This window comes from Pezoporus wallicus, unplaced genomic scaffold, assembly GCF_028554395.1.
Source record: "Pezoporus wallicus isolate ANWC-B61680 ecotype Strahan unplaced genomic scaffold, APGP_CSIRO_Pwel_v1 contig_3876, whole genome shotgun sequence".
Classification (NCBI taxonomy): Eukaryota; Metazoa; Chordata; class Aves; order Psittaciformes; family Psittacidae; genus Pezoporus; species Pezoporus wallicus.
Genome location: NW_026636085.1, coordinates 1,301,778 through 1,373,866, shown reverse-complemented (window position 1 = coordinate 1,373,866; position 72,089 = coordinate 1,301,778). Strand labels below are relative to the sequence as shown.

Sequence of the window (72,089 nt, the reverse complement as noted above, 5' to 3'; positions counted from 1 at the left end):
ACCTTTATAGAATCATAGAATCATAGAATCAATTAGGTTGGAAAAGACTTTTAAGATCATTAAGCCCAAAGAGACCAGCAGAAGAATCTCTTCATTCGTAGGCAGCAGTACCAGTCTGCTGTAAGATGCCAGCAAAGCCAGGCATGGACTTGACTGACTCTTCAGTTACAAGTGTCAGGATGGAAAGCACACACTTCAGTTGCAAGTAAAACTGAATTGAATTGGCTTCCTGTAGAAAATACAGAGGGTGACACCCTGCCTCCTTTCTTTGTTTGAAAATCACTTTGTCTGACTGCAGATCTGGGGCTGCTAAATCAAAAAGTCATAGAATCAGATAGATTGGAAAAGACCTTTAAGATGGTCACGTCCAGTCTTTGCCCCAAGACTGCCAAGACCACCACTAAATCAAGTCACTGAGGGCCTCATCTACGCGCCTTATGAACACTTCCAGGGATGGTGACTCCATTACGGCCCTGGGCAGCCTGTTCCAATGCCTGAGCACTCTTTCTATGAAGAAATTATTCCTAATCTCCAGTCTAAACCTCCTCTGGTGCAGCTTGAGGCCATTTCCTCTTGTCCTATGGCTTTTTGTTTTGGAGAAGAGACTGACCCCACCTCACTCCATCCTCCTGCCAGGCAGTTGTAGAGAGCAATAAGGTCCTCCCTGAGCCTTCTCTTCTCCAGACTAAACCCCCAGGTCCCTCAGCAGTTCCTCGTCACTCTTGTGCTACAGGCCCTGCGTCAGCTCCATCGCCCTTCTCTAGACCCGCTCCAGCACCTCAATGTCTCTCTTGTAGTGAGGGCCCCAGAACCAAACACAGGATTTGAAGTGCAGCCTCACCAGTTCCCAGTGCAGGGAAAGGTCAGTGCCCTGGCCCTGCTGCCACACTATTGCTGACACATGCAAGGATGATGTTGGCCTTCTTGGCTGGCTGGGCACATTGCAGGCTCATGTTCAACCACTCTTTCCCAAGCCTGTAGTGTTGCATAGGGTTGTTGTGACCCAAATGTAGGACCTGGCTCTGAGCCTTGTTGAACCTTTATGTACAGAAAGCAGCAGGTGAACTATCAATACCTTTAGATGAAAAAGAATTGTTACAAATTCATCTTGAACTGCTGATGTTGTCCAGAGTTGTTTTCACATGTAGTAGACTTGGATTCCTTAGTCAGTACAAGATGTCTGTTCACAAGGCTTGTGTCTCCTTCCACCTTTCTTGATAGAGCACATGCAAATAGATTAAATGGTCTGAAGATTGTACTTGCAGTGGACTGAAGAAGCAAAGAAACACCTGAGCTTTTTAGAGACTGACTGATGGTTGAACATCCTGAAAGTTTCTTAGCAAATCTCAGCTTTTCCTTTCCCATATTTTTTAAACTGGAAAGACTACTCCTTTATTCTTTAGAGAGAAAAATTTGATTGTGTCAAAACCTAATGTTGTTATTCCTTTCTGCTTTAGACCTTTGTTTGAGGCAAAACTGCCTTCAGACTGATCAAAACCTGGTCTCTGAACTTGATTAGAAGTTCTGTCTGAGGAAAGGTTGTGTAATACAGACACAGCTTGATGAAAAACTTTTTTATTGTTCAGAAAGCTATATATGAAACAATAATACACTCAATTTTGCTGAAAGAGTGGATATTTCAAGTCTTTCCCCCACTACATATAACAAACTAATTCTTTGTGGCTCACTACAGACACTGGCTAGTTTATGGTGCTTTGGTGGAGTTGAGCAAATCATTCTTTCTTGTACCAAAATCTGCTATCTAAACCAGAGACTTAAAGAAGAATGTTACATATATGCTGGTAAATCACTCATCTTCCTTTCAAGAACAGTGTATCCTGCCCCCCCCCCCCCCCCCCAAAATATCCGTGAACGTTTCCAGATCCCTAACAAAGTTCCCTAAAAAAAACTTATCCAAGGCTTTCCATTCACTCTGAAGAATGCACATCAATTTACACTTCACCTTCATTTTAGCTTTTTAGTGTTCTTTTCTTCTATATTTCAGTAACACATGGACTGCTGCAGAGTACAGAGGAAGCTGCTGTGAATTGCTTCTCATATTCTAAATGAGGGAATCCCATTAATATTTTGGTACTAGTGTTTTTTTCAAATGCTGGCTTTAATGATGCCTAGTAAATTCCAGTTCTTGCATATTACAGTCTCTAAGGTGACGTGCAATATGTCAAAAATATTTCTGCCAGATTTTACAGGTCCTAAAATATACAAGATTCATAATTATGGATAGGCTGGATGTCCTAGTAATTCTAAATGAAGGAAGAATAGTGAATGCAAGTTTTCTCTCAGGTTCCACACATGCGTTTGCAGCTTCACGGTTGCATTTTATCTACCATTTGCTAATGACCAGTTAGTGCTTGTCATGTTGATTAAGGAACCTAAAAAAGTGTAAGAACCCAATGAAGGTTATTTGGAAAAATATAGACAAGGGAGCCAAAAAAGAGATTAAAGAAAAGTTGGTGCATCTGAATGTTTCAGTCTCATAAAGTTTATCACATCTCTTACAAATGCTGCTGTGTTAGTATCCTGAGACCACTGTACTGTAACACTTCCCTTACTAAGATGTCTAGGAGCTATATAATTTTAATGTAGTGAGGAACTTTTACGTTCATATGAAGAAGGTTTGTCATCCCATTGTAACTCTTTTGAATCTAGTGGAAAGTAATTAAACTAGGCAGGGAGCTGAGAAAATCTGAAGTTTCCTACCGTTGCTGTATCCTGTGCTTCCTAGCAGTTTTCTTACTCAAATAAAAGTTTTCCTTAAAAGTATGCAAAAATCTCTTCTGTTGATGATACCATTAACCTGAAAGAGATCGTTCCACTGATCCCCTCCTTTTCTGAAGCCCTCTATTAGCCTTGGGATTATGCACACAGGTTTAAATTTCAGCAAAATAATAGCTGCAGGAAACTGCATTCAGTTGTGGGGGAAAAAAAATAAATTGCAAGAAATCAACAAAAGGCCAAATCAAATATGTAAAAGTCAGCAGTAGGATGATGAAAGAAAAACAACGTAATGCTTCTTTTAACAGAATGTATCTCTTTTCTCTGTGTGCTGCCTGAGGAAAGAAGTAGAAATGGGGTGATTGTCACCCCTTCATTAAACCTACCTATTCAGACAGCATATACTATGTTCAGGCCAGTGTGCTAATGCTTCTGAGATGCAAGCGTAACTCTTTAACTCTCTATATAATTATTCCGTACTGCCTTAAAAACACCTGCAAAAGTACCTGAAACATTATTTTGTGGTTTTGCTCAGTCTTTAGATAGAAAATTTCAGTTTATAACTTAAATCCCCTTCCATCCAGGAAATTACTTTCAAAAATCTAATCAAATCATCTTATTAAGGAGCAGTAATAGAATAAATTATAGTTTAGAAGATGGAGTAGAAAAACTTCTCTTGCTGTATTTTTGACTGATCTTGGCTTGTATTTGAAATTCAGCAGTGGTTTTGGTAGAAAAAAACTGTAGAACTTGTCAAACGTATTTGGCAAATATTTGAAGTATGGGTTTACAGCTTATCACTTAGATATCACAGCGAAGGAATACAAACTACAATTACTAGAACACACCTTTTTTTTCACAAGTTTTGTGTGCGGCACTCAATGTAGGTAAAAGTCTTGTTTGAAGTTTTACACTTATAATTCTTCTAAATTCTTACAAAAAACAAAACCGGGTGTAATCAATACTGGTTTGATGTTAACATCTTGGTAATAGTAGTAATTAAACATTGTGGTAGTAGTATAAATAACTGACTTTTCAGGTCTAGTGGAAGGATCTTAAGGTCCTTTTCAACCCAAACTGTTCTAAGATTCTATGACTCTTCGACTTTTCACTCCATGGTGAACAGTTGTTCTCCTGAAATAGCTCATAGAAGTTTTCAGGAATGTATCTTTGAAAAACAAACTTTTGATATGCAAAGTGGGAAATAAATAAAAATTCCCCAAAAAAACTCTAAACCAGTATCCTCATCGTGTCATACCCAGTGAAAATTATGTAAATATGAGCAAGGACATTGTCATCTTTTGTTGTACATCCTTGTTGCGGCTCTGATGTGGGTTCATGTAAGCTCTTTCATCTGTTTCTCTTACTGGATCTTTTACCTGATTCAGCGACCCATTTTGTATTATTATGATTTTCTTGGTTGTTTTATGTGAAGACCTATTTGATTTAAAAGTTGAATGAGCCCTATATTTTTATGTGCTGCATGTATACAGCAGGCATACATGATCAGAGACTCACAGAATCTGTATTATGCAGGTTAGTTTGCAACTGATGACCACTGCAGTGTTTATTTTAATGTGACAATTCTGATTTTAGCTTTGTTCCTTTAATCAAGGAAGCAGTCTTCTGATCTGCTTCTAGAGCTGGTTAATAGAAGAAAAAATATTTTAAACATTTGAAAGAAACATTTTTCATAGGAAAAGTCAATGTCATGAAACCAGAAAATATCTGGTAAGAATGATGTCTTTTATAGTGGAAATTTGTTAATAATTAATATTTTATTTTCTTTTTAATATTTAAACCGTTTTACAAATATTTATTATTAGCATGTACAATATACAACAAACTTAAGTAAAATTTTAATAAAATAACTTATACTAAAATGCAGTAGAAATTATATACTTTTCCTTATTCAAAACCCACATTGTGATAGCCTCACATTCTTTGGGGCTGTGAATAAAATCTCTGGGCAATTTCCTTCCCATAAAGGGAATCCTTAAAGGTTTTCACTTGTAGGAATTTTAGTTAAAATTTCAACATTTCCTTCTGGAACAGACGCAGTGATGCTGAATTAGCTTAGTTATGCTTTTTCCTCAGTTTATTACAGCTTCAGCAGTGAGCTGAAGCAGAGGCTAATTTTCACTTGTAACTGAAGCTGGAGGCGCTTGGTAGAACCTCATGGGATATTGCTCTTGGTTACAGTATGATTTGGGAATGTCAGGATTGCTGGCTCTGGAAAGCAAGGATCTACAAACCAGCAAAAGCTGTGCCTAATGAGGTCTTGTTCACATGAGAGTGGCTCTGGGCACAACTCGCTGCATTTTGGGGTTGTTTCTGCTGTTGCTTTGGTGGTGAAGCACAACACACATTCAGACTTCCCTTGACTGTTCAAAACCATTTAGCACTTTCTACAATAACAAGGTTTAAGGAGCTAGACAATTGGAATATGCATGTTGTGGGTAAAGAAATTTGTTTATTTGATTTTGTTTCTGGAAAAACACAGATAATTTCTGTCTACAAGATGGACCTGGATTTAACCCAGATGTGAAAACTTCTTAGTTTTCAAACTTCATTTGAAAACTTCTTAGTATTGCTTTTTAACAGGCTCCTATACCTATTTTCATTACCTGTTGCTTAATTCCCTTCTTGTTTCTGTTAATTGAAGCTGCTCCCAACTGGAATATAAATGTATTTATTGTGCAAATCCTGCTAACTGCAAACGGCAACAAAAAAACCTCTCAAAGCAGGGGCAAGAAAACTGAGCTTTCTTTGGTTTTCCATTTTCACTGAAAAGGATTAATAATGTAAAACAACAATTCTACGATATGTTTCTGTTCTGACAGTACACATTAGTTTGAATGGATACTATGAAAAGTTGTTAAACAGAGAAAAACTGTTGTGCGTGAGGTTCTAATTGTTATGCATTAAGTAAAAACAACAAATGTAATGACAGATCCTTTAGAAATGTATTGACTACCATCTTTGTTCCTACAGGTAAATTGAACCCACAACCCACAGGGTTAGAACATGCATTTACAGAGTCAATGCTTTTAATGAATAAAAGCTCACAGTTTTGGGGGTTTTAAATTTTTTTCTTTGTGTTAAAAAATATAACTTTATATAACACAGAATTTTCTACTTTGCCTCAAAAAGAAATCAAAAATTTTTTTTAATATTTAAATATTTTTGAAAGTATATTTTATAAACAAAATAGGCAGCTTCTGTCATAGACAGAGGAAGACTTGGCCTTGCCAAGTTCCTTTCTAGACCGCTGTATTTATAAAGGGATCAGCAATCTGATTGAGGGGGTTTTATATTACCTAGAGAATAAAGAAGGAAATAGTTCTTAATGTCTTACTTTCCATTGTTCAGAATATTATACAACATAGGATGTTTTAGAATGACATGAAAGATCCTGTCTCTGCAGTCAAAGCAGTGTGCATTGAACACTGCACCTTGGAAACCTGCTTGGTTGGAGCTTAAATAATCTGTTCCTCTACAGGATGATGACTTACATTTTCTTTATTGATTTATTTCTGCATATTTCTGTTTAAAAGGCTGCTTAAAGGGAACTTATGTCAAAACTGCATGTAAGTCATAGATCATGGATCATAGAATAGTTAGGGTTGAAAAGGACCTGAAGATCATCTAGTTCCAACCCCCCTGCCATCATCTTCCCCTAAGAGTTGTGCTGGAGAAATTTTGTGCACTACATTGAAAATATCAGGTGATATATCAGTAAAAGTGTATGTGTGCTTTTGGCATCTTTCAGAACAGCTGTGAAAATTCTTATTGCTCTTTGTACTTCTTATGCTCTTAAGAAAGATGATCATGCTTTTTAGATCAGAGCTTTAAAAAGGTTATTAAAATCTCAGCAGATACCTGATCCCTCATGAGATATATAGCAAGACATTTCCATTTCTTCAGCTGTTTCAACATATGGACGAAGTCTTGGGTGTCATGGTTTAGTGGGAGGTGTCCCTGCCCATGGCAGGGGGTTGGAACTAGATGATTTTAAGGTCCTTTCCAACCCTAACTATTCTATGATTCTATATGCAGATCAGATTTTTTGATAATAACATTATGTCTTTGTAATATATACATTTTCTCTCAAAAGGTTTAGAAATATTTTTGTTCTTGATCTCCTATACAATATTCAAATTCATGTCATCACGTCATCATTGCAAGCTTTGAATTCATGTCAACTGTCTTTTGAATAGTGATTATCGGGATTTGAGGTTGTATCTTTCATACATTCACCAAGCACTTGCTCTTTCTTCTTATAGCCAGATTCATCACAAACCCTTTCCTGATGTTTATCTTTCTTAATACATGTTCTGCTTTTGCCAGTGAAGTGCAATTCTCTGAAGAAAAGTGTTTTTTAATCAGGAGGGAGAAAATGTTGCACATGGTTTTATAGTAAAAGAGCTAGAGAGTGATCAGCACTGCTCCAGAACTTTATGCTTATGTTATAAAGTTAAATGACTTACGTGCAGGTTAGTGCTTTTCTTTTATGTTTTCAATATGTTCAGAACAATCTTCCCCTTCACTTGTATCTTGGGAAGTCCAACCAAGTTGTCTCTTTCATTTGTTTCTGCTGCAAAATGCCGTAAAAACACTTCCACCTTCAGCCTGTGCTGTGTCTGTTGTTCTGGAACAGGTGGAGCTGTTTGCTCTTGGATGTGTTACAAGACATTATCTTGATTTCTTCTTGATAGATAGATGCCCATTTCTCATAGTCTTCTTAATTCCCCAAGGGAAATCTTCAAACTGTGGAAAAATCTAAACATATGCACTGTCTGGTTGGTTTTGTCAGGTCAGTTCCTAGCCATTATCAAGCAAAGAATGTCTCAAGTCTGATTTTGCTTTGCTGATCTGCCATGCACTCAGCATTGGCCACAGCCCTGCATATGCTTGGGATTTTCATAAATCCGTGCTTTGGGCAGAGGGAGTGGGAAGAATTGTTTTGGACATCCTGCAGAATTACTGCATTACCATGCCCATGACTTCCCCTCTCTTTTTAACTCAAGGGAATAAGGATTTATGGCCGTCCATCCTGTTGCTTCAGGCATGGACCTTCCTTTTTGTTCTTTGTTGGCTTCTGTGGCTTATGAAATAAAGAGGTAGCTCTCCTTGATTTTTTAATTATTTGGCTAATTGAGAGTTTATAACGTCCTTCTAAAATGTCTGTCACTGCAATAGATTGAAGACAGCCTGTCACTAGCTCAGTAAGAGGTATCAGTCATTTCTCAAAGTCCTTTTTTTTGTACAGTGTGATTATATTATGCACATTTTTCTTGGCATAGACAATAACTGCAGATAAGAAGCAGGCGTCAAAATCAAGATCTGTTTATTGGAAAATAGAAATACAGACAAACATATTTTCTACTCTCAGCTGATAAGTCAGTTCTGTAGCTTCATAATTTAGCTGAATATCCTGCTATCCTTATGAGTGCACTTTTATGGGGAAAAAAAAACAAACAACAAAATCAAAACAAAAAAAATACCCCCATACTTTCATCACTTTTCCTAGTTTGGTTTGACTTGTTTCATAGAAAGCTGTTACATAGCTTGTGAGAAGTAGGACAGAATATTTTTGTCTGCATATTCTTTTTCTACATGGTTCTTAAAGTTGCTGGAATATGTTCAATCACTGGAATAACTGTGTCCATTTGTCATCTCTGTTGATTGCTCTGTCATTAAATCAAATCTAGTTTATTCTTATGAGGTAATAAATATTCCATCTATCACACTTTCTTGCATGCCACTTTTCAAGGTTTAAATGGTTTCTAATGTTTCATGAGCTTTTTGACTTGTCTTGCTAACATTTGAGCTTTTGCTGTGTTGTAAAATGGATTTCAGTGTATAGGACAGTCAAACATATTTTAGAATAATTACGATGTTATTAGCGCAAACTCAACATGCATTGGAATTAAATTCTCAAAGACATAAGTCTTTAAGAAAGCAAAAAATAGCTTTCTTGTACATATTATACAGGTATCAAACATTATTATTAATTTTTAAAAGTTGAGTCCAAATGATTTGAAGATTGAAGAAAAGCTCATCAAGACTCCTGTTTCCTATTATGTACTTGTAGTGAACCAACCACACCACTCAGATGTATTTGTTGTTTGACTGGGGTTCTTTTTGCCTTTATTTCCTCATATTCTGTTAAGTGTAGCTGTTGTATCTGTCAGAGGCTTTAGAGACTGCAGAAACTTAGATATAACTGTTTCAGGCAAACTTTCATCATTTACACATTTTGCTCTCTGGAAAATACTTGTGCCTGTGTTTTAACTCTTTTCCGACAGCTTGCTTCATTGGCAAAAAGGGGGCCTATAGGGATGCTGGGGAGGGACTCTTCATTAGGGACTGTAGTGATAGGACAAGGGGTAACGGGTTCAAACTTAAACAGGGGAAGTTTAGATTGGATATAAGAAGGAAATTCTTTCCTGTTAGGGTGGTGAGGCACTGGAATTGGTTGCCCAGGGAGGTTGTGAATGCTCCATCCCTGGCAGTGTTAAAGACCAGGTTGGACGAGGCCTCTACCACCAAGAGAACACGATGGCTAGCTCAGAGGGTGGGTTCAGCTCTTTGTATGTTCTAAAAAATACCTTCCAAGTGAGAAATCTCACCTACATGTCCTCACAATTCATTCCTTTCTTTTGCCAATAACCTGTATGCTCCAGATCTTTTCCACAACATTCAAAACAAACTTTCCAGAGAGGAGCATCAGAATTCCCTTCTGAAGCAGTCTAGGGAGACTTTTAACATAAATTAGTTATGCAATCAATGATTTCTTGCCACATACAGCATAGCTGCAGTTCAAAGGCAAATGTTAGAGGGGAATACCTGTTTTGACTTTCTGGGAAGTAGAAGTGCATTCAAAAGCATCAGCATATCTGTCAAAGCTTCTAGGCTACTCTGATAGAGATCTTTACACCCAAGCAATAAAACTGAATGCCTTGACATGCTGCTGCGTGTTCCTTTCCAATTCTGCTCATATCACTGTTTTCCATCTGCCAGAACATGTGTTGCTGACATCTTTTCTTCTTATTGCTAAATTCTTTCCTTTTTCCACAATAAGAGGAGCATACACCCTATATATACGTCTTTACTAATCAAAGCCTTCCTTCAGTTTTGAAAGGTAGCAGTATTAGGGCTGACAGGTAATGTTCCAGAGTTCTTGTCTGCTTAAGCTGCTCTTTGTTGAAGGTCTGTATTTCTTCCAGTGGAACACCAAATCGTCTGCTGATTCTTTCCTTTGTTAGTAGCCTTTTTTGAAAAGCTTGGATAACCACAGTCTGATACCTTCAGTCTGAGTAGTTCATTTGGACTTGTAACGTGCCACAGATTTGACATAAATTTGTACTGCTCCTGTCAAAATTCTGTTTTCTTTAAATGGAGCATTATGTAAATCTTCCCTGACACATAAAATAGAATTGAAGAAAAAAACAATGGTGTTCATTAACTCTTCTTCCAATGATTATCGCTGTGTGAATTCAACACAGACTGTGAGACATGCCCAGTCTTTTCAGAGATTTTTTATTTCTAGCACTGCATATCAAGATACAGAAATCCTTCACTGTGGTTTGTGCTTCTTGTAACGTTTTACGGCTAGTCAGACTTGTCCCCCCAAATATAAACTGAATAACTGCTTTGTGTCAAGCATTTTCTGTACTTCACTTGGACCTCCATCACCATCACTGTCACAGCTGACTGTGAAGTCCTCTTTGCCTTCTTGCTTTGTCTCCCCTAAAGCTATTTCAGTAGTTTGTTTTAATGTTATTATTGGTCCCAACGCAGATGGGACCTTTCCATCTCCAGGATAGACCAGTTGCTAACTTTACTGCAAATAAACTGTAATTATTCTTCCAGTAGTGGAATTTACTTGTTTCCCCCAATGCTCATCATGCCAAAGTCAAGACTAGAGTCTCAGTAGAGTTCACTAAGAGCTTACATCACAAAAGTACCATCATTTCCACACCTAGAATACTGTGTTCCGCACCTCAACTCCTGTGCTCACTTCTGGGCTCCTCACTACTGTAGAGACACCTAGGGGCTGGAGCAGGTCTAGAGAATGGCAATGGAGCTAGTGAAGGGTCTGGAGCACAAGTGTGATGAAGAATTGCTTAAGGACCTGAGGAGGGTTAGTCTGGAGAAGGCTCAAGGGGACCTTATCATTCCCTACAGCTACCTGAAAGGAGGATGTAGTGAGGTGGGGTCTGTCTCCTCTCCCAAGGAACAAGCAATAGGACAAGAAGAAATGGCCTCAAGCTGCACCAGGGGAGGTTTAGATTGGAGATTAGGAACAATTTCTTCACAGAGGGGGTGCTCAGGCATTGGAAGAGGCTGCCCAGAGCAGTGGTGGAGTCACCGTCTCTAGAAGTGTTCACAAACCATGTAGACACCCTCAGTGACACGGTCTAGTGGCAGACTTGGCAGTGCTGAGGTAATGGTTGGACTTGATCTAAAAGGTCTTTTCTAACCTGATTGATTCCATGATTCCATAATTCAATGATCATAAACCAGGCCAGAAGGACATACTGATCTTTATAATGCCAATGTTTGACACTGGATTGAAGATTCATTATAATTTTTCTAGCTGCTTCCAGTTCATTCATAGAATCATAGAATCATAGAATAGTTATGTTTGAAAAGGACCTTAAGATCATCTAATTCCAACCCCCCTGCCATGGGCAGGGACAACTTATGCTAAATCATCTCACCCAAGGCCTCGTCCAACCTGGTCGTGAGCACTGCCAGGGATGGAGCATTCACAACCTCCCTGGCCAACCCATTCCAGTGCCTCACCACCCTAACAGGAAACAATTTCCTTATATCCAATCTAAACTTCCCCTGTTTAACTTTGAACCCGTTACCCCTTGTCCTGTCACTACAGTCCCTAATGAAGAGTCCCTCTCCAGCATCCCTGTAGGCCCCCTTCGGATACTGGAAGGCTGCTGTGAGGTCTCCACACAGCCTTCTCTTCTCCAGGCTGAACAGCCCCAGCTTTCTCAGCCGGTCTTCATACGGGAGGTGCTCCAGTCCCCTGATCATCCTCGTGGCCTCCTCTGGACTTGTTCCAACAGTTCCATGTCCTTTTTATGCTGAGGACACCAGAACTGCACACAATGCTCCAGGTGAGGTGTCACAAGAGCAGAGTAAAGGGGCAGGATGACCTTCTTCGACCTGCTGGTCACGCTCCTTTTGATGCAGCCCAGGATATGGTTGGCTTTCTGGGCTGCAAGTGCACACTGCCCGCCTATGTTCATTTTCTCATTGACCAACACCCCCAAGTCCTTCTCTGCAGGGCTGCTCTGAATCTCTTCTCTGCCCAACCTGTAGCTGTGCCTGGGATTGCTCCGACCCAGCTGTAGGACCTTGCACTTGGCATGGTTAAACTTCATGGGGTTGGCATCAGCCCAGCTCACAAGCGTGTCAAGGTCCCTCTGGATGGCATTCCTTCCCTCCAGGGTATCAACCGAACCACACAGCTTGGTGTCATCGGCAAACTTGCTGAGGGCGCGCTCAATCCCACTGTCCATGTCAGCGACAAAGATGTTGAACAAGACCGGTCCTAACACCGATCCCTGAGGGACAGCACTCGTTACTGGTCTCCAGCCGGCCATTGAGCCATTGACCACAACTCTCTGTGTGCTGCCATCCGGGCAGTTCTTTATCCACCAAGTGGTCCATCCATCAAATTGATGTCTCTCCAATTTAGAGACAAGGATGTCGTGTGGGACAGCATCGAACTCTTTGCACAAGTCCAGGTAGATGACATCAACTGCTCCTACCCCTGTCCATCAGTTCTGTAGCCCCATCATAGAAGGCCACCAAATTGGTCAGGCAGGATTTCCCCTTAGTGAAGCCATGCTGGCTGTCACCAAGCACCTTGTTGATTTTCATGTGCCTTAGCATGCTTTCCAGGAGAATCTGCTCCAAGATTTTGCCAGGCACAGAGGTGAGACTGACTGGTCTGTAATTCCCCGGGTCATCCATTTTCCCCTTCTTGAAAATGGGGGTTATATTTCCCTTTTTCCAGTCATTGGGAACTTCACCTGACTGCCATGATTTCTCAAATATGATGGCCAGTGACTTCGCAACTTCATTCACCAGCTCCTCCAGGACCCGCGGATGGATCTCATCAGGACCCATGGACTTGTGCACATTCAGATTTTTAAGATGGTCTCGGACCAGTTCCTCTCCTACAGTGGGCACAAGGTCTTCATTCTCACAGTCCTGCATCTGCCTTCCAAGACTTGGGTGGTTTGGTCAGAGCCTTTGCCAGTGAAGACCGAGGCAAAGAAGTCCTTCAGAACCTCAGCCTTCTCCAAATCCTGTGTAGCCAGTTCTCCCGAGAGCTTCCTGAGGGGGCCTACATTCTCCCTAGTCTGTTTTTTATATTTGTTATGTACTTGTAGAATCCCTTCCTGTTATCTTTAATACCTCTAGCTAAGTTTAATTCTAACTGGGCCTTAGCTTTCCTAATCTGGTCCCTAGATTCTCGGTCAACATCCCTGTACTCTTTCCATGCCACCTGTCCTTGCTTCCACATATTATAAGCCTCTTTTTCCATTTTAATTTTCCTCAGGAGCTCTTTATTCATCCAAGGAGGTCTCCTGGCCTTCCTGCTGCACTTCCTTCTGGTTGGGATGCGACACTCCTGAGCTTGCAGCAGGTGATCCTTGAATATCAACCAACAGTCTTGGGCCCCTCTGCCCTCTAGGGCTGTATCCCATGGAACCTTCCTAAGCAGGTTCCTGAAGGAGCCAAAGTCTGCTCTTTTGAAGTCCAGGGCAGTGAGCTTGCTGCACGCTCTTCTCACTGTCCTGAGGATCTCAAATTCGAGCATCTCATGATCGCTGCATCCAAGGTTTCCCTAGACAGTCACATTTCCAACCAGCCCTTCCCTGTTGGTGAGCACGAGGTCAAGCATGGCACCTCATTCAACGCATGCTCAATTAGTCTTAAATGGGAAGCTGCAAACATCCAGACTCTCTGTGTCAGCTTTGATTCATGGTCTGTCTAGATGTCAGAACTGTAAAGGAGTCAAGGTGTCACCCTCTATATTTTCTGCAGGAAGTGATTCAGTTGCATTTGCAATTGAAGTGTGTACTTTCCATCCTGACACTTCTAACTGAGGAGCCAAGTCCATGCCTGGCTTTGCTGACACCTTGCAACAGACTGGCACTGCCTACGAAAGAAGAGATTTTTCTGCTTGCCTGTGTAGTCTGACAGGCAGCAATTTCATGTTCAACCGCATCCCAGTGCTTATGTACCAGAGACATTGCCCAGGAAATTGTTGATTTTTTAAAACACTACACATATCTACCCTTTATCTTTGGTGTCCTGAGACCTGAAAAGGAGGTAGATGGTCAGGAGGACTGAGTATAACTAGAGATCTGAACAGGACACATAAAATGTCCATGTATACATCTTTATCTCAGGTCTGGACCTCAAAATCCCTTTATGGATGATGTAGAAAAGAATCATACAACTATGATGTGTCTTATTAAATACATCCTAAACTTGACTGTTTCTATTGCCTACAAAAGAGTTCAAAGCAGACAAGGCTAAGTGGAGATATTTGCACTGTAGACATCACTAGACTTACAAATTCACTCCAGATGTCTTGATTCCATTATAAACTTTCCAAAACAGTATCCAGATTCTGCTTTCCTGCTGTACACAGAAATGTCAATGTACATCTTGAAGAGTTCCCAGGTGCTGGGAACATTTTTTCAGTGCAGAAACCCCCGGAATATTCTTCAAAGGAAAAAATATTGTTACATTAATACTTTTCAGATATAATGTAATTCCAGACCTCAAGTTTTAAAGGAGCATGGTTTGAAATGTTAAACATCGCCTGGTTTTAAAAAATGATATCTCCATCTGCTCTGTAAATAGCCAGGAAATGAAGACCAATTGTCTCCTATTTGCAGTCTGAAGATGAGTGAGGTCTGCTTCTATGTTTTACAGGTAAATATGAGCTTGCAGCATCTTTAACAACTTTTCTTCTCATTTCTGAATAAGCACTGCCATTAGGTTTTTGAGTGGTCTCATGCTTTATAGAAAGCAGGATATGACTTTTTTTCCAGGTGTATCTTATCTTCAGTCTTATTGTTGCACCAAAATATTTCTGATGTTTGGCAACTCAGGGAATGAAATGTTCTCTTTTCTTCTTCCTTTTTGATGTTACCTTCTAACTAGACCTGAGCTTATCTCATTTTTCTCTGGCAGGTACATTTTTTGATTCCATGGATATGAGGAATTCTGATGCTACTTTTCTTTACGTACCAGAACCTGTCTTCACTTAAATACAAAAATTTACAGAAAAGACCGGTTTCTTTTGTCATACTACAAATAGGTCTTCTACATTGCTTTCAGTGAGGTATTAAATTAACAAAAAAATTCTTTCTTATCTTTTTTGTTCTTTTAAAAATCCGGAGAGTCACAGACTTATATGATCTTCCTTCTTATTGAACTGCTAAAATTGGATTATGCGGATGAGAGTCACAATCTATATGCATGTGCAATTGCTTTTGATCATCCTGTTCTCTTTCTGAAATAGCAGGAATATTGTCAGTATCTGTCCTGCACTTGTGGCATCACTAACAATAGTACCAGAAGAAGATTCTGTCATTTTTTTACTTTGGAAGGATGAAGTTCATTCTGATGTATTTGTGGAAATAGAAGAAATGAAACTGAACTCCTGATACACCAGTGATCTGCAAATAAACCTGAATAATTCTGAATGCTGATGAGTGAAGTGTTTATTATGCTTCGTCATCTCTTTACCCTTTGAAAATGAGTACAAATGGTTTTTGCCCTAACTTTTGGACTTACTCTTAGCCAAGGACTCCACAGCCTCCACCCATCCCACATATTCTTTGCGTATACAATTTCTGTTGCTCTCACTCCATAGCAGTTGAAATCATTAGTCCTTCATCCCTCCATCAGAAATTTGTATGGGATTTTAAAATGGATCTTCAGCTTGTTTTCTGGAATTGCTGATACAAGGCATTTGCTAGTCTAGATCACATGCCAGGACTAGTCTCCCTTATATCCTTGCAGAGAATGTAAGCCTCATGAAATTTTTTCCTTCTCATTTGGTAAAATATAGAGTCTATATTTTATGTTTCTTTACGAACTGAAATATTTGCCACCTTCTGAGGCAGAAGTGATTTCATAAGCACATATATAACCTGTTTGCCTGTTCCTGGCCTAGCAGGTATTCAGGCAGAAGCAGCTTCAAAACACATACCCAAGCCATTTGCCTTCTCCTGGTAAGCCTTCTCTTATGACTAGTCATTGTCTTTATATTGCTGTCCATCTTACAATCAGCAATGATTTCTTGGACTTGCTTTTCTGAAACTACTGTTGTTGTTAAGTGCTTTCTTGCCACATGCACAGTTGGATAGATGACTGAAAGCATATGGTTTTGAAACGCACAGTTCCATCCAAACTGATACTGCGATGGTATTTCCAACCAATATTTGTGACATTATGACAGTGAATTCAATGCCTCACTATAAATTTTTTAGCAGAATAAAACTCTTTTAGAAACCATATGGGACTCCAGTGTCTCTGTTATGCATCAGGAGATTAAGGCAACTGACTGCTGTTCTCTTTCTTTCAGCAATTTGTTGGGCCAATTCATGTCAAATACCTAAGTCGTTTGGTACCTAATTCCTCATTGTTTCTCTCCTGAGCAGAAGGAAGCTATGGTTTTATAATAAATGCTTCTCTCATTTTGAATTGTGTTGTGATGTTGTCTAATCAACGAACCATCATGTTCTGTATTTGAAGAAACATGAAATAAACAATCAAACACTTCTGTTGCAAGTCTCTAGAACATCTTGAATGATGTGTGGGGTCACAGGCTGAAAATGTCTGTTATGGCTGAATGTGGATTTGAAGTTATTTTGCCACAGACCCAACGTCAGTTGGACTCATTCTCAAAGTCCCATTCCGCCTTAGAAAGGAAAATTACTATTGTCAAAATCTTTCTTGCAATTTAAACTATCATTATAAGTGAAATGCATGTGTCAAAGATGATTTCTTTTTTTTTTCAGACAGGTTCTGAAAAGGATTTTCAGTAGGTTCAGCCAAGCATTTCTATGGGAAAAGAAAAAATCAATAGGTATTGCTGAATTCCCTGACATGTTGGGTATTGTTGGTAATTTGTTTCTTCTTTACCCTGTATGTTCATGTCTGCTATAGTGACTAAACTCTTATTTTGTTTGGAAGCTACTTTAGAAATACCTCCAGGCTGTATCATGAGTCATCCAGCTTTTCTTTGGGCATTATATTTGTCTTCTGTAGGGAGCAGACAGCACCATTATCTCTTTCACACTGTTTCCTTAAGATTGCCTATTTCTTCACAGTCAGAAAAACTTCAGTCCCGCAATCTTCATTTTGCTCCTAAAATGTCTTTAATTCACATAAAAGACGGCAATACATTTTGTTTTGGGAAGGTGCCAGACCTAATGAGTTCTGTTTCTTACCCCATAATGAGAAGAAAGTTTTCCAAATTACCTTAACTAAGAAAAATGGTGGGATTCTCATTTATGCCATCAAACAAGATATTGTATAGAAAATGTCCCTTCTCTCCTCTTACCCACCAAGCTAGTCACCTCAGCGTAGAAGGTTATGAGGTGCTCTGCTTAATGCAGAAACATACATTATATTCTGCTTTATTTACTATAGTTCCTTTTCACCCTGGGTAGTGCTGATATCTATTGTGATGATTGGAAATCATAATAGCCCTGGGAAACTGTCTTTATGTGGCCCTGCCTGAGCAGGGGGATTGGACCAGATGACCTCCAGAGGTCCCTTCCAATCTCAGCTGTTGTATGATTTTGTAATTCTGTGAAATTCAGAATATTTCTGCTCTTTCACAGACTTGCAATGCAATTCCACTCATTTATAGGCACCTAAACAGATCCAAGGGAGGCAAGACCTGGATACGCATTACTGAATAATTAAGAAAGTGGCAAACTCAACAATGTCTTCCTCAGAATAAGAGGTGTCATTGCCCTCCAATGAAATCATATTTTACCATATCAGCAGTCTCTCTTTCTCTTGAGCTTGTATGTTGAAGGGTATTATTACATCACTTATGAACATTTCTAGCTCCTTGTTCCTAACTAACATGAATTTAGTAATTTTAAGAAAATTCTTGCTATTCAAACTTGGAAATATCAGTGATAGATTTGGATTCATTTTTAGGACTATTTTCCAATAGCAGGGATTACAGCATATACATCTTATACAGTTACTGAGCAATTCAACTGCACAGTACCTTCTGTTTGAAGAGCAATTGACATGGCTTCTTCTTTTATAGATTTGATTGACTCCTTGCATTTTGTTATCAATTATTATTTTCTGCCATGTGCCCATTACATACTTTTAGAATTGTTTAATTACATTATATTTTAAGTATGCACTCACATAATGGCAATCTGGGATCTTCAAGTACATCGATACTTTGATCCATTCCGTCAACTGAATAAATTGCATTGGAGATGTTCTGTACTGTAAAACATACAGTACCCATGTAACCTTTTAGTGCAGTATTGCCATTGGCCATAAGCATTGTACTGGCTTTGCAAGGTCTCAGGACTCACTCAAGCTTTTCCTGACCCACCTGTAATTTTGTGTGACTTGGTTTAGCTGTGACAGCAGCTTTTCTACCTGATCAAGTGTCTGTTGCTACATGCTTTTTTACTTTTGTTTATCTTTGTGTAGTATAACTATAGCTTGATATAGATAGCAGTAGCAACCAGTTGTTCTAGCTAGAATCAGATATTTACTAGTCTAATGCAATGATGCGGTACAGAGAAATCATGGCAGCAGAGTGCAGGCAGGGGAGTACTCATAAGTGGGGAAGGAGACACAGTCTGGCACTGCAGACCCCACACTATAAGCAAGTGCAGACCTAGAGCTGGACAAAACTGATTTTAGGGGTAACAAAAAGAACAAAGAAATAACATATTTTAAAAGATACCATATATACTGAGTGCATTGGGTATAATCTGATGCTGCAGATCAATATAAAAATGTGAAGATATAGTTATATAGATGATATAGGTGATATAGATAGACTCATAGATGACATAGATGGTACAGGTATAGCTAGATATAGCTATAGACATAGGTATAGATATAAATATAAATGATATAGATAAAAGAGGAATGCTTTCTTTTTGTCCATAAACAAGATTTTGAACATAACCATGCTAACATGGCATGAGGATCTATAGAACAATAACTGGGACTCCACACTGTGATCAGCTGAGGACATAGCAGGAGGCTTAGAATAGAAAAAAGTGTGTTATTTCAATAGGAATGGGATAAAAGGCTTCACCAGCCCAAATTTGTTTGTTCCTCAGTTCTTAGCTTTGTTTTATGTAAATTGCTTTTTGCTTCAAGTCTTACTATAAAATACTTGCCAGTTAGCATGAATTCCTACGAACATTTTACCCTGCTACACCGAGTATTCTGTGTCACTGTCTGTGTTTATACTGAATCATCTATTTTCTTGTGTAAGTATAGTAAAGATGCATCTATTATCATAAAATAATTTGAAAATAGGATATTTATTGCTAGCATTTATTATGGAACATCAAGGCAGAAGCAATTCTGATTGATTTTCTCAATTTTCTTCACATCCAATACCGGGTTGCTTTTTGCAGTAGTTTCTCCTCATTATTTGTAAATATGAAATGCTCTAATTTATTGTGCTGACAAGATTCAAAGGAGCTTCATATCATTTTTTTTCTTCCCAAGGGAAACTGCAATCCATAGCAATTTTCCACTGCTGAATTTTCATAAAAGACTTGTCTAGAAAGTTTTTATATAGTAGTGTATTACAGTCAATAGTTTTATTGCCAAAGAGTAGCAGTAAAGTTATTCAGAGCTCACAACTACACACTCATTCTACCTTCTTTCAAAACAGCAGAGTAGGAAGTATTATTTATTCCCTTTTATAACAATAAAGGAATCAGTCAATACTCAAAGGAAAAAAAAATAGCCTTTTAATAGGTGCGTATTTCTCTAACTCTTAAGTAGTCTGTAGTAAGCCACAGCAGGGATATCTGTCCTCTGCACTGATTTTCTTTCTTGAGATACATGCACTGCAGGAGTGCTTCATTAAACTTTCTGTGATGGGATGTTTTTACTGCTGTATGAAATGCAATCATGAACTGAAATAGAAAAACAAAACAAATCTTCAGGTGAATTTTACCAGTAGTTGTATGTATGTGCATGAATCTGAAAATTAGATATATTTTCATTATAGTATAAATTACCCTTTTTTTTATAAAATATTCTCCCTATTTGTTTCAGATGTCATTTCAGACTTTCCTAATGAATATGACCAACTGTTGGGATAATTCTTTGAATGTTCTAATCCCTTGACTGGAACAGACAGATAAGAATTCAGAATTTAATTTAGATATTTCAGGTTTACTCATTTTTAGAGGAAAATGTACCATCTTTCATCTTCCTGGAGCTGAACAACCACAGCAAACATTCACTTGCACTTTCTCATTAAGAACTGCTGTGACATCCAGGAAGCAAAAGGCTACATGCAGTTCCTGTGGATGGTGAGAACCATGGAGGAAAATATAAAGCTGTTTTGGATGGTTTTGGCAAAAGTAAAAAGCATTTTTTGGCAATTGTCTGGGTCATCACAGTGGAAATGAGACAGGAGTCTGGTGTCATTTGGGCCTTTATCATCTATATCATCATTGAGGGAAGTCATCAAGGAAAGACAGCCAGACAGGTTGGAAGAATAGGCTAGCAAGAACGGTATGACATTTAACAAAGGCCAACCCTGCACCTAGGTGAGAATAACCTAAGAGTCTAGTATAGGCTAGGATCTTTGTGGCAGGGGAACAGCTGTGCTGAAAGGATCTAGTGGTCCTGGTGGAAAAGCTGAACATGAGTCAGCAGAACATTGTCACAGCAAACTGGATCCTAGGGTGCATATGCAAGGGGATTACTAGCATAGATAGAAACATACTCATTTCACTCTACTCAGCACTTGTCAGGCAGCACCACAAGCACTGTCTCCATTTCTGGTCCTTATAATTCCAGAGTAAACAGACTGGAGAGAGTCCAAAGGAGGGCCACAAAAATGATCAAAGGGCTGGAGAACTGCCCTATGAGGAAATCCTGAAGAAGTTAGGTCTCTTTTCTCTGGAGAAGGCTTGAGAGGATCTCATCACTGTTTCCAGTACTTAAACGACAGCTAAAATGAGGATGGAGGAGAGGAGAGGAGAGGAGAGGAGAGGAGAGGAGAGGAGAGGAGAGAAAAAGAAATGGAGAAGAACTGAAACAATCATTATCATTGAATCACTGCAGTTTTACAACTCCAGCAACAATAGTTAACTTCATAATTTCTTTAACTAAAAATTAAACATTTGTGAAAGAATGTGTTCCTATCCGTCTTCCTGGATCTTCATTTTCCACTTGCAAAATGAAAGGGAGAAATGTTCTGAAAACAAGTTTTGTTTATAGGAACAAAACATTCTGTCTGAAAGCATCACGCATCCACAACTTGTAACTTTTTCCCTGAAGACCTGCATACTACCCCTACAATAACTTCTTGATCAATATTGAGTATTGCTGTGCAAATCTGCACCACTGTTAGACCTTCTGCCATATGGAGGTGACTCCATTCTCACCTATGAGGAATCAAAACTCTTGAGAGCTCTATCTCAAATTCTCATAATCTTTTGCAAAGCCTGATGAGTCATAAACAGATGCCCTCTGTCTTTTGAGCTGCCATCTGTTGTAACTGCCTGGAAGATATTTGGCTATTTCCATCAAAGTGTATAAACTTCTTTTTTCTGAAAAGCCTATTCCTTAGACAGCTTGTGTTAAAGAGTAGCCCTGGAAAGGCAGCAGCTGTTTTTTTCAGAGCCTAGCAAGGCTCAGTTTCTGTTAATTTCCTCTTTTTCCATTAGTTTCAGGATGAGAACTGGTTGTTGTTCCCATTCATCCTGAAAGTTTCAAGAACTGCCCAGGCTGTATAATTAGAATTTCTTCAACAATCATCTTCTGCTGCATGGTTCACTAGTGTTGAAACAGATGGAGTCATAACAGCTCCCTGCGTCATTCTTAAGCTGGTACAATGTCACTGATGAATGTTTGTATGTGTTTGATGTGTATTTTTCATCCAGGGGTCATGACTTTCTAGTCAAAAAAACTCCTACCCTAGCCTGGAAAATGAGTTTCATAAGCATTATGGTAAATAGGCACTTTATGTGAATAGTATGACTGTCATATGGATGTCTCTCCATATTATTTCAACCTGTAAAACAAGACCTTATAGGAGTCACTAACTTTCTAGCTTGCAGAGACAGCAACATAGTTTTAGTCCCCAGCTGAGATACTTTTGAAGTCTTGGAACTTTCTGTATCTCATGTTATTCTGCACTGAGGTTCTTACCATAACAGTGTTCTCATTCCACCCAGTCTGGAAGGTATCAGGATTAAGTTACACCCTTGCTACTGGCTTTCCCTGTACATAGGAAATGCGATTTCTGTAGTCTCCACTCTTTTTTCTTTCTCTATTTGAACACCATGAATTCCATGCCAGGTAAAGACAAATCACAATAGTGTTTTAATTGTGAGTCAGATCACTTGCCATAAAAATTGCCAGAGTCTTCTCAGAAAATTAGTTAGCTATGAAAGAAAATATCATCTTAACTGCTGCTTAAAGATTTATCCTCAGCTTTCAAATAGCAGATGCTCTGAATACCATAGATCCTCTGTTCTTTTAATCATTCAGAGAAGTATTGCCTTGTGGTCCATGACTTTTTCAGAGCTGCCTATTTCATTCCCTGACCAGGGAGTTACTGGTTATCATTTCCAAAGAGCATAGCTTCACTCCCTCATATCAAGAGCTAACTCATCTCTGCTGAGCAGACAGCTGATTCTCTACATTCAGGAGAGTATTTCAAAGATGGTAAAACTCACTTTGTTTTTACTTTCCAGCCCAGTGCATAGCTCTGCACCACTGTATCTACTTTTCTCCTTTCTGGTTTCAATTTCAAGTCTCTCTCTCTCAACAGAGAACATTTATGTTGCATGTACAAGTAGCCAAAACTAAAAGATTTTTAACTTGATATCCTAATGTGTATTCTGCAGTTTTCCACATATGCCTATGTATATCCCAGGCCATCTGTCCATCTCTCCATTCCTTTATTTATCTATCCATCCACCTGTGATGATGGAAGCAAATACATACACCTTGGTAAGAGAAAGTTGTATCTTTCCATGTTGACAGAATATGATTGCATTTGAATATGATTCTGTCAGAGTTCAGAATCAGGGTATTTCACACTGTATTACAAAAAATAGGTTATGAATGGTGTTTTCTGTCCAATATTCATACCTATACGGTTATACAGCGTTTATGTAGGGAAGGCTTTGTAATATGTTTGAAATAACAATAAATGTAAACATAAAGATAAGAACATATGAAGCAGAGATATGACCTGAGAATGAAAAATGAAGAAAAGAAAGAGAAGACAAAGAAAAAAGGAACTGGGAAGGAATAATTCATGAAGAATGGAAATGAAATCTTTTGAAATGTTGTGGTATTTCTTCCTCCTATTCCTACTTCTATGTTAGCAAGGTGAATCATTTATTCCAGGACCAAAATCAATTTGCTTTTCCATTGAAAAAATGTAGTCATGGACTTTTAGTTTAAATGACTTCGGATATTTTTGTCAAAGGAAACAAGAAGAAAGATAAACTTCTACAAGAGATCACAATTGCATATTCAATTTTATAAGCTCTTTCATGAAGCCTCCTTCACATAAGAGTGGTTAATGTTGCTGACTCAATAGACTCAGGTAAAGGAAGAGAATAAAAAGACTGTGATACATATGGCACTGACAGAACTGTATATCCTTTGAAAACAAACCAAGGTAGTAGAGCCAGAAGGAATGTTGCTGAAGGATTGACCAGACACAGTGAAAAATAAAAACGTTATTTCAGATCCTTAACAACCAAACTATTGCTCTGGTTTTCCTTAATTGTCACGGGGCAGAGGGGAAGTTCTTCCAAAAGCTCAGATCCTTCCTCATGTCTGGAGACCAAAGCAAGGGTAAGACAATATGCTTAGCCTGTGAGCCACAGAAAGCTGCTATTTGGCTGATAGTACTTTTTTTGCAGGCCTCAGAAAAGTTCAGATGGGGATCTAAGCTTCTGCCATCTGCTTGGATTTACTGGGGATGCTGCAATAGCTTTCAGCCATCCAAACCTAATTTTATTGAAGTGCAGAATCACTATTAACTAATCATATTGTCACCATCAACCTGTGGCATACATAAGCAGATGTGTGAGCTTCTGCTTTGTTGGAGGAAAACCAGACTGTAGGGGAATGATTTGCAGTCATAAGTTCAAACTTTAGGATTTCACAGTGAGTGTACCTGGGTTTCTGCTCATTTACTGCTGCTACTAAAGAAAGAGAGGAAAAAAATGTTCCACATTCAGGTCAAAGAGCTCAAGGACTTTTTACAGACTCCTGGCACTTTCTTTCCTGCCTTGCAGCATGGTGTGATGACAAGGTCTGTCTCTGAGGCACAGAATGTCAAGTTCAGTTGTAACTCTTCAGCCACGTGGGTTAAAGGGTTTATCGGTGGTGATGCCCGGTGCATATTAACAAAAACATCCTATTGTTACTTCCTACAGAGTTTCATCAGTATCTAGAGAACTGTTTAAAACAACAGGAGAAAAAAGGGTTTTTTTTTTTATAGTTTCAATGTTATCATGAGCATCGTGAGAGAACTGAGGGGAGAGGGAGCAGTCACTTTAGCATCTCCTATTGTGTCTGAGCAGTTTCTAAAGCTTTGAGAAGATTAATGCTGTTTAATAAGTATTCATTTCTCCCTCTCAAATGTTGTGTTGATAAGCTTTTTAGATTAGCAGATAACGAAAAGGACTTCAAAGGCTTATGTTGGCATTCCCAGTTGGCTTCCTAAATACAGTTGGGAGTCAAACTAATTGGTAGTCTGCAGTGAGGCAATTAGCCACAGGGTGAAGTAAAATGGAAACAGAGAGCTAACATTATGCATGCATCATTACTTGAATATGTGCTTTGTTTTGTGTGAGTGAAATTGCTATGAGATTATTAAGATAGTTTTAATTCAAAAATAACTAAAACTCAGCTCAGGAAGAGGTGGGGGGGGAGACTGAATCCTCCATCTGAGTTTTTCAGGCAAACTGGACATCTATGTAGGGTAAGCCCACTGTTTTTTTAAGAAGATACCTTTGTACTGCAGAATTTATATTTGGTAAACTGGTACTAAAGAAGGGAACTGATGGAAATCCTAATCTCTGTCACACAGTAAAATGCAAAATATCAATATTGAATTCAATTATATATTCCTGGTTTTCTTCTGAAGTTATAATCTCATTCATCTCCATCTGAATCACATCATAGTCATAGAGAAAGAGGGGTAAATCAATTTTCCTTGGGTAGATACTGGCAGTAAGATAACAGAAACTCTTTTCTTTCTTCTTCCTCTGAGATCAGAGGGGCTGCCACAAACATTCAGAGAGTAACACACTCTTATAAATGTAAAAATGTAGAGGTGCCATTCAGTGAGACAGATTAAAGGATCTGAAAATGTCATAAGACTGGAAACATTTTCACATTGTTATCAGCAATGCTCATTCATCATAATTGTTCTTTAGTCTTTGGAGAATGGCACTGCAGTCATTTACAATAAGAACAAGGTTAGTACTCATTGCTTAGAGACTAGACAGCAGAGCAATTGGACTTGTTACCATGAATCGTGCAGATTCATCAGAACAAATCATCCCCCAGGAAGCAGAATCTCAACTTGAGACCATCACAGAGGCTCGAAGGAAAATATTTTTGACTATAGAGATTTTGTAGGAAATAAGGAAACATCACTACTATGAAAGCTGATTATGGGGCCTCCAATTGCTTTGGCTTTTCAGGAATGACATCTGTATTTTTCATACAAAGAGCTTTACACTGCACAGGTAGGTAAGGCGCTTCTTGTGTATGGTATGTACAGGGACTCATATCTACAACTTTCCATGAGACAGCTGGGTGTTCACGGAATTACAGAAATTTTCCTTAAACGGAAGGAGACAGAATTGACACTTGGCCATTAAGTAGAAAGGCTGTAAATCCAGGAAAGGAAATCTGACAGTAGCTCACAGCTGGGAATAGAAGGTCCGCTCTGCTCTGCGGGAGTAAACACTAGATCAGGAGCAGGAACTCCCTAATGTCTCGTTACTGAGTTACAAGGTTCATTGGCCTCTTGCTGCTTTTCTTGCAACTCTTCAGTGGTTCACTTCTGAAACAAGATGCGGTATGAGCCATATTCTACTTGTTTAATAAATAAAAATATGTGCCTTAAAATGTGTTTTTTAGTTCTGGACCATGGTACAGAATAAGTTCTCCTTCCCACCATAAGCTGAAAAATGAAGTACTCTTTTGACCTCATGATTTCTCATACTTCAAATATATATTTCATCTGTCTCTCAGAACTATTTGGGATCTTAATACTACAAGTTTTCTCCAAGTATTTTTAACTATGTCTCTAAAAAGTGGATGTTACAACTAGCAGTGAAGAGACTCATAGAGATTTGCCGGTCTATGTGTGAAAGAAATAGTACAATGAAATGTGGGATGATAAGACTATGACCTATTTTATGGTGGCAAGTGATATTATGACCTTGTCATCAGCAGGAACTTAACTAGGTTTTTTAGGCATTGTTTCACATCTAGTCTGGAATTGCTCTCAAGTGGCAAAGTGGTGTAATCCTGAAATAGGTGTTCTTCTCACGAAGTGGCTTCATACATTTCTGAATTAATTACTTTTATTTCAAAGCAGAAAGCCTACAGGGGTTACGCAGAGAAAACCAAGTTGGTTTCTTTTCACCATATATCATTAATACCCTCATAGCATTTTTCCACCCACTTTTCCCCCTTGAATTGGATTTCGTCTGTTTAACAGAGTTGCTAAGAATGACTGGGAAATCCAGTAGGGTATCAGCACAAAAAATTAGTTTAAAAGTACATAACTCTTTATGTATAATGACTCCAGAAACACAAGAAGTTCTTTGCAGCAGTTTTTGACTTCAAATTAAATCATGTCTCTCTTGGTTGCTGTTTGGGTTTGGAATATGACCATGCAGACTGAAAGTTACAATGCTTTGGAAAAAATCCTGTCATAAAATAATGGAAAGACCAGACAGGCAACATTTTAATGCAACGTAACTGGTGCCATCCCTATATTCCTGACCAGTTTTGTTATTAATCACACAAGAAAGATATCAGCTCTGCCACCTCATTGGCTTTCCAATAGCAACTCAAGGGCTCTGTGATTCTTCAAGCTCAGTTTTAGACTTGTAGAGGGAACTTCAGCTTTGAAAAAAAGATCTACTTTTTTTCAAATATCAGATCTTAATTATACCAACCTCAGTTGTTACCCAGAATTTTCAACCTGGTGGGATGGTGAAGAATGAGATTGCTGGCAAAATCCCTTATTCAACAGGTAATCTATAATCTCCCTACATAACTGTTTTTGTAACAGTGAATTTGGCCTTTCTTTGTTTGTGATCATTCTAAACTATCACTACAATGTCTACCATGAGCACATATTACTAAGTCAGCCCACTCTACCAGTCAGATCACTTCCCATGATGTCTAAATGCTTTTATTAAAAAGGCAAGTATACAGTTTTTGTTGTGCCTTTGAAAATATTTTATTGCACCCCGAACACAGATATGCCATATGTGGAGCTGCACACATTAAAGGTTCCAGCAGTAGATTAACTTGTGCTACACTTCCCCATTTAGCTTTTTAAATATTTGTTTGGATGTTTGTTTCTGCAGTGAACAGGGTTTAAAATGATATAAAACCAATAATGAAGCAAGAAAGTGCTCCCCTGTGCAGAGTTCATACCACATTTAATTGGCACTATGGAGCAGTTTATGGCAAGTATTCTTGGGTGTGTGAAAGTTTACTGTTATTATGCTGCAGATGTTTCTAGGTAACCTTAAATAAGAGTGGGAAATGCAGGTCTTCGAGATTGCTGCTCGTGCTTTATAAATATATTTTATAGAAATCTATAGAGATGAGAATGACACAAAATAATGGTGACATTATTGCCCGAGAGCAGGGCAGCATTAATGTGTCTCAATGGGAGTCCGATAAACCCCAGTGTCATGGTCCAGTTTAGTGTGAAAATCAAGTTTGGATTTTGCTGGCACAGAGACTTGCAGAAAATCAGCAGAGATAAAAATTTACAGGAAAAAACTTACAGCCAAGTTTGGAAGAAGCAATGCTGAAGCTAATTCAGAGAAGGTAAGAGAATGAATTATTTGTAATATTATTTGAAAATACAAAGCAGCTATATATATTTATGTATGTACACATATATAATGTATTTATGTTCTAAATACTTTCTAAATGCCCTTGCTGACAATAACAGCTGCTTAAAAACAGGTCTGGGATCAACTGGATGAAAATTTTGACATATAACACCTTTTGTTTCTGATGCAGTGTGTTCTGAACTGTTGGTAATACCAGTGTGACCTCTCTGAAGTCTCCAGAAGTCACTAAACCTAAAGTGATTAGCAACGGCTGAGATGTCAGCAGAGGAGACCTGCAAATGGAGTTGTCTGGGTGTCTTAACACAGCTGCAAAACTTCAGGTTTTGTGGAGCTTATTTCTTCATCATTTCTTTCCTAAGGTATTACATTTCCCTGTTAGCTCCTTTTGCCATATCTTTAATGAACACTTTTACCAACAGGGAGTCCAGGATGGCTCACTGGCATAAGGTGCAGTACTCCGAATTCAGGCTCAAGGAGCATCAAGGCACTGTTAATGAAAGCATGTTAACTAAAATCCAACAACTGGATTTTAGTAAGGCAGGAATCAGAAATCTAAACATAGGAATCTAGTGCCTGACATTTATGGTGGGAATTGTTGTCTTCGAAATGGGAGAGAATGGTGTGAGCAGGTATTTGAGCATGGGTTTCTCATGTTCTTTGGGTACTATTATGTGAGTAGAAGTGGAGGTAGGCAATGCCTCAATTTCTCCCTGTATTTCCCTGAACTTTATTACTAGTGTCACAAAAAAGCGTCACTGTCAGAAAGTCAAGGCAGCAGATAATAATTCTAAAATGTTTTGCCTATTTTATTTCATTTTTATTTTATGTTTTATTTAGCTCTAACTATTTAGTAAATTAAACATGAGTTTGAGAAACTCTGTTGATTGTTCATAGATTATGGAGGTTTAATATGGTGGCAAATAATTGGTTTATTATGTTGTTGAAGAAAATTACCATCTTAGTTACATACACCCTCCACCTGAGGGAGTTTTCCTATAGAAATAAAGTCCACAAGAAGATTGGGTTTTGATGCATTCCCACTTGAGTTTGACAACTCCAGCAATAAAAGTACATTTCATTTCACATTTAACATTTGTCATCTTATGTAATTCTGCTGAAATTGAAGGCATTTTTTCAGTGGATCCAACAGTGAAAACCATCATTAACTGTTTTCGTTGCATGTTTGAATCAAGATGAGACATATATATTCTGCATGACCAGAAGGATCATTGCTTTTAAAATTCTGTCTCCCTGCAATTGTATCTACATTTCTGTTGCTAATTCACTTCTGGAAAGTTGAGTTAAATTTGTTACTAGAATCAGTCACAAAGGTTCACCAGCATCTCTGCAGAACAGTTTGAGAGATGATTCCTGAATGTTGCAATCACAAACTTGAATGTACAAGTCGATTAGAAAAGGATTGAGTGAGGTTATAGGTAGCAGGAATTAAGTTTTCTTTGATAGCAACTGCAGACATCCGTCCCCTCAACACATCAGTGTCATGACTGAGCCTCTTTCCTGCATTATTTTGGTTCTGCATGAACTTACATTAACAAGGTACATCAACATTGTGCTAAACATCATGGTTTCACCTTCCTCCTTTTGTTAAAAAGTTGAAGCACGCTTTATTTCTGTCACTTAAACACTTGCAGTAGCTGCTTCTAGAGAGTGAACAATGAGCTGTTACACATCACTGACTGACTCACGTAGCTTCAGCAATGAATGTTATCTTTTGCCTGTTTGGGTTTTATCTTGCTTTATTCAGATGAAAATTAATCCTCTCATGAAGGCTTTCCCCCCCTCTAAGGTCTACAGTACCAACACTGCTTTTTTTTCCCCTGAGATTTCCAACACTCAAATAATTTCCTGTACCATTCATTTCCATGGGCAAAATTTAGGCATTTTTAAATAGAAATTTGTCTACTTTTTTTTTTTTTTTTTTGGCTTTGCAAATTGGCACACCTTATAATCAGTATATTCAATGAATACACTCCGTGTATTATACCTAGAACATCCCTTCCATCTCTCTGGCTGAGGACCGTGACTTAGAAGTAGGATCCCTGGGTGGGATTGACATTAATTAGGTGTGACAGCTACTGAACACTCAGGCTCAACACAGCTCCTGCAAGTGTCAGGAGCTCAGCACATTACAGCAGGAGCTTCTATCCTTGACAACAGAGAGTGCTGAATACTAATCTAACATGTTTGAAAAGGACTTTGCAATATTCATTGGTTAAAATTGATGGGAGAAGTACCATCTCATTAAGAGTGGGATTCTTTAATTTTTTCTTGCATTTTTAATGTGTTAAGTAAGACTCTTTTCCACAGTACAGCAAAAACATGGTACTGTAATGCAGGAGTGATAAATATCTGGCTCTGAGACTGTAATACATTCAGCTACGCAGTGCAGGCAAACTCAGTCAGATGTTAAAAATGCATGTGCAGGAAGAGATAGAAATTCCTCAGCAGGAGCTATGAGCACAGAGTACCTCTAAAGACAAACTCAACTCAGGCCCAGCAGACCTGAATTAACGAAGCATTTGGGCATGTGATGACTGGGGATTTCTCCAAATTAAGCATCTTCTTTTGGTCTTCATAAAATTACTAAGTTTGGAGTGTGCTTTCAAAACAAACATGTTTAAGAGCACCGGAAATTGGTTTTGGAGGGAATGAGAGGAGGAAATGGATGTCGGAGATTATAAAGCCTGGAATCTTGATTTAGGAGACATCTCAGATTTAAACACAATCCCAAAGTACTTTTCAGCACAGGAAGTGTCGGATGAATCCATGCATTGCAAAGTATGGCATAATGCTTAGTAAAGTGTAAAATTAATAAGAGAACATGAGTATTTAGCACTTGAAACAAGTGGTTTAATCTTTTAATTCCAGCATTACTAATGGTCTAAAGCTTCATAGAGTGGTTTCTTGCACTGTAGACTCCTATACTTTCCTAACATAAGCTAAGGAAAGCAAAAAGATGTTAGAAGGAAGACAGCCACACACCTTCTTCATCTAATGTTGTGCTAACAATCCTCAGAAGAGTAAACATACATGAAGAAACATGACCAAGTGGAGCACAAGTCCTTCATCTCCCAGGGTGTCTGCTGAATCATCTTTATTTAATATTTATAACTATTTATTTGTTTTTCCATTAAGTGATGCAGAATTAGGCAAATGGTGCCACACTCTGAAAGAAGACTTGACATGCATCTTCCTCTGAGACAAGAAGTGGAGGATTTGGTTGATTTTGAATGGAAATGATCATGGTTAAGAGCAAGAGTAAAGCTGGGTATGAATAGACTTTGCTTCCACATTGACTCCCATTTTCTTTTGGAGAGGTCTAATCAAGAAATAGTGCTTCTTTGACATCAATGCTGATGTAAACTACCTCCTCTTTCCTCTCCAATTTTTATCAACTTACCGCTTTTTGGAACTTAGTCAATTGCAACATTTCCCATTTAAGATTTTTAGGGGGATGTTGTCTCTGTTCCTTTTTTTTTTTTTAATTAGTGACATTTTTGTGAGAAAAGTGCAATCAATCGCAGTTTATTTTACATCACAAACCAGAAATGCATTTTTACAGACGCATTCTGAGGTGATCAGCTTATTTTGAAAAAAAACACATAGCTAGGTATATATTTTTAAGCTGGTGGAATGAATTGTTGTTCCTCAGATTTTACAGATTTCAGCCTTAAGCATAGACTTGAAATGAGGTTCACTGCAGACCTGCAATGATGCTATGTAGTAGTGTCCTGGGTTCAGCAGCAGCAGTAATATTTTTCTCCTCCTTAGTAGGTGGTGCAGTGCTGTGGCTTTGACTTTCGGCCTGGGAACGTTGCTGATAACACCGATGTTTTTAGTTACTGCTCAAATGTTTAGACTGACCAAGGACTTTGTGAGCCTCATGCTCTGCCAGGGAGGAGGGGAAGCCAGGAGGAAGCAGACAGGACACCTGACCCAAACTGACCAAAGAGGTATTCCATACCACAGCACGTCATGCCCAGGAGGTAACTGAGAGTTACCTGGAAGGGCTGGGGGACTGCAGGGTTGGAGGAGGTATCAGTCAGAGCTTGGTCGGGCTGGGGGGGGCGAGTTACTGGTCAGCTGGTGGTGAGGTGTTGTATTCTCTTTCCTTGCTATTTCCTGTATCATTATCATTATTGGTGGTAGCAGTAGTGATTTGTGTTATAACTTAGTTACTAAACTGTTCTTATCTCAACCCGTGGGAGTTGCATTCTTTTGATTTTCCTCTCCATCCCTCCAGGAGCAGGGGGAGGGCAAGGGGAAAGGGGAAGGAAGAGAGGGACTGTGTGGGTGGGTTTAAACCACAACGAGTAGTAATAAGATGAAATAAAAAGGAGATGTAGCTGTTTTTGTGATTATATAAAGTTTGTTTTGCAGCAGCTTGAAGAAGCACTAGCTATGGAATATCTTCTGTGCTAAGCTTGGTACAAAACCGTAATAAACACTCCCAAAGGACTTCAGACTGTCTTTTGGATGCATTCATATATGATTTTTGTACACTATGACCTAATATGATGATATGTGATGTAAGAAATGATAGAACAGAGATGGATGATCCAAAATTTCCAGTTCAGTTCCCTAGTACTTGACTTTCTTATATTAACCTACTTACATCTTCATTTGCTGTCTGTTGCTTTCAGGTGGACATTGCTTTTTATTTGGTGGTATAAACGGCTCATAACTGTGTCTATATATTCTACAGATATGGTGGGTTTATTGATATAATTGTAAAAAATTATTATTGTGATAATAGAATGTTAATCTGTTAGAAGACAAAACCCATGACAAATCCATTGCTAAGGAGTATCCTTGAGAGTTATTTTCATGGTATGATATAATGTCTCTTTTTCCTCTGTTTATTTTCATTCCAATATTTTACTAGAATGAATGATACCTATACCAAATACATACAAAGAAACATCTTCAAAAAGACAGGCTAAAATGAAGAGCAATTAATCAAATGTTAGTCATTTAAGGCAACCCAGTTTTGTTTCTAAAGCATGATGTAAATGTGTGTTTAGACACTTTTATGCAAAGGGCTTGATCTTTATAGGTTTGGTGTCATTTCATACTATTTCAGAACTAGTAGCATCTGGCAGAACTCATATCTATATCACTGTTCCTCTTATAAATCTCACAGAGTTTTAAAGTTGTAAGAATTGTGGACTGAGAAAAAATTATTTTATCAGTCAAGGGAGCCAATAATCTCATTTATACCATAACGGAGATGTATCTCCTGCAGCTTGAAGTTTTGTGCTTTATTCCCCAGACTGTTCAACAGCACATTGGATTAATGGTTAATAGTGCAATATAGGACTTACTGTACAATACTTTCACTACCAAACTCAAGGTTGCCTTCTGGAGCTGAAATTAATGCTCTAAACAAAGATTTTCCTGAAGGTTGTATCCACTGTGACAAGTAAATTCTGCACCATGGAAAAAAATTCTCTGATGTTCCTTTGGCAGCAGAAGGGGGTTTTTAAGGAGTTTCAAGTTTTTACCATTTCTTACTTCAGAAAGTGGGCTGCAATGCTTTTGCTGACCATGCCTTTTCATTCCCTTTCTTTAGGAGGAAGAGGGGGCTGTAAGTTCATATGTGCTGCAGGAAAAATATACAAGGCATTTCTCCGCCAAATTCAACTTGTTATCACCTTCAGTTGCAGGTGGAGAATTTTGTCTGTTGTTTTAAATACTGCCCAACCATTTTAATGTAGGTACTGACATTCATTCAAGTGCTGTGAAAAATCTTTGAGCTCCCTTGTAAAGGCCCTGGAATATTGTTATATCTTAAATATGGACATGTATCTCCATTCCAACCAGGAAGCATTGCAAATTCACTGAGGAATTTTAACCATTTAGGAGGAGTTGCTATAGGTGGTTCTGGTTTCATGTGAATAGAAGGGAGAAGGTATGGGGAGGTGGGACTGAACAGCCCCGTCAACTACAGAAGCACAAGAAAAGAGACCCTCAGGAGAATCTCAGAGCTGAGGAAATGCCCAGCTGATTCGATTGTTCTTGTTTTTAAGATAGCAAGAATTTGTACATAAATCAAAACACTCCTGTTATCGTTATCTGCTAATCAGCACAACTCACAGTTTCTGTATAGCCACTTGGGGTTTTCAAAGGGCCTGATGTGGAGCTCTGTGTTGGCATTCAAAATAATGAAGCAATCATGCAGAAACTGTGCGGAAATAAAAGTGGTGCATGGTTAGGGAAAGAAAAGTTCCCAGTGGTATTCTTTGTGTCTGACTTCTCATCTCTGATTGCAGTTCAACCTGAAAGGATCAACTATTTCGGTTGGAAGGGACCTGCAATGACCATCTAGTCCAACTGCCTGACCAGTTCAAGGCTGACCAAGTTAAACTTCCTGGGGCTGTTCACTGTGAAACTGTTCTTCTGTCAAACCAGATTCAAATGAAGCATACATGAAGAAGGACAGTAATATACTGAGCTAGTCCTTTCCAAGTGGTTGTCTCTGTGATGAATTGTTTTCTTCCTTTTTTTTACTAGAAATATCACAAGACCTTTGGATTCATGGATGACAAATTTTGGAAGCAAAATCTACTGGCAGATCCAGCTTCTTTTCTGGGTTAAAGCAAGGCTGGATCTAACATACTAAGGATGAGGTCCCTTGCCAAGTCTCTGTTGCCTCTTCTGGTAATAATGGCTGTATCATTATGAGTAGGCAGCTATTCCTCAAGAAGCTTGTCTCCAATATTTGTTTCTTTCCTGAATGATTATTGTCCTCCCAAAATCAAATGTAATATGCCCACAGGAAGGCTCATGGGGTGGTATCAGAAGCCAGATAGATCTCAAAGCAGTTGTACTTCTTCCATCTTTTCTCCTTGCAGCTCAGAGGCAATGCAGTACAGGAAACAAGTACATTCAGTTCATTGTGAAAACGCAAATGTTTCACTGGTTAAAATCTGTGGTGAAAGTAGAAGAGAGCTGAGCTCAATGCCACCATGTGTCCTACAAAAATAGCTCTTGCGTGTTAAAATACCTCTTCCCAGGAGTAAAGCGTGGGAAACCGGAAAGAGATTCCTTCAAGACCTCACCCTAAACAGACATGTGCACATTGTTCTGTCATAGAAAGAGATTTCTCTTTCAACTTAGTCATCTGCTCTTTGTGACCTGGTGGGAGCCGGACAGAACAAGCTGCGTGTGGTTGAATCAAGCCCCAGAGGCCAACAACGAGGCACCAGCATCCTTTCCAGTTTAACGAGGGCAGAAAGGAAAACCTTATGAAGTAATAAGGTGATGAATGTAATGTGAATGTCTTTAAAACAATCCCACAGTGTTTCTTGCTGCTAAGGCACAGTAGGAGTTAAAATCAGTATTTTCATGTAGCTTGGTAAATCATTTACACTGCCAGCGTTTCTTTGTGTATGCTTTGTATCGAGACCCTTTTTCTGCCACCATGCCTTTTATCTTACAGAGGAAACCACTGCATTTTGTAACAGTAGGTTAGATTGTTCACTTACCTATGTGCACAGGTATTTCCAAGAAGCATATTATATAGTCTTCTGGTTCACTGCACACAACACACATGTATACAAGATATTTTATTATCAGAAAATACACTGAACTAACATTTTAGTAATGATTGTAGGATTTTTGTGAGAAGAAGAAAACCAAATATTTTCAGAGAATTATCCACAATACCTGCAAAACTATTTTTCCCTCTAAGAAGGTTCAAGAAATATTTTATGGAACATACTGAATTATTCCTTTCCTTTCAAATGCCTCTGTAAGAGTAGCTCCATTATGAGACTTGCACTACACCAAGAAAGAAGGATTGTTTGTCTTAAAGATATAACTGAAATGAGGCCTAACAATAAAGCACATTCGTAAGCTTACTGCTATCACACTTGTGTGGCCTCGTACTTCAAACGCAGTCAGTGATTATACCACAAGACATGTAAATTTTGATTAACACCTTTTAGGGCTACCTTCCTTGTGTACAGCTGAATATGAGAGATTTTCTCCCACCACAGCAGGCTGTTGTTCCACCTACTGAATAATACTGTTGTGTTTGTGCAAGAGCAACTCTTGAAAGCCCTCTGAAAGATTAACAGATTTGTGAGCTTTGAAGTTCTGCTACAGAGAAATTCTTTAAATCACCCTAAAGAAATCAGTACTTCTGTTGTTTCTTTCTGATTCACCCAAGATCTGACTGCTGGAGTGTGATGGTAGAAGGGTAGTTTTCACTAGTTATAACCAGTTCTTTCTAAATGTCCTTTTAACGAGACTATTTCTAGGCCTTCTTGGCAGGCAGAACAGTGGGCACTAGAGAAGCCACAAAGCACTGTCATGGTTTAACATCAGTTAGCAACTAAGTACCACACAGCCTCTTCCTTGCTCCCCTTAGCTCCCTAGTGGGATGGGGAGGAAAACTGAAAAAAAAAGTTTCAAACCCCATGGGTAGAGGTAAGAACAGTTTAATAACTGAAATAAAATATAATAATAATACAATAGTGTTACTAATAATACTAATAGCAATAATGAAAGGAAATAGAGGAATATGTCCCACACCCGGAAAAACAAAACAAGCCAAAACAAAAACCACCAACAAAAGAGCATCTGGTGCTCAACACAATTGTTCTCCACCAACTGATATCCTGCCCAAACCCAAGCAGAGATCGGTCCCTTCCAGGTAACTCCCCCAGTTTATATACTGGGCAAGACGTGCTGTGGTATGGAATACCCCTTTTCTAGTTTGGGTCAGGCGTCCTGTCTCTGCTTCCTCCCGGCCTCCTGTGCCCCTCCTCACTGGCAGAGCAGAGACTGAAAAGTCCTTGATCAGGGTAAGTGCTACTAAAACGTTGGTGTGTTATCAGCATTGTTCGCAGGCTAAAGCCAAAACCCAGCACTGCACCAGCTACTAGGAGAAAATTAACTCTATCCCAGCCAAAACCAGGACATGCAGGAGGTTGCTAAATCTGACCTAAGAAGTGGTGCTGAAAAGGAGGATAAATGCAGTGAGGCTCAGTATTGTGCAAACTTGATTGCATTTCTATCAATCAATCAGGTACATAAAGAATAAGGAATATCATACGCCTACTCAAAGTGTAACTCATGCATCTCAGTTGATATTTAATCATGTAGTGAGAGGACAGCATACAACTTCTGAACTTCTTATGAGGTTAAGTGTCTCTAAGATTTTGTGTTCCTGCAGGAAAGGGTGACTTCCAACTATGATATACACACTTATCTTGAAAGGCCACATAAACCTGTCAGATACAGTGCAGACCTATTCGTCTGAAAGGCAATCTACCTACACAAAGAAACAGTCATTACACTAAGCTGTGGTATATGGCATATAACTTGTCACAAAGTTAAGAAAGAAAAATGTTAATGTTCTTTACAGGATGTACTATTATCAAGAAAGTCCTACCCAAAAACTTCTGAATTGCCTCTTATGTCCAGACAGAAATTTTATCTTCCTTGTTTCTCCTGTACAGAATGAGATGAGGCAAAAAAGGTTTTCCAGGGTAAGCTGAAAACTAAGCACATTTTATTCATCTTGATAAATATTCCAGGTCATTGTCAGCATGTAGAAAAAAAGGAAGAACAACAAAACTCTTCAAGCTTGCAGCCTGTTGTGTTCTTCAGAATAGGAAAATTGACAATTCACATCATTTGACAGCTACTGTGTTCATTCCATTCGCCTGTACTAAAATGAATGTTCTTTGGGCATGAAATATGCATATAATTTGGTTCTAATCTGGTGGAAAACAGGCGAGGTTGCTAGAAATTAGGGGACTGATTTCTAAAGAAAAGAAATGGATTTTCGTGGCTAAGGCTTTAGCTGAACGGATTGTTCAAAGGAGCTTAACATGTGGATATAATTTGCTAAAGGATTCCCCAGAGGGCTAGTGTGGTAGAAGTCAGATGCGTTACATAAGTAATACAGCTGCTTTCTCATCATAATTCAAGTGGTCATCAATTAAATCAGTGTTAAGGGGCCAACCACAAACTGTCAAAACTATACAGACCACAAAGGAGACAACCATTAAGGCAAAGAGAGGGAAAAGTAAAATGTAAGAGATGCAAAACTTATATCAACTTGTGAGCTGATAGACTGTATTTGTATTATATAGGGTGATAGAATGTATTCTTATGATAGATTGCCTAGCTAAAATCTCATATATGATGAGATTAATCTGCTTATATTCATTTAGAAGTAGTAGTGCACCTTCTACCAAATTAACTGGAGGGCAACATTTGCTGCAGCAGGAATATTTGCTAAAATTGTCTAAAATCTCAGCTGGAAAGGCAAAATTCATCTCCATCATCCATTACTGACTTGACAAAAGACAAAGTGTAGGAAGGCACCATATAGCCAAGAGCAAGGCAACTGAGTATTAACAAAAATCAAGCACTGGTAAACTGATGTCTCACTTTGTCTTGTAAAAGTGTATCAGGGAAAATGCAGACAAGACTTTCAATTTTTCAAATACCAAAAGGAACCAGGAACAAATTGACAAGAAAATAGAAATGTGAACTCATCTGCCTCATAGCAAATCTATAGATCCTGCGGAAATACAGGAGAAATTCTCAAAATCCTAAAAATAAATACATATAAATAAAATGTTCTTACAGGTATTACTGTTAACCTAAGATTGTTAGAAGGTAAAGGATTTACCTGCTAAAAAGTTATCTATTTTTCCACATTTATGCTGTACTCCTTATGCTTAAAACATTTCTCGATTAAAATGTTCTAGGTTTCAGTTTGATTTGTTACAGGCAGGTTTACTAGAGCATGTGATGATGCATCTCACTGAAAATTTCGTCTAAAGGTCATCCAGCTAGTTCTGCTGGTCATGTGTACTTCTGCCGCAGCCAATATCAAATCATATCCACAGTCTGTTCATGACTCCCTAAGGCAGATACCTAAACAAGTGAGATCTCTTGGGATGCCTTTCATGCTCTCCAAAGTCTACAGGGAGAAGGGGAAACAAGCTTAGATTAGATGTTGACATCTTAGGAAGCAGTAATTGACTGGTACAAGTCCAACCACTGACAGTGAGGGAAAAAGAAAACATAGACTGAGCCATTTGTTATGTCAGAGACGGGTTTATTTGGTTTATAGGGCAGGGTTTTGGTAGCAGGGGCTGCAGGACTGGCTTCTGTTAGAAGATGTGAGGAGTTGTCCCCATGTTGTACAGTTATTTAAGAAACGGTAAAACACACTGCATAGGAGTTGTTAGAAAGGGGAGTGAGAAAATGTGAGAGGGACAACTGCAGACACCAAGGTCAGTGCAGAAGGAGGCAGGAGTTGCTCCAGAGCAGATTCCCCTGAAGCCCATGCTGCAGCCCATGATGAGGCAGGCTGTGCCCCTGCACCATGGTCCACGGTGCAGCAGATACCCACCTGCAGCCTGAGGAGGACCTCATGCCAAATCATCTGGATGTGCACTGAAGAAAGCTGCAGCCTTTGGAAAGCCGCAACCAGAGCAGGCCCCTAGCAGGAACTTTGGAATTTACCCTTTGGAGATTTAGCAGCCCTACATCTACAGCCACACACATAGCTCTAACACCTGCTACATGTTGTACTAAGTAAGCCATATAGATAATACTGTACATAAATTACACACACTATATGTATTTATAGTCTTCTTTCTACAGATATTATATGCATTAAATTGTATGTTGGATTAAAGCCAAGGTTCTCAGAAATGACAGTTGAATTTGGACAGTCACTCAAAGCTGCTAATTAACACAAGTTAGTAACAATCCTTCTGCTGAGCTTTGTTAAACTCCCACTTTCTGGAATCACATGAGTTCGTGGGAATTATGTTATAATGGTTTTCGTTGCCTTTTTTTAGTAAAAGGATTATTCCAGATCTTTTTTGATGAGAAAAGCTGGAAGGAAAACTGTATGAACCTCTTAGTGTTCGGAAATCAGAAAAGAAGGTGTTATTTTGTTTTTAGAAGAATTTTATGACTCCGAAACCAACATGTTGTTACTTGGGGATGGTTTTCCTCATGACCTTTGAAGATTTGAAGAGCACTGTTGTCAACTTTCTCTTTCCTGTGTCTCCTTTGTATAACAGCAACAGAGCCACTGTCTGCTCAGTGGGAACTGCAGGGCTCCCATAGTTCCAGAATTCAATCTATTTATTTCCACTTGAATTCTTTGTTGTAGATACCTCAGTGTGTCTATTCTGTGGAGACATTAAACATCTGCAAATCTGAGACCTGTTGTAAATGTCTATATTTTTTGGTGCCATTTACAATCCTGATTTCCCCTCTTATAAATATTGTATGCTTGCAGTAACTGGGTATTGCTGATGTATCTTTACTCAGTGTGTCACAAGAAGAGCTACAATGCCTTCATTCTTCCCTTGTGAATTCTCAGTGCTGTCTTTCTTTCCTGTTTAAATTGCAATAACTGTATCATTATTTCCTACTTTTGGTGGGGTTTTTTAATCATCTCAACATACTGTTCCACCACGTTCTTGCTGACAGCCCCATCTGTTTGACATATGCATTTATTCTGACTTGCAATCATTTACCAAATGAGAGTATCCTTTCATGAATCTACATTAAAAGATTATCTTTTGTATCTTCCTTAACACTTAAAAGACATTTTGCAATTAATTCCTCCCCGTTTGCATTTTTTAATTTGAATTTTTATTTTCCTCCTCAATCTATTTATTAGGTGGTAAATCACATCACAAATGCGTTTATTGCTATCAGAGCAGAAGACTGATGTGCATCCAGATGTATTTATTGGCTTTGCATCTCTTAAACCCGTCTTTACAGAAGTGCAAATGCAGCTATTTCTATTCACAAAGTTTACCTGTGATGAATAAACGCACAGAGGCAATATGTAATAAAGAGAAGAGACAGCTGTTATAAAACCAGAGAGGATATTTTACAGATTTTATAGGACTTTCACCTCTAAATCTCAGGCTTTATTCTTAACTGTGCTTCCACAACAATCCCCAGATCGCCAGGCCATGGACGTCATGACCTGAGGTGTAAGGCTCATAAAAGCCTTGATGAAGCTTATTCACCCTCCGTCAAGCAGCTCAGGATTTATTAAGGAAGAGGAAACCTGTGGTCATGTACCATGTTGGTTATTGCATCCAGCCAAGAATGAGAGAGAGATGAGTTCTGCTCTTTCTTTGTATTGACAAAAAACGGATTTGTGGTTTAACCCCAGCCAGCAACAAAACATCACAGAGCCTCTTGCTCACTTCCTGCCCCATAATGGGATGGAGGAAGAGAATTGGAAGGGTAAAAGCAATAAAACCCCTGGGTTGAGATAACAACAGTTTCATAACTGGAATATAATAACAATAAAAAATATAATGAAAAGAAAAAGAATAAACATAGAGAAACGAAACCCAAGAAAGACAAAGGATGCAAACGAAAATTTCTCAACACCAACCAATCGATGCCCAAACAGTCACCAAGCAACAGCCCCCCTGCCAATCCTCCCCCTAGGTTTACATGCTGAGCATGATGGCATATGGTCTGGAATACCCCTTGGGTCAGTTGGGATCAGCTGTCCCAGCTACGTACCCTCCCAACCCCTTGTGCACCTCAGCCTGCTTGCGGATGGGGTGGTGTGAGGAGGAGAAAAGACCTTGACTCTGTAAGCATTGCTCAGCAAGTGCTGAAACATCCCTTTGTTATCAACACTGTTTCCCACACCAATCCAAATCACAGCCCCATACCAGCTACTGTGAAGAAAATTAACTCTACCCCGGCCAAAACCAGCACAATGGACTAAAATGCATGACAAAGTGTGTCCAGCAGGGAAAGCAATTCAGGTCTTTGCACACCTTCCAGTGAGTGTTTTTGCTTACAGATTAGACAATCTTTTGACTAATTCAGTCTAAACCCTGGTCCCAAGATGGCTAATTCTAGGCAGGCAACAGTTCTGCGTCTTGCTCCACATCAGGGCAACATGAGGTGGGGCTTTGAACCCCACCAGGAAGAAAAGGTTGAACATTTTAACTGGTGCGTTATTACCTAGAAAAGAGGGCGGCAGTAACACTTTGAAGGTGTTTAAAAATCCATAAGGAGAAGCTGTGTAGTGGAGGAATACTGAGAACTAACTGGGCACTAAGCTGCTCAGTCTTGACACCACAGAGACACCCACTGGCATGCCAGGAGGCAGAGCTGATGCAGCTGGAGCAATGCTACTGCCAGGAGCTAAGGCACTGCAGAGCTGCATGTCATAGGGTGGCAGCTTCCTCTGTGTTTTGAGGTCTGCAGTTCTGGATTTTAGCTCTATCCTCCACTGAGTGCTTACATCCCCTTTCACATCTGGCTTTCTTTTAAGAGCTCAGTCAGTGGTGGGCAAGACTGCATCGTGCAGTGTTAAGAAAGCACTGGTGGGACTTCACTGTGGTATTGGCTATGAGTTCCACAGTGCTCATCCATGGAGCCACCATGTCATGACATAACAAGGAATATAGAGTTACACATATGACTGCTTTTGCCTGTCAAGCAGGGGACACAGGACCACTTCCTGCTGAACCTTGGCAGAGATGCTGAACTTCCAGGAGCCTCCCAGAGCAACACAGTGAACTGAGATACGTCTGGAGGTGCCATCCCCTGGTATGACGCTGACAAAGGGATGACCAGGCAGTCTGTACTGAGATTTGAACCAAACCTCTTTCTATGCAGCCAGTGAACCTGGCAGGGCAGGCTGGCTCCTTTGCTCCCTGCACTTCCCAGCTCCAATAGCGGCAAGTGCCAGCCAAGCACACTGAAAACACAACTGCTTTTGACCTGCTAATTTCTCTCTTCCTTTCAGCATTTTCTTTGATGTGCTTCTTGTTGAAATTCCCCCATCATTTCAAACTGTTTACTTCATATTTCTAAATAGCTGCCATACTGTCACAGCCTCCACGGGCACCTTGATAAATTGTCTTATTTTAAAGTCACTTGGACCTAAACCGTGCCTGCCTAGCCTCCAGACAACCTTTGCGCAGATGGAAGACACGCTTTATTCTATTCTGCATTTTCAGGCTGGTTAGAATATTGTGGAACTTTGATGTTGTGTTTTATGACAGAAGATTCATATTCTCTCACATGCTACTGAAAAGGTCTATTACCATAAAGGTTTGTCGTTCATGTTGGCTACTTGTACAGTCCAAGCCTTAAGATTTCATCTGCCTACGATGCAGGGATCCCCCCGTATAGCTTATGGATTCTGTACATCCTGATTATAAAATATCTAAAGGGAGTGGGACGATGTCATCCTTTACTAACCCCTCTTCCTATTGCAATGCTTAGGTGGAATAGACCTTTTCCCTTCGCCCATTAACCAATCCAGGCTGCCTGAACTGAAGAGAAATCTATTAGTCCTAGCAAAAGAAATGAGAAGTTTTTGCTTTATAGAAAGCTATGCTTTATGGGCCAATTGACCAAACAATGGTCAATGGTTAATGAGTTTATTAAATACAAAAAAAAATAGGTTGTAACTCCTGCTCCTTTTCCATCAGCCAGATACAATTAAAAAAAATCTAAATTAAAGCAAAACGCAAAGTAAAGTCTAAACTATATTTTCTCTTCAAAGCACAAAGAGATGCCAGGAAGAGTTTACTGCTCCACAACAGCTTCCTTCTTTGTTTTCATTATAAAGGGCTCCAAAATTTGAAGACACATCCAGGCTAAATAGCTGTGTAGTTGCTGTCATGTAGAGAGCCTCCCTTTGCATAATAAACACATAGACATTAGTAAACAGAGCAATAAAGTGCTCTTCAACAATCAATCAGTGGTTTGACAAGACTCTCTGGGCTTCACAATAAATGCTATAACTGGCCTCTCAGATTTACTTCTGTCTGGAAACAGCACCTTTTATGCCCATGACTCCCAGGGAAGGTACAGGGTCCTGTTAAATAGTTCACTTCTGTCAATATATTGCTTTTGTTAGGGAAAATGGAAGAAATTAATAAAAAAAATACACCATATATACTTAATAGTGATGCTTCCATCCTCATGCTGGCTGTGTGCTGTATTTTCCAACCTGTACATCACCCTTAGGTGTGGTATCAGAGTTCTCCTCTCAGAGTTAAAATCCCCAGGGTGGAACTGACATGCTAACCCAGCTCAGATGGAGCCTTAAATATCCATTACCGGTACATTGCCCAGCAACAGTCACAGCCTTCCAGGTGCAGCTGCCTTTGGGAAACTGCTTTTTCGCTTCCATCAGGTTTATGACTGTTTAAGCTTTGCCTGCAGAGTGTTTTATGGATGGTTTAAAGTGTCTATTGTCTTTATCAGCCAGGTGTTGCAGCATTATCAGCTGTCACTGGTGATCAGAAATGCTAATGCAGGTTAACACTTGGAGGCAAGATCTAGATGATCACCATGCTATTTTGACTAGGGTAGAGTTAATTTTCTTCCTTTCTTAGAGCTGGTATAAGGCTATGCTTTGGATGTGTCACTGGGTGTTGTTCAGTTGGTGGTGAGCAATTGTTTTCATTTGCTTACTTGTCTTTCTTGGGGTTTATTCCTTTTTCTTTGTTATTTTACTATTATTATTATTACTACTATTATTATTATTATTTCAATTATTAAACTGTTCTTGCCTCAACCCATGAGCTTTCTCATTTTTATCCTTCCAAGACTCTCCCTCATCCTGCTGGGGCAGAGAGTGAGCAAGTGGCTCTGTAGTGCTTAGTTGCTGCCTGTGGTTAAACCATGACAGCCCCAGTTTTAAATGACTCCAGTAAAGGCTCCTCACCAAAGTGTCAAGACAAGGGGATGAGATCTTACCAATGGTCAGAAAGAGAGAATTCCCAAAAGAAGCTATATTTCTGGCAAGGTAGCCAGAAAAGAAACAAATTTCAAGGCACACAAAGTAAAGAAATAGTTTTTTGTGCCTTAGAAAATCCATAGACCTCTAAAGTGATAAAAGCTTAACACCGTCAGATTTTCACTAAGCGATTTCTGCATCTTACTGAGGAACTTGTGGAGCACCTTTCAGTGCTCTTGAGTGCTTCTTGAATTGGTCTTGGACTAGTCCCAGATGCTTCTGTCCACCATGACCCTGGTTGCATTCCTTGCCTCTCCATTCATTGTGTTGATCTCCTTTGGATATGGCTGAACATCTCTGCTAAAGGAACATCTTGTAGTGGCCCTTTCCTTGCATGGTCTGTGAAAGCCAAAGGCATGAATTCACAAAAACAGAAGATACATGGATAGATTTGCACGGGAGCTAGATACCCAAAATTACCTTCTGTGTACCTGAGAAAGTATTTAGGCAAAGATGTAATTCCTGAAAGAAACTGTAGCTTGTCTTAAAGCTATTTGAACTCCATAAATGCCAGGTGCAAATATTGCCAGTTGCTGTGGAATTGAGCTACTATGGCTTAACTGAAAGCTCATTTCCTGGAAGAAACCAGGCAAATACCAGGCTAGGACAACTTTGTCCATTGTTGACATGCAGAGAAGTCTACCAGGAGATTTTCATTTGCTTAGCTACCACCCTGGGGAGTTTCGTGCTGTGGCTTTGCTCAGTTTAGTATCTTATCTTTGTAAACTATTATTACTGCATTTGAAACATAAAACAAGGACATTCCAGTCCTAATTAGGCAGCTGATACACTGCAACTGCAAAGGAGAGGATTTTCAGGAAATGAGTGCTCCCAAATTGAGCAGTCAAAGATATTTCTTTGTTATGGGTGCTGCAACAGCGGTACTAAATGCTGGGGGTTTGATTGTGGGTCTTGCAGCACCTTCCACCATAGGGTGTGAGAATGTCAGGTTGCATTATGAAAAAAGGCAATGAAACCACAATGTTAGTTTTGTTGATGCTGCAGAAAAGATAAGAGCTGTAAAATAAATACTAGACTCACACTGCAGGTAAGCACCTCCTCTTCTTTTAATTAATAAAGCAACCTAATATTTCTAAGGAATCATGAAAGGTCAAGTGTGTAACATTGCTGCAGGTACCAACTTGCCCTGACAGCTGAAGACAAATGTCGTTACCATATCCTAGATATGCAGCTGCCTGATTAACAAATGTAGGCCATTTATTACCCAGCCAGACTTCTGAGAATGGAGTGTGCAGTTAATAAAGAGCCCCAAACTGATGATGCATCTACCTGTGAGCCAGAAATTCTGCCTGTGCAATCAGACTTTGAACCGAGGTTCTCTGAAGAGCTGGAGCCATAAAACTAGCATCTGGAACTGCAGTATCAAACAGGATAATGAAGGAAGAAAAGGTGGAAAGTTTCTGTCTTAGACTGGTAATCATTTAATCAACGTTAACAGTAATCTGGATGGTTTAAAAGAGAGGTTGAACTAAAGTAAACAGTCTAAATGAAACTATTAATACATATATGAGAGATTTGCTACATATGATTAAAGATAAATTAGCTTGTGGCTACTTGTGTCTGCTTACTTTGGTAGTGAATTAATTTTACAAAACACTCATATTCCATGTCTTGTCAGAAATGTCATCTTTTATTACAATAGAGCCTGCGGTCACATGCATAAATATTGGTGCGGTAAAATATATTTTCATTGATTGTTTCCTGGCAATTGACATACAATTGCATTTCCACATATATTTAACAATTTCACTTCATTCACCTAGACCGAGTGTTTTAAGATGTAAAACAAAACTGCTATTTAAACGTGTACCTTCTCCTTCCCTCCCTCCCCTTTTATATGGTCAGGTAGGTTAAAATGGAAGCTACAGAGAAAAGTCTGAAGATAAAATACTGATGTACAATTCAAGCTGCGTACACAAGGTACTGCTGGGAACAACTATTCCTGAATAGAAAAGTTCAATGAAAATATATGATCTAAAAAGCCAATGCATAAGAAGAAGAAAGCCAGATTTTCAGGGTCCAAATGGCTTTCCCTTGACAGCTCAACTTGGTCGAATAAATTATGATCCTTCTGGAATAAAAAAGCAATATTTACTTTTCACTCCATCCATTTTCTTCTCAATAATATGTATATGCTTCCCAAGGTATTTATAGTCATGAGATTTTGTTTGTATGGAGCTTTGAAGATGGAAAACGTCATCCTGTCATTCCTGGTGTTGTGGCTGAGCTGGTAAATGAAGCTGTGGGGTGGAGATGCTCAATCACCATTTTTCATGAGTCATTTGGGCTCATCCCTCATGCCCTGCACCTCACCTGTGGTTCTAGGTGCTGGGACACCCAGAGGGGCGCTTATGGAGGACTAGAATGAAAATGAATTTTAAATCCATCTTTGCTCACTTAGAAGGTCACAGACTCATGTCTTTTATTAATTATTGCAAACAGAAGGGGAAAATGTTTCATTTTTAGATGGCCATGCAATTAAGATGCCTGGTCCCTAATGACCAGCAAAGAGAACATAGCACAGAATGTATCAATACAAAAACAAAACCTGTTAGAGACTGACACAGTATAACTAAATTTTACATTTGTTCCTGAAAGGGTATTGCCACAAACTGAGCTCATTAATTCTAAATTAAAGCTTTTATTCTGACCTGCCTACGACAACCACTTCTGAAAGGGCTGTGTTTGCTAGATACCCAGGTGGCATTCACACATTTATTGCATTACAGAAAGAGACTTGACAGATTCCTATCTCTTCAGTGCAAATAGAAATGAACATTTAGAATTATGTGCCTTCCTACGGAAGCCTGATTCTTCATGATATTGTTCTAATTCTCATGGTGTAAATATGTGTGAGTTTAGAATATATACCTTGTTTAGTCCTTAGTCTAGAAATTGGCCAAATTCTATCCACCATCTACCAGAGACGGGAAAATCTGCCCAAGAATTGTGACTGCAGTAAAACTTGACACAGAAAAGAAGGGAAACAGGTGATTAGTCCATAGTTTAAAGCAGGTTTATACAATACACATAAACATAAAGGTCTGTGTGTCCTTGAAGTGTTTTATTTGTGTGAGTTTCTTTAGTTACTGCTATACCAGACCTTTAGCCATAGCTCTCAAACATTTGGCTTAATGAATATTGGCTAGAAGCCACCAAAGACAAGTGATCCGAAGGTAACTGAAACACATTAGCAGCTGCTATGTTTGTTGCAAGTTGAGCACAAAATAATTTTGGGGAGAAATGACAACTTCCTCTGCTTCACCTGAGGCATCAATTTAAAAGAAAAGCATGGGGTTCAGCTCATGAAAACTCAGCCCTTTAGAAGCCATCTGAATACCTAGGTGCCATGTTCCCAACAGTGTTGGCTCAAGATATGAATTGAGTGTTATCCTTAATAAGGCATCCATATGACTTGGCTTAAATAATGCTTTAAACTTGAACTACCTGGTCTGGCACTAGTTGTGTATTGCAGCTTTGCTGCTGAGATTATTAAACTAGTAGCACGACATCTGCACAGCCAGTTTCCGTTTCCAGCCGTCTGCAGCTAATCTAATCATCCCATGCAGTCACACGTTGCTTTACAACCTTGACTAGGTTAACTGAGGTGGAATAATTGAAGCTAATTGTTGCAGCACAGACAAGCCCTGGATAGATTTAGAACATTAAGTCATTACAGCACCATGTATTTATGCTAGAGGGCACTCATATTTCATTCTGAGCAGTAACAGAGCTTGGCATTTGTATAACATATATCTTCAAAGCGTGGTGCCAACAGTAACTTTCAAGGAGTGCTGTGAGGTAGGTGTGTACATCAATCCCTATTTTCCAGATGAGGAAACTGAGGCAGAAAGGTTAAGTTATTTGACCCAGTTCACAGCAGGAGTTAAAGGATGTTTAATACAAGTGTTAAGGGGTAACACTGTGATCAAAACAACTTGAAAATTACTCTCCTCGAAAAAAGCCAGCTCATGATATATATGGACCCTTACATCTATGTGTGTGCACAGATTGATTCCGGATGTGGATTTTTATTTTTAAAACCACAGACCTTGCTTTCTTACTCTAAAATTTCATGACAAAAAATAACCAGTTTAAGGCTTTAGGAAGAGCACATGATGTCTGTGTCCCCTGCTGTCCTCTGCAGTGCCTATGATGTAGTAATAGCTCATTCAGTGATAGTATCATCAAATAATTTAGGCTGGAAAAGACCTTAAAGGTCATCAAGTCCTACCACAAACCTAACACTGACAAGTAATAGGATGAATTTCAGAGGCAGAAGAAACCGATAAGTCTCACAGGATAAGGTCAGCTTGAGGATTTCTAAATCAACACCTATTCACTAGCCTTTGAGTGTTTCACTCCATTGCCAACTAAGTGTTCAGTTAAGTATTGCACTGACGTCCACAAACACAGGATGTCACAAGATTCTGCCTCCTCCTCTCCATGGCATTACACATCTTTAAGGAAAGAAGCCATCTCAGAAGACAGCTCCTGGCACTGAGAGTCCATAGCTTAGGAAGTAAAAGGATGAGTGGGAATAGAAAATGCAAGTTATTTGTCTACAGCAGGAGACGGGCAAAGTTTGTCTTGCAGGGGCTTGAGCCAGATATCAAGACTTCTTGTCTAGACACATTTGTTTAAATGATTGAAATTTTGTGGGATTCTGAATATCAACCACTTCATTTCCACAGAGCAGCTCAACAAATTCTGCACATATTCCAGGAGTGGTTATTAGGGCCATTTCATTTTACTTCCTGCGATCATTCATACAATTGAGTGTTTTAGAAGAAATGTTCTCAGAAAGCAGATACCCTGCTATTAAACACAGATGCATTCCTGAAAAGTTCAGCTGTTACATTATAGTGTGCATAGTGGATTTTTCCATGAGAATCACCATAATGGAGGGATGCATGCAGGGGCTTACAGTATATGCATAGTTCAAACACACATCTGTGGCATTAAGGATGGAGAGGTAAGAACAAAATGAATGAGTACTTTTCAGAGGAATTACTGGCTTTACAGAATAGATAACTTTTCTGAAGATTCTTAGCTGCTTCACCTTTGAGGCTGTACCCCTGATTCCTTGTCTTGTCACCCCTCACCCTTGACTTGTTCCATTTTGCTTCATCTGAAAACAATGCTAACTATGAGAATTTAACTCTTCAGAAAGAGGGAGCAAATATTGCATCAATCTCAGGAGCTGAGATCTTCTGGAGAACTCAATGACATGGAAGGTTGCTTCATGTTCAATTTTGCTACCTTCTTGTTATCTCTTTCTGAACAGCTATATTTTCATTATCATCATCTTCCTCATATGAAACAAGATCATTGAAGTTTGATGCGTGACAAAACAGTGCAATGATGTTGCCTTGTCAGTGTATTGAGTAGGCAGGTTGGAGGACCAATGGACAAGTAGGGTATTGCTGTAGTCACATCACAAAGCTTTCAGAAACTACATTGCAAAGTAATAGGTTTTGATATCACTGGTGGTGTTATCCCACCAGGAAAACACACCATCACCACAAGTCTCATTTGACCAATAGCCAAGGACAGTTTTGAAGAGTTGCTATCAATGAACATAATAAATCTTAGCTGTCAAAAAAATTGTGGAAAAATTTAAGGATATTCTTGAGAAAATGGCAATCTGCTGATGGACAATGTGGGCAGGCTGGGTACGTTGGACAAAGTAGAAATTGTGAATTGTAGTTTTTCAGCTCTTTTGATAGCCTGGAAGTCTCTTAGGATTTGAAGCAAGCTGAACAACTGACAATCTTGGAGGAATTCAAGTGTGGCTTTATAATATCTGGTTCAACAGACTGAACTGGATCACTTTCACTAGCAATTATGTGTTTCACCAAGCATCTGGAAGCTTCATTGATGTTTATATTTTCCTGCATGTGAAAGAGAAAGAGAGGTTGATTAGTCAATATTAATTAGACCAGGCTGCAGATTTCCTGTGCATAATTAAACTTTTCTCTAGGCAACATCATAAGTTTACTTTCCTCAATAAACAGCTTTCAAAAATTGACTCTATTAATAATGCTTACTGTAGTTTTTTAGTTAGGTTTTATGTATATTATGATTCATATCTCCTTTAAATTATACACAGAGCTCACTTCAAATTACTTCAAACTCTTGGTGATTTGATTGCTTCAATAAACCAAACAAACAAGTGCCAGAGGGATGTTAAAGACAGATGCCTGAAGTAAAGCTCTGGAGTCCATATTTCATTGCTTAAATAACAGTTACTCTCATTTTCAAATTATTAATTACCTACCAGCAATTACAGCCATCAACCACACTCATTTTTTAAGCCTTCTCACAGTTTCAAGAGATTTCTGTGTACAGTGCTCACAATGAAACCCATGATGAGCCAGATTCATTGAATAAATGATACAATTTCAAGTTATTCACAAAACAGTAAAAAGGTTCTATATCATCTGAAGTCCTCACTTATTTTTAGTTGAGGCTGATTTATCACAAATTTACTGCTTCAGAAGAGATATAACACCACTGGTTTCATTTGTAAGTCAGAAATCCTCACTCTAGAAGTTTAGAAGGAAAGGCAAAGCATATTTTTCTCCTTGTGCCTTACTTCAACAGCACATTTCATTTGCAGCAACCCTTACTCTGTTTGTAGAATAGGCAGAGCTGAAATAGGCTGATCAGTGAGACACAGCTCAGAACAGCATATAAAATAAGTACTAATACTGAGTAAGGATTTTTTTTAATGACAGCCACTAACATGTTTGGAATGAAAACTCAGGCTTTCTGGCATAAAAGACACTCTTCCACTTTAACTATTGGCACTGGTTATTTATTCTCTATGATAGGATATAGAAACCTCACTGCAGCTTTAATTTTCTGGGAAATCATAGAATCATAGAACAGTTAGGGTTGAAAAGGACCTTAAGATCATCAAGTGGAAGTGGGGTTGGAACTGGATGATCTTAAGGTCCTTTCCAACCCTAATGATTCTATGATTCTATGATTCTAAGTTCCAGCCCCCCTGCCATGCGCAGGGACACCTCACACTAAACCGTATCACCCAAGGCTTCATCCAACCTGCTCTTGAACACTGCCAGGGATGGAGCATTCACAACCTCCCTGGGCAACCCATTCCAGTGCCTCACCACCCTTACAGGAAAGAATTTCCTCCTTATATCCAATCTAAACTTCCCCTGTTTAAGTTTTAACCCATTGCCCCTTGTCCTGTCACTACAGTCTCTAATGAAGAGTCCCTTTCCAGCATCCCTATAGGCCCCCTTCAGATACTGGAAGGCTGCTATGAGGTCTCCACGCAGCCTTCTCTTCTCCAGGCTTAACAGCCCCAACTTCCTCAGCCTGTCTTCATACAGGAGGTGCTCCAGTCCCCTGATCATCCTTGTGGCCTCCTCTGGACTTGTTCCAACAGTTCCATGTCCTTTTTATGTTGAGGACACCAGAACTGTACACAGCACTCCAGGTGAGGTCTCACAAGAGCAGAGTAAAGGGGCAGGATCACAAACCCACATTATGCACACACAGTAATGCATATAAACATATATGTATATATTTATGTATATATAGACACACTCCCCTTCCTCCATAAACACTATGCTTTTGTTTGCTATCTAAGATTACTGAGATTTCCAAGCTGGATCTGGGGCCTGGTGTACTTAGACCATAAACACCCATGCATAGAATGTTATGAAGTCTACCTTCAGCAAATGCTCAGCATCAATTCAACATAACCTGTACAATTTAACATGTGAAACCTTTTCCTGCACATGTATGTTCAAAAACAGTCAGCTGAGATGTTTAATTATGAAGTTCAGCTATAAAGAAACCAAAGTACATGTGTGTGCTTCAGTTGAGGTGATGCAAATATATGAAGACAAAAATCTAAAGTAATGGATTATATGAAGGAGATTTCTAATCCCCTTGAAATCAATGGTAAAGCTCCACAGACTCCATTGACCATCCCTTCACACCACAGTAAAGAGCTGAAATCTGGGGATCTAACTGAAAATGTTCATTAGTGCTGAGATTTCTCATGTTTCTTCACCTACACAAGTGACCTTAAATATTTGACCTTTGACCTCTAAATAATATCAGATGGCTGCAAAAAACCAAATGTTCAGACAATTCATTTCCATGTTAACCCCTAGAAAGTGCCCGAGAACTGAGAATCAGCTCTTTACTGAGATGCTGAAATGTTACTGCATCACATGGCTTTCTCAGACTAGACAAGCGCATTCCTCAAGCATGCACCAAATCGTTTTTCAGGACACTGTGAAATTTTGTCAGAAGAAATAGACATGAAAAGTATCTTTCAGTACTGCTGAGAAAGCTGAAGACAAAACAAGATTGTTAAAATCTATTGCATTGTGTATTTCTTTACTAATGGACTGATATCTACGTCATTTACCCGTGTGTTGCGTCCCTCTTGGAATGGCAAAGTGCATTGTTTCAGTAATATCTTAGGGACTATCTGAGATTGTGCCCAAAATGATTAATGTTCAGCTGTATCAATAGAAACCCTTTTTGTCAGAGACTTAAGATCAGCATTTTATAAGAGTGAGAAAGGGAGAAAGAACCCTAAACCCCAAAAGCATAAAATGGGTATAGGTGGACATCCCTTATGCCCACTGGTGATGGATGGAAGACTATGTGTTAGACCTGAGACTAAAATTTCAGAAGCAAAAAAAATGATGTCTTACTTCAGCCATAAATCAAACCAAAGTAAAATTGGATCATTAAACCTCTTTTTAAACTTCTGTAGCTTTCTGGGGGAAGAAAGCCAAATTTAAACATGAAAATACTGTTTTGACATGAAAAGTCAAAATATTTGGGTTTGAGAATATGAAAATTAAAAGCCTCTTTTTTTTTCTGCATTGCTCTTTCTTATTTTTAATTAAATTAGTCACCAAATTTGACCTATATTCCTTATTATGCTAGCAGCATTTTAGGCTGAGTTTGCTGTTTCTCTGGTAGGTGTCTGCCGAGATCTACTGAACATATGTGAATTAGAATTAGGTAGAGATCAACCCCAGCTCTTTCAGGCCATTCCACCCAAAAAGGCTTCTGCTTTCAGTCCATGCCTACCTTCCTCTCTGCCAGGGGCCATTCCTTTAGATGCCCCTGCTGAAGTTTATGTGACTGAGCTCTTCTTCAAGCAAAACGTGTGGGTTTGCTACCTAAAGCATTCGCACCCATGTGAATAAAAATCTACCTTTTGTTCTGTATAAGAGGAAAGGAATAAACAGACCTGTCCATAGCGTATGTTGGATCAGAGTGGAATTTTCTCATCCTGAACATTTATGTAAACTGTCTAAGCTGAGTGGATGCAAATTTCTGTCAGGTACAGCAGAGCAAGAGAGGAAGGGTGACTCCAGAAGATAGCACAGCTATTTTTGATCTTGTGTTAGCTCCAGCCTTCTCCCATGGTTCAGATGACAACTGGTATGTGGATGAGAAGTGACATGTTAAGTCACTTGCTGAAAGGAGCCTGTGCTTATGCCAGCAAACCAACTCCTGCTGTCCTGACTCTATGTCTTGATCACTTCCTTTCTGATGCTGTGTTGCCTTTTGTTACAACTCTAATCCTATGGTGTCTATTCCATGTCCTAGGTCTGGATCAGACGTTGCTGTATTCTGGTCTGTCTAATGAAATATTGATTTCTGCACCTCTCCTCCTCCAGTGTGTTTTGCAAAAGAAGAATCAATATTCTGCTAGGCAGTAAAGCAGCCACAGACAGTAGAAGGTGATCTGATATCCAAACACAGACATTCAGAGACCAGATAATTTTAGACAGCAGGAGGTGTTGAAAGGCAGTCTAGGGAAGGAAGGAGAAAAAGGGACAGGTGAATATCCACCCATCAAATACAAAGAAACAAATAATCAGAGCGTGAGTTTGTACAGAGAGGAGCAATCACAGCCACCCTACTAGTTGCACTGAAATATGGAAGCAGCCCCAATGACACAGATCAAAAGGATGCCTTTCACTGGGTCTCTGCTGAAATCCCTTAACTGTCATCTCCTTCATGGCTTTTGTTCTACACAAAACACTACAGGAATTGTGATAATTGTTGCAGTTCAGACATTTTTCTTTCCCCTTGCCTTTCTTTTCCTTGCCTTGCCTTTCTTTGCCTTTGCCTTTCCTTGCCTTCCCTTGCCTTTTGATTTGCCTTGACTTCTCTTCCTCTTTTCCTCTTCTTTTCTTCCTCTTTTCCTCTTCTTTTCTTCCTCTTTTTCTCTCTCTCTCTTCCTCTTCTTCCTCTTTTTCTCCCTCTCTCTTCCTCTTCTTTAGGTCTTACTGAGAGACCTACTCCTACTCTGTCTCCTTGATAGAGTCACTTCCCAATGTCAACATGGTTCAGCTCTTGACATGGTACTAGATGCATCTGTAGTAGTGAAATTTGTTTTCCAGCCTCTTCTAGCTTCACAGTTCTCCTAACACAGAGAAAGGTCTGTCTACTCATACTCCTTCTAAGGCTGCTATTACTCTGCACTGCATCTTTGATGTGTGATTTACAAGGCATCTTTCTTGACTAGCAAAGTGCTGTTGTGGCCATTTATCAAATGGAGAAAAAGCAGAGCCCCTGACAGAGGAAACTGCATGACCCAGTACATGGTGGCTAGTTGCAAAGTGGGAGATGGCATATTTGAAGTCTTCTCATGATAAGGTAGGAACACAATAATGCCTTTCCTTCCCAAGGCTTGTGGAAGAGTTTTTACTGCAAGATCAGAAATAAAGGATTTTACCCATATTATGGTTCCTTTGTTGCTATCAGTCCTCTCCTCCTGCTTTTCCTCTACTTCTCACTTTGACAGCCTGATTTAGCAGGCTAGCTTTTACGAAACCCTTTCCTGAGCATCTCCCCTTGCCCTGTCCCCTGAGGTGTCTAACCCGTGTTTGTGACTTCTGTGCCTCGGTAAATCCCAGCACCTGATAGATACTACCACAGTGAGTGATGCAAGAACTTTGTTGTGAATCCAGCACTAAGTGGCTTACCCTGCATCAACCTGACCCAAGCTCCTGTGATGATGTCTGACTACTAGAGTTGGTCTTTCTCTTGACCCCATCAATAAGGAATGCAAGAGTGAAAATCAGCACATGCTGCTCTTTATTACAATACAAAGCAAGGCAAAGGAGATAACTCTGAGCAATCTCTGAAAGCCAGAAAGGAACACTGGAAGACACAAATGAAATTACAGTTAGCTTTGTAGATCTATCTCCTTCAAATGTATCTTTTTAAAGGGCAGTTCCATGGAAAGAATTGCAACTAAGGGCAGGAAAGGACAGTTGCATGATTTAAAACCTTTGAACCTATTGCTATGGGAAATAATGTCATAGTTTTGTAATGCAACAATCTACTGAAGGGAAAATAAATACTTTATTGACTCTTCACTAGGGACTGTAGTGACAGGACAAGGGGTAACAGGTTCAAACTTAAACAGGGGAAGTTTAGATTAGGTCTAAGGAAGAAGCTCTTTACTGTGAGGGTGGTGAGGCACTGGAATGGGTTGCCCAAGGAAGCTGTGAATGCTCCATCCCTGGCGGTGTTCAAGGCCAGGTTGGACAGAGCTTTGGGTGACATGGTTTAGTGTGAGGTGTCCCTGCCCATGGCAGGGGGTTGGAACTGGATGATCTTGAGGTCCTTTCCAACCCTAAGTAATCTATGATTCTATGATTCTATGAATGTGTCTCAAAGCAGTACACAAGCTCTGCAAGCTTCTTTGCATTCTGATTGCCTTCCCCTTTATCTGTCATCTCTAACGCAGATGCAGAACATTAACATTTAGAGCATTTCATTTTAATAGATGAAATATATCCCTGCGGACTAGGCTGATCTCTTAGCTCTTTACAGAAAGAAAAAGGTCTCTGCTAGCTTTATGGGCCTTTCTCACTTTCAGATGAAACTTCTTTCTTTGCCGTACAGGTGTATTAGTTTTGTCTGGTTTTTTTTCTGGTATAAACCTGCTCCCTTTCTGCATTTGGGTAGTTTCTTTCTCTGACTGAATCTGATGCTTTTGAGTCTTACTTTGAAAGTCAGGGTGAGGATCAAAGTGTATGCAGGCATAGCTCCCTACTGTGGGCATTTGGGGATGCCTAAGCACTGCTTAAAGTCATGACTTTAGACTCTATTACTGGAGTTGAAGGGAATCAACTTCCCTTAAGTAAACATTTACAAATTCTCAAATTGGCATTTTTACATCTTATTTTTAAATTTATTACATCTAATTCCCATCTTCTGCATTTTATCTCTACAGTGCACCAAAATGCAGGAGCAAGGAAATAACTTTCAAGATGTTTTAACCTACACTCCCCTGGAGCAAGCAGGCTGAGAGAATGGCTCCTCATGGTCCCTTAGCAGAGCTCCCTAGGAAACTGCCAGTGGTAGAGCTTTATGAAGATGTTGTACTATATTCCTGCGTTGTGTTCCGAGGAAAACACAACCGTACAAGTTAAAAGCCATCTGGATGCATGAACATGAAATTCATGGATGTGAACTGCCCTTTGAAAACAAGGGAATTTCTCAGATTTAATTCTTGTAGCTGATTGGATGTTGTCCAATGAAATTGTTTGAGCAGCTGACCTTCCAACCTCAACAATTTTATGATCCTGTGAATTTCCAGCTTTTGGCCAGCACTGAATACCATATTTCATTAAAGTGATACAGAGCTATAGGACAACTCTAATACCTGTGGGACAATCTGAGTCAACTCCTCTTCTAGTTACAGGAAACAAGTTCTGCAAAGCATTCTGTACATTTCTGAACTGAAAGCTTCTGCCTTAGGTGTCAACTTCATTCCTTGGCTCATGGCAGAAACTGAAATATTTTCCAGGGCTCTGTGCAATGAGATTGGTCAGACTGGGTTGTTTTTCTTTTTGAGTGAATTAAAAAGACAGTGTAAGGACCCATACATCCCTAACTGGGTCTGGCAGTCTCAAATGGATTGCTTTGGTTGGAGTTACCAGATCAGCAGATTAGCTGTAGAGTGTCAGCCTATAATTCAAATAAATGTCCAAACCTTGTCTATATTTATGGAAATCGAAATCACATATCACATTCCTCTACAAGTCTACTGTACACCTTGGTTTTTTTTTTGACTTTCATAGTAATTGTCCAGTCAGAACTGGAGAATTCATGATTTAATTTAAACAAGGGCTAGTAAAGTTGGTTTGTTCACAGAGCTCACTGGTAAGACAAGCAGAATTGCCGTCCTTGCTTTGTGGAAGAAGAGGCTGAATTAGAGAAGAGAGTGACTTTCTGAAGGTCATCTGGTAGATCAGTGCCAAAGAGCACTTCTGATGCCTAGCCCAGCATTTGGGTGATATGATGCACAGTGGACCAAAAGCTGGAGAAAAGGTACATTATTATCCATGTTTCTTAGATGAGGAAAGATTCTGTAACTTTTTCCTGGTCCAAATATGATGTGTTCAAATAGGACCTGAAAAACAGAGCATCCAGCCCTTCTGGGCAATTTGGACAAAACACAAATGTCTTTTCACCTAATTCTGTATCGCTGACAGCCGAATTACTCAAAGAGCAGCATAATCACAGCACAGCTGTGGTCAGTCGTGAGGTATTTCTGAAGTAGGCATTTTCAACTCCATTTAGTCTTGCCTGACTTGTCTGTTTTGATGCACAAGTTCCGTTTTCATTATGAGGCGATAATAAGCTTGAAATTGCTGCTTTTCTAATCCAAGTCAAAAGCTCACCTCTTTGAACTAGGAATGCTGGTGAAAACAGTTTAAAGGCTTGGAAATGTGAATGAGCTCTCAGCTACTCTGGCCACATGCTGGATAATTAAATGTGTGGCAGGAAGAAGAAATTTCCTCCCTTTAAAAAAATGAATCTTTCACAATAGTGGTCATCATGAGATTTATTAAAGAATTGACTATTAAGGGTTATTTCATGACAATCTGGGGATGTGCCTTTCAGACTGCAATCAGTATGGTCAAACTAAATATGCATGTATAAAAGATAACGGGCTCTCCACTGCGTATATGGTGGTATGTATAACTTGTGACTGCATTGTGCTGTTGCCCAACAAGGCCCTTATTTCATGGCAAACTACCAGAACAAATTCTTCCATCTTTGTAGGGAACACAAGGTTGGAACCAGCTGAGTATTTCATAGAATCAGAGAATCACAGAATTGTTACGGTTGGAAAAGACCTTAAAATCATCTAGTTCCAACCCCCCTGCCATTTCCTTTAGATTAATGTAAGAATCAAAAATAATACATGAGAATGCATTAAGTGGCTCAAATGTTTAATTCTGAATTGTTGACTTAAGAAAAACGGCACCAGGGAATAATATGGTGATGTTTTTTGGTGTAATCCACCAGTTCTACAGACAAAAAATTTCAGACCACTGACAGCTTGAGCTATGATAGGTAAGCTTCATGATTCTGCTTTCTGCAAGTCAATGAGAACTAAAAGATGTATTTTTGTCAGTAATCACCTTTGTTTTTCCAAAGTGCATAAATCACATTTGGTTTGCTCTGAAGGCTATAACATTTCCAAGCACATCTCCAGAAAACCTCTGGAGATCTAATTATTCCAGGATACCACCAAAAAAAAAAAGTTATTACTTATTTGAACTGCTAAAAGTGCTAGCTGCAATGTGACGACTTCTCTGCCAGTGTTATTCTCCTTCAGGAAAGAGTTTCTAACCTCAATAGCAAACATAGCTAGGTTTTTATTTTCCCAGGACCTGAGTTCAATTATTGAATAGGCCCTAGGCTGAAAGAACACCAGGTACATGCAATATCCAGTATTTTAAAACAGCAATAGTAATAACTTTTGTTTAGAAAAAAAAACATAGAGTTCAGAGCATAGACCAAATGGGGAAATTATTCTGATTTAACTGAGCCTAAAAGTTGCTATTGTACCAACTTCAGTGGAATTATTCTTATTTGCATCATTTTAAAGTCAGGAGTCTCCAATTCTGGGTCGAAATCAGGTGTGGGGATTACAGAAAAACAGATCCTAACCCTTAGTCTATAGCAGAAAAGAAGAATCTGATGAGAAAGTCATGTGTCCTCAACTGTTACTGTTCCCTTCACAGCGGCCTTTGTCATAGCTGGATTTCCTTTTGTTCCTACATGATTGACTGGTAACCTGAGGGCTGATTGGGTTTCTGAGATAAATAAAGTAAGAAGAATCTAGGTATTTCCTTTGCTTAAAATAAATCTAAATCTTAATTCTATGTGGTTTAGAGAAAACTTGAAAAACTTTTCCTCCGTTGTGACTATTTTATACTTTACATGTCCTTTATACTTCCGTAGTTCTGCCCAACACAGGCTCCATCATCACGGTAAAACCTCTCTGTGACCTTTGAAATTGTTTGTATGTTCATTCTCTGATATGACCTGAAATGGCTCTTGGCACAATAATTGTGGTTGCTCTTAAGAGACAGACAGGTGTTTGCTGGGGACTGATGTATGGAATTCATGATACAGATTCCTTGCTCATAAGCCAAAGAGCAGAAACCTGCTGCATGACTTTGCTAATCTAAACCCGAAATAATAAACTGTAGCCCTCTATACATTGGTCCATTGTGTTCCCTCTTGTTCTCTTTGAAAGCCTTTTAGATGCAGACATTTTAAACAAGTTATTACTCATTTCTCTCTTGTGATTTTTGTGGTGGTTTTGCCCTTATGCCCCAGTTTTTAATGAATTAGATCTCTTCCCCAGGTAACATAGACTCACGTACACATCAGAAATGAAGAAAAAGTAATTCTGAAGAAAACAGCCATATACAGTATGATACATCACTGGTGAACTGCATTCCAAATAAACACAACCTGGTACTTCATGTTATTTGTGGCCTGAAAAACAGTTAGACACCTAACATAATATTGGAAAGGGACAGAATATGTAATCCTTACAGAAATAATAAGAGGTTGTCCTGTAATCTCCCTCTCTCCACATCTTCTAGTGACGTGTCAGAGATCTCGGCCTCTTTCTTAGACCAGAACTAAACACTGTCCATAGTAAAATTTAGGTTTATGCAGTGCTTGAGGCAGTCTAGGACATTGTTGTAATCACATTTTGTTGCTTCTGCTATTATAAGTGAGATTTCTTTTAAATATTGATGCTTAAATGAGTCAAGACCAGAAGATTAAAATACAAGTATACAGTCCAAAGGTTCTTAAGAAGCTTTCATAAAGTGCTTAAGATAAATTAAACAATTGAATGTAGCATTTTGGCTTTCAATCTACTAATAATCTAGGTCAAACCAGAACCAAATGGTTCACATTTTAACACATTGAAATGCTCCCCAGAGTTTCTTAATGATGACACCAGCTTTCATAAACAAAATATCCATTGAATTGTTGTGTTCAAATCAATATTTCACATGCCAGATCTCCAGATCTTACATGCACTGAGATTATCTGAGACATGTCAAGTGGATACACAGGACCACTGTACCTTGGGCCTTTATACTCTGAAAGTCCCAGTGCTTTATCTGATTTTTATCTCCATTTTCTTACAGGCACCCAGGAAATCTGTCCCAAGGCAAGGAATTGAACCTCAGAGAAGCTCTTTCAACACTTTGACCATTAGTCTTTGTCCTGGGTTCAGCAGTAGCAGTCATTTTTCTCCTTCTTGGTAGCTGGTGCAGTGCAGTGTTTTGACTTTTGGCTTGGGAACAGAGCTGATAACAATGATGTTTTGGTTTGGCCAAGGATTTTGTGAGCCTCATGCTCTGCCAGGGAGGAGGGGAAGCCAGGAGGAAGCAGAGACAGGACACCTGACCCAAACTGACCAAAGAGGTATTCCATACCACAGCACGTCATGCCCAGGAGGTAACTGGGAGTTACCCAGAAGGGCTGGGAGACTACAGGGTTGGAGGAGGTATGTGCTTGGTTGGGCTGGGGAGGGGGGGTGAGTTATCAGTTGGCTGGTGGTGAGATGTTGTATTCTCTTCCCTTGTTATTTCCTTTACCATTATTGTTATTGGTGGTAGCAGTAGTGATTTGTGTTATACCTTAGTTACTAAACTGTTCTTATCTCAACCCGTGGGAGTTGCATTCTTTTCGGTTCTCCTCTCTGTTCCTCCGGGAGTAGGGGGAGGGAAAGAAGGGGGGAAAGTGAGTGAACGAGCTGTCTGTCTGGGTTTAAACCACGACAGTCTTTCCTTCCTTCCCAGATATGTGATTATTTTTTTACATGTTTTTCAGAATGAATGTTTGTAGCATTAAGCATTATACAAGTGCTGCAATGTTCCTGACTTTTTCTGGAATCTAGCACAGTAAAGCTATTGTCTCAAATCAGGCAAAGTGTTTACATAAATATTTAGTGAGAATTCACTGTTAATAATTATGAAATATTATTATGAATATCATTCATAAGAGGTAGCTTTTTTGGCTAGCCAAAGGTCATCTTCCTCCCCAGGCTCATACACAGTAAGTCATTGACAAATTACATACTATACTGCTGGCCTATCATGTGAGAGCCGCTGCAGGTCAGAATGTTGCACATAAGTCATAGAATCATAAACTCATAGAGTGCTTATGGTTGGAAACGAGCTTAAAATCACCTAGTTCCAGCACGCTGCTGTGGGCAGGGACATGTCACACTAGACTGTGTTGCCCAAAAGCCTGTCCAACCTGGCTTTGCTATAAATTTCCTTTTCAATAATAGGCCTAAAAGAAATAGAAATGTATTAATTTACAAATTCAACTTTAACCAATTCCACCAAGATTGGAGCTTTACAAGGTACACATTTAAACTGAGTGAACTATTTTAAGAACCAACTTCATAGTACTTGGAAAAACATTTAGAAATAAATGGAAATGTTTGTTACCTTGGCTGATGTTTCAAACCAGCCCACAAACCCATTATCTTTGCAGAACTGATCCATCTTGATGCCGTTGTTCATAAGAACATCTATTCCCTGGTCACATTTGTTTGCTAAGAGGACTGTCGGCACAGGCTTGCCATTTGGAAGAACCAACTTAGAGTCCAAATCCTCTTTCCATTTTGTCACTGCCTCAAACGTTGCAGGTCTTGTAACATCAAAGACAATAAATGCCCCCATGGCTTCTCTGTAATATACCCTGGTCATGTTTCCAAACCTTTCCTGACCTGTGATAAAGAAAAAAGGAGAGAGAAAAAAATTGCCACCTTGTAAAAATCACTGCTTCCAGTCTGAGTCAATATTTCATATAGCATGTTTTCTAAGAGAACATTACTGAAGGTAGGACTTCATTTTGTAAGTCTTTGGAAAGGTGCTGTTTGCCTAAATAGTGACAAGTACTATGCTAAAGTAATTTGCATGAAAATACAACAAAGTATAGCATGAAAAAATAGTTTTAAAGCAAACGTCCAAGGAAAGTTAATAACTTTATGACAAGCTTGAGCTTCAGTGTACAGTCTTATTATGCTGCCAGACTTCTAAGAGTGGATAGTACCAAGGGTCTTGGTGTACATTATAGGACTTTAAACAGGAGTCACAAGAAATCTAGATACCAGTCTGGAAGCTGCTCAATCCTATGGTATTTTTTGGGAAACATCTAGCAATTGATCTGCTTATGCAGGAAGAGGACCCTGCATACACTCATGCAAGTAGTAATAATCAACTGTAACATACTCTGAGGCCATACCTGGCATTAGAGTCATTATGAATTTACTTTTAGTGGCAAACTAAAACACAGAGGTGAGAGAAGTGAATTTAAAGCCTTGCAAAAATGGAAAGAGTTCTAAGAAAGAGCTGTATTACTGCAGTGAAAAGATCTGGGAGGAGGTGTTTCACATTAGTTCTGTTCAGAAGCTTTATGGTTTCATTTGATGAATTCAAAGTATTTCTTGGAAGTTATTTACAGTGTTTTTGTGAGCTAACAATAGATTATTATATTTGAACATGGACATTTGTAAATGTCTACCATTTTATATGATCAGTATAAAAAACAACACACTTGGCATCAGGATGTGGGTTTGTTATACACATGCTGTTTTCATGGGAATTTTGAAAGAGCATTTCCTGGAATGGAAATAAATTACACAGAATTTTTCTTTAAGCAAAAAAATAAAATAGAATTTCTATCGATGTCTACTGCTGAGCTGTGATATGAAAAGAAGAATTATAAATTCCTGAAACATCTCACAACAGCAGCCTTAAATACAACTTTAAGAGTTTAACAAGACTCTTGTATTTATACATATGCTTCCATAGCTGAGAAAAGGTGCGATGCAATAAAACAGCATTCAGTGGAAACCTGTTTCTAGCCTTATTTTCTCAATGTGCATGGTTTTGAGAAGGTTAGGAAGACAAGATTAGGAGGCTGCCTCTGACCCTAGGAAGGCCACCTGGGGAGGCTTTATCTGGAAGTTGTGTTGTTGGATGTAAAGCTGGGTTGAGAACTGAAGAGCGCTGATTACTGGGCTTCTAGACCATGTAGTTTCATTTAATGGAAGTAGCACTGAATGCAGTTATGGGGTCAACACTCTCCATTTGTGACGTTTATCTTTGGATTTATGTTCTAGCTGTTGCAGCAAGGAGAAAGTCATTCACATGATACAGGAACCAAATATTGGTATCTGTCTTCTCCAAGTTAATATTAGGGTTTTTTTTACCTTAAACAAGCACTCTGTTCCACTGATAAAACAAGCTGAAAATGCAAAATTTCTGGGAAATGTGAGCTCATATTGAAAGATCCTTATGGCTGTGATTTGTTAAAATGTCTTATGATTCCTGTCACTGGGCTAATCAGATGAATGGGCAAGTCATGCGCTATTCAATAATCTCCTTGTTGAGCAATTTTCATTCATCTGCAAGAAGGTGCCTTCAAACAGAAGTTGAGGTCTGACTTCTGCTTGCAGAAATGCAAGCAGCAACATGTAAAATTAGCTTTTGATGCATAGTATATTTCAGTGATACTTTATACTTCTGCAAAGTTCTTGAAACGCTTACACTGTAGATATGTAGACAATGTAAGAACTAAACTTGGGCCTTACACATATTAATTGGAACAGAGATCTCTAAGATAGGTGGGACGTCATAGAACAAGAACTAAATTATTCATTTGCAACATAAAATAATTCATCACAAAGTTATTAGAAGAATAAAAGACTCCTATGATGTGATCTTCTGGATCATAGTGGCCGACGAAGTTCTGACAGATAACATTGCACTGATTCCTCCTCCTGCTTTGGCAGATATCTAGATTTTTCACTGCACGGAAAAAACACTGTGTTTGTAAAAGCAGCTTTATGCAGGGGAACAGTGCTCACCAATTTCCATTACCACTTCAAAGAAAGAGAAAGAATGAAGCTGATGGCTGAATAATGTGTGTAAACCCTTTCTGAAGTGGTCTTCCCCACCCATTGGTTGCAATAAAGATATGAACCTGCTTGGCATAAAGGCATTAAGCAATTTTGAATGGGAAAAGGTGGTCTGTAAACCCCAGACTTTTATGTCACTTGCATAATGGCTTTACTTTTACTTTATTTACATTGTAAAAAAAGTGATCTCTAGTGTTTGCATTGCGCTTGGAGACTTAAATACTGTGTCTAAGGACCCAGGAGGAATATTTTTCCAGAGATTCTCCCTTATGTGAACAAATCCATATCTATTAGATGGGGGTCCTAAAACTTATTCATATAGCAGAATTACTCATGAAAATGGGAACAGTTTGATGTATTAAAGGTGTCAAAATCTGGCCTTAGGTTTTCAACAGCACAATGGCTTAAGCAGTAAGTAGGTTAGAAAATAGATCAACCATTAGGCATCCAGTGGTATCTTGGAGGCAACCTTGAACATTAGGAACTATTTTATTGCAAGAGGAACTGAAGGAGATGGGTTTTGCTTTTCATTGGAAGGGTCAGAAGCTTGTGAAATGTTTGATCTGGCCCACTGTACTTTACTGCACCCCTTGCAAGGCATCTGGCATCAAATCCCACAAATCTGATGGCCTTTGCCCACTGAGATGGTGTTTTATGTTGTGATCCATTAGCCCTAATTTAGGTTCCATAAAATTAAGGGGTGGATCTACTATTAGGGTCCCTTTGTAGTCAGAGACTGAGACGAGATCTAGAGGGCATCTTCTCAGCAAGAACAGACATTTAAGAGTGGTCTCATAAGCTTCTTCATAGAGGTATTTAATCTCTACCCTCAACCCCCTGGTGAGCCCTGGTGAGTAGCTCAGGCTCAGATGGTTTAGTACAAGATGTCTAATTGTTAAACCAGATGAATTCTACCCCTCTTTGAAGTGAACCCAGTGAGACCGAGGTGCCAAAACAACATTTCCATTAAGGGGAAGGGCTCCCTGTCTAAATAGCACCTTCCTGCCCAGCTCTCCTAACTTCAGTGGCACTTCTCTCACAGGGACATGTAACATTTCATGGGCTTAAAGCAGTCAACAGCTGAATTTTCATAACTTATTCACCCCACATAAACTTGCCAGCATGAATTGCACAGAAGTCTACAATTTCCACTAACCACTATCATCTCTGATGAAATTGTAAAAACTAATGGTAAAGTGCTAAAACTCAGATAATTTCCACCATCTCTCCCATAGTACCTGAATTATAGTGCAATATAAAAATTAATTAAAACTGCTTAATGCCCACTTTTCAATGGGGTTTGCCACCATCCATTGTCCTAAGAGGAAAACCTTCTGAGAACCACCATTGCTATGTAGAGGGGCTTTAGGCAGCACTGAGAAGTTGGAAACTGTGGAGAAGATCTAAACATTTGAATGAACCCTTCACACCTTCCATTTCAATATAACTTTCATAATTTTCATCCTTGAATTCAAGCCATTGTCTTTATGGGCTGAAACCTAAGCAAGCCTTAATGTGGTGTTCACCACCCCAGAATGGGGAAAAGCAGGCTGTCAGCAGGATCAGGCCCATGGATCTCACCACAGATCTGTACTGAAATAAAACCACCCAGGCAGGGGCTTATTTATGTTTGCAGAACAGTAATTTCAAGGTAACTTAGCTTAGAAATCACCATGACTATCTTATTTATGCATATGTACTGCAGATGTGCTGTGCCTTGCGCTAGTGAACAGCCCATTTACTCATCCTGGAGCATAACAGAAACTTTATGACTGCTGAAACGTTTGGTCATATCTGTGCAAAGTCTGATGTTTCCAGAGGTGAAAGTTGCAGGGAAAGGAAATGAAAGTGTTCTGATACCACTGGTGTTGCATGGATGTCTCCAAATGACTGGTCCAACTCTTTATGAGACAAGAACCAGCCTTGCAGAGGCAAACCAACATATACTGGGTAGCAATGAATAATCCAGCCCACACACGCACAGCAGGAGGGATAGCAGCGATGCTGACAGGGCTGTGAAAAAGTAGCAGTGGAAGGGGAAGGCTCTGAAGTGCTGCTCTCTGCCCTCTACTGCACTGATGTTGATGCTCCCTGCAGTAAATCTGCAGCTAAAGCTGGTCTTCAGTGATCTGAGGGCTCTGTGGACACAAACCACAGACAGCAGCACTGAGAGCAGCCTTGCAGAGGAGGGAATAGCAGATACACCCAGATCTGATGCCTGCAACAGTTGGTTTCTGCAAAAGCAGCCCCAGCCTGCATCTGCAGGGCCACCACACCACAGCGCTCTTGTTCAAAATAGGATTAAGAGTTTCTTTTAAAGCTTTCCTTTTATCAGTCTGCTCATTAATTTAAAGTATACTCCTACATAGGCAGCAGAAAAGATAAGGAAACAAAAACAGCTGACTGAGGACCAAGATTTAAAGATGTATGACCCGGCAGTAGAGGCGATGGCACACTTTCACAGGGACATGAACACCAAAACTGAGAATTTGGGACATTCAATGAAATAATTTGGAACTGCTGTGAGGAAATTAAAGACAAAGAGAATTTTACCATGTATATCTCTACCCAGACACAATAGTGAAAATTCAGTCACCACAAACTTAGGCATTTGAGTGGAGAAGACATAAAATCATAGACTTTAATGCCAGCGTCTTGGTACAGAAATTGTAACAGCATAAACCATGAAGCTTTGTCCAGTTATTCCTGTCTAGCACCATAGCTTCAGGAATATATTATCTGTTACAAAAAATATCCAAGTCTTAATGTAGTAGCATGTGATGCAGAACCTACCTGATCCCTGAATTAAATTTTCTAATGCTTAGTTCCCTTATCGTTCAGCACTTATGTCTCATCTAAATAAATGTGGTTTCAGCATTTAGCGATTAGATCTTATTATACTTTTGTTTAACAAATCAAAGAATACAGAAAAATACTTTTAAGAAATACAAACTACATTGGTCTATGAAATTAGATAGCACCAGATGAACCAAATTTGCTTTTTCTTATGTGTGTAAGGGTAAAAGAGGGTAAACTGTTTGGTCCTACCACAGCTGAAGTATGTCACTGCTCCAATTAAGTCACTGTGTATGTAAATCCTGCTACTAATGCAGATGAGCTTGACACCAGTTTTACTCCAAACCTTTTTGAGAAGATTATTTCTACATTGTTAAACAATTTACTGCCCACTGACCCACACAGTGAAGTGCACATTACACTTAGTGGTGAGTGCACTGGCTGTATAATGGAGAGGGAGGAGAGGATGCAAGAGCTAAAATGGTAATTGATATATATACATGTACCCACATACATATAGAAAAGTGTAAATACTGATGTGAGACATTATTGATAAATTTGCAGCATATGCTTCATTTTAAGATGTCCTGAATGCAAAACCAACGTCCTTCAACATGGTCAGAGACCAAAACTTTCTTTATTTCTAGACCATGTTTAGCTTTGGGGATAGAGATTCTACCTAAAGAAAAAGGATGCTCTGAGACCAGAGTTTTTACTTTCCTTTCTCTTCTCCTTTCATATTTGTGTTTTCCAAGTGATATGTGACCAGACACAGCCAGGATAAAGCATTTCCATTCCCTCCATATTTCTAAACTGTTTTACTTTGCTTTCATTTTTAAACTTTTCTCATTTTCTCACCAGCCAGATGCCTTATTAGGATAACTTGTATGCCAGCACCACACTGATCTGAATTCAGTGCATTGCTTACAGAACTTAAGCTCTATGTACATCTATCAACAGCTGAAGCTCCTTACACAGAAGTCATTAAAACTGAGACAGCAATTCTTTCTTACTGGCCACTGTCTTGACCTTCACAGAGATGCTTTGAATTGGGCAATTCATATGAAATTTAGTACTGTGGTGTAATTCTCTCTGTCATGTGTGATAACTCAGAAAGCATGCTAGTCATTCAGTACTACAACTTGGTGTAATTGCTTCTGCAGCCTGACTGAAAGCTACATCATATGATCCGCCAGCACATGATTAGTAGTGTAATACATCTCTGAAACAAGGCATGCAAAATACATTCTTTAAGTCCCCGATGCGTTCAGAATCTACTATTAAACACTCTTTCGCATGCAGAAAACTTCTGGATGTGTATGTATTTATTGTTATAACTGGTAAGCAATAAAAACAACATCACTCCATCATTCCAACTCTTAATAAACTGAGCACATATGTATTAAACCTCATAAACCCACAAGATTTTACTGATTATAAAAAAGCCAAGGTTATGCATGTTTTGCACTGTTGTTGCATAAGTTTTGGTGCCTTGGTGCCAAATTCAGAGCTCAGACATGAGGCAGCTCAGTGCAGAAGAAAGGCACTCCCTCCACTCCTAAGAATGCCAAGAATTTTCCCATTTCACTAGTTTTACTCTGTGCCGTTCCAGACTAGATCACTGAACCCACAGCTCAGGCCACAGGCTGGCTCAGCTGCCTAACAGCTGATATAACATTCACCTCTATTCCCTGCTTAACGAGTGTCACTTCTTAATTTAATTAAGGTTTTAAAACACCTTCCTTTTTGCTGTATGTGTTGTGTTACAGCTGGACTTGGATTCCTAAGGACACTAAATGAGAAATCATTGCTTAAAGTGTGCAAGAGATGGCATCAAGATAAACTTCTATTTTGTGGACTGAATCAGAAGTAATTAATTCCTAGTAAATGGGGTGCCAAAAAAAATTGTGGATTTAGTTGGAAGCCAAATATAAAAACTCCAAAGCACAGACAGCAACAGTGTTGAAGTCTGGGGGTTTAAATATGTAAGCGTGCAAGGATAGCTCAATTTCTTTATTCTTTTTTCTCCTAACAAAGTAAATGATCTTCGCTTGCTTGGTGTTGGCAGAAGAACAAGTAAACATGAGTAAATAAATTTTAACAAGCAGGATTATTGCCAGAGAGAAACACTTCTCTTTTCAAAGCATGTCAGAAGTTGTTTATGTTTCATTGGGCTGAAGAAAGGGAAAGAAAGGAAGAAGGAGGGTGTTTCGAGAAGGGAACTCAGCGATACTTTTTCCTTATTTATTAAACTATAAAAATGATTTCAACCATCTTGTTGAATCCCTCATCTCTTCCACCAAATAAACACTTGTAACAGGAAATTCTTGTTTCTCTCCCTCCCGTCACAGAGATCTGTAAGTACAATGAGGCAAGCTGAACAGTGGGAGCTGCAGAACAAGTGGGGCATTCGAAGAGGGGTGCCCATGTCCCCACACGTGTCTAGGGGCTTGGGAGGAACATCAGACAGGGCAGGTTTCACCCTGACAGCCCTTGTTTGGAGATCTGCTGGGTTTAGGAAACTCCAAAATGTCAATCTGCCAATAAAGTTTTTTTTTCCTCCATCTCTTCCCCCTCAGCACATAGGCACTGGTAGCTTCCAACTTAAATTAATTTGGGTCTATATTTTGTATTGTCTTTGGACAGGTTATGGGGCAAAGGGTTCTCCTCTGTACTCACCTGCAATATCCCAGAGCTGCAGCCGTACCACAGTCTCAGCATCCCAGCTCAGCACCTTCAAGGCAAAGTCCACCCCGATGGTGGCCCGGTAGTGAGGGGAGAAGTTCTGGTGGACATAACGTTTGATGATGCTGGTCTTGCCCACTCCCAGGTCCCCGATCACCAGCAGCTTGTAGAGGTGCTCCTTCTGATTGTGCTTCTGCATCCTTCCTGTGGCTGCGGCTGCTCCCTGCGAACTGATTGCATGCTCTGCCCAAGGAATCCTGCCAGCCCGAGGGGGAGAGAGGGAGTGAGGAACAGGGGAGGGAAGGAGACCAAGGTAGGTGGAGGCTCTTTCCCTTTGTAAGGAAGCAGGATCACCAGGTCCAGCAGGCAGCTCTGCTGGGAGATGAAGTAAGCAAGGGACTGGGGGATGAAAGTCTCCCAGAAAGTTTTGTGTGATGTGTGTAAAGATCAGCACGAGGTGTGTCTGGGATTAGTCTGGCTACTAAAGACCTTGCAGGAAAATTCATGCAGCAGCCCTGTTCCCTGCTTTGCTCCTTGCTGGAAGGACAGGGTTTCTGTTGTGCACTAGTTTTACACGCTGGTTTTTAAATGTGACAATTTATCACCCTATGCTTGTTTCCAGGCATCCTTAACATGTTTGTCACAGCACAAAAATAAAAGCAGAAATCTCCTTTCAGAAGTTTCACTCCTCCTTTAAAGTGCAAAAGTTAAACCAGTGTGACTTTACCTTTGGATGTGATTTGGTTTTAATCAGTGTAAGTCAGCGTGAATGCAGTTGTATCACTAGAAGTGGTTACAGCAGTATAAAGCATCTGTGCTTGTGTCCACACTAAGAGGGCTGGATGAATTTAACTTAATCCATTTAAAATCCGTGGAATTTAATTACAAGAGATGCAGATATTTTAACATAATTGCAGTTGTCTGTCTGCACCTATAAGCATGCTTACATCTGCTGAACGCAGCACACAGCTTATGCTTTGTTTTCAATTAAAATTAGACCCTACAATGCAAAAAAAAAATCCAGATTTATCCCATGACTCCGATAATCAGAAGTTATGAAAGCAGAACAGCATTAGAGCATATGAACGCCAGGGTCTCAACAGTCCTCTGTTTCCCCAAATAAGTGATATCAAACTTGCAAACAACTGAATGCATTTGAGTAAATCATTCCATTGACATGACTGCCCCTGTATTTTAAATGAACACAGGGACAGTTCAAACACGCAGCTTAGCTGGAGACCCCTGCCCATTGCCTGTAGGTGTTTGATTCTTTTAACAGTTTTGATATCAAAACCCCAGAATGGTCATATTCTGTGGAAATGATTTTTACATTTATTGATGATATTGGTAAAAT

At 39.3% G+C, this 72,089-nt stretch overlaps 2 protein-coding genes across 2 annotated transcripts; both read right to left on the bottom strand.

Annotated features, from left to right (window-relative positions):
* Positions 1-48,096: 48,096 nt before the first annotated feature.
* Positions 48,097-71,107, bottom strand: LOC130593686 (ras-related protein Rab-38). Its single transcript, XM_057399032.1, has 3 exons — positions 70,730-71,107; positions 62,778-63,058; positions 48,097-50,861 (listed from the first exon to the last, which is right to left on the bottom strand). Exons 1-3 carry the CDS (start codon positions 70,932-70,934, stop codon positions 50,709-50,711), a joined length of 639 nt encoding a protein of 212 aa, XP_057255015.1. The 5' UTR covers positions 70,935-71,107; the 3' UTR covers positions 48,097-50,708.
* Positions 50,709-70,934, bottom strand: RAB38 (RAB38, member RAS oncogene family). Its single transcript, XM_057399014.1, has 3 exons — positions 70,730-70,934; positions 62,778-63,058; positions 50,709-50,861 (listed from the first exon to the last, which is right to left on the bottom strand). Exons 1-3 carry the CDS (start codon positions 70,932-70,934, stop codon positions 50,709-50,711), a joined length of 639 nt encoding a protein of 212 aa, XP_057254997.1.
* Positions 71,108-72,089: the final 982 nt, after the last annotated feature.

Coding starts and splice junctions, on each gene's coding strand:
- LOC130593686 (XM_057399032.1), bottom strand. CDS start 70,934: ATGCAGAAGCACAATCAGAAGGAGCACCTCTACAAGCTGCTGGTGATC. Junction 63,059..70,729: donor GCAGCTCTGGGATATTGCAG/GTGAGTACAGAG, acceptor TCTTTATCACAG/GTCAGGAAAGGTTTGGAAAC. Junction 50,862..62,777: donor GGTTTGAAACATCAGCCAAG/GTAACAAACATT, acceptor TTTCACATGCAG/GAAAATATAAACATCAATGA.
- RAB38 (XM_057399014.1), bottom strand. CDS start 70,934: ATGCAGAAGCACAATCAGAAGGAGCACCTCTACAAGCTGCTGGTGATC. Junction 63,059..70,729: donor GCAGCTCTGGGATATTGCAG/GTGAGTACAGAG, acceptor TCTTTATCACAG/GTCAGGAAAGGTTTGGAAAC. Junction 50,862..62,777: donor GGTTTGAAACATCAGCCAAG/GTAACAAACATT, acceptor TTTCACATGCAG/GAAAATATAAACATCAATGA.